Raw genomic sequence first — 72089 nt, 5'->3', positions numbered from 1 at the left:
TATACCTCACACAAGACTCTACCTTAGATGGGTAAGGTTTTATAAAAGGGGGGGTGCATATGGGGTGGGCCAAACCATCACCAATGAATAAGGAAGTCTCTGCTGAGTTCAATGATATGTCACACAAGGGTCTACATGAAACGGGTCATTAGTTATAAAAGGGGGCGTGGCTAAAGCATAGGGGGTGGGCCAAACCATCACCAATGAAGAAGGAAATTTCTGCTGAGTTCATTGATACCTCACACAAGACTCTACGTCATACGGTTCATTAGCTGTGAAAAGGGGCGTGGTTAAAGATTAGGGGGCGGGTCAAACCATCACCAATTAAAAAGGAACTCTCTGCTGAGTTCAATTATACCTCACACAAGTCTCCACCTTAGATGGGTAAGGTTTTATGAAAGGGGGGGTGGCTTAAGCACAGGGGTAGGCCAAACCATCACCAATGAATAAGGAAGTCTCTGCTGAGTTCAATGATATCTCACACAAGGGTCTACATGAAACGGGTCATTAGTTATGAAAGGGGGGGTGGCTTAAGCACAGGGGGTAGGCCAAACCATCACCAATTAAAAAGGAAGTCTGTGCTGAGTTCAATGATACCTCACATAAGGGTCTACATGAAACGGGTCATTAATTATGAAAGGGGGCGTGGCTAAAGCATCACCAATTAAAAAGGAAGTCTGTGCTGAGTTCAATGATATCTCACATAAGACTCTACCCTAAACGGGTCAAAATGTATGAAAGGGGGCGTGGCTGAACCATAGGGGGCCGGGTCAAACCATCACCAATTAAAAGGGAACTCTGCTGAGTTCAATTATACCTCACACAAGACTCTACCTTAGATGGGTAAGGTTTTATGAAGGGTGCTTGCTAAAGCATAGGGGGTGGGCCAAACCATCACCAATGAAGAAGGAACTTTCTGCTGAGTTCATTGATACCTCACACAAGGTTCAACCTTAAATTGTTCAAATGTTATGAAAGGGGGCGTGGCTAAAGCATAGGGGGCGGGTCAAACCATCACCAAATAAAAAGGAAGTCTGTGCTGAGTTCAATGATACCTCAAACAAGACTCTACGTCAAACGGTTCATTAGCTGTTAAAAGGGGCGTGGCTAAAGCATAGGGGGTGGGCCAACCCATCACCAATGAAGAAGGAACTTTCTGCTGAGTTCATTGATACCACACAAGGGTCAACCTTAAATTGTTCAAATGTTATGAAAGGGGGCGTGGTTTAAGCTTAGGGGGCTGGTCAAACCATCACCAATTAAAAAGGAAGTCTGTGCTGAGTTCAATGATACCTCACATAAGACTCTACCTTAAACGGGTCATTAGTTATGAAAGGGGGCGTGGCTAAAGCATAGGGAGCGGGTCAAACCATCATCAATTAAAAAGGAACTCTCTGCTGAGTTAAATTATACCTCACACAAGACTCTACCTTAGATGGGTAAGGTTTTATGAAAGAGGGGTTGGCTTAAGCTTAGGGGGCGGGTCAAACCATCACCAATTAAAAAGGAAGTCTGTGCTGAGTTCAATGATACCTCACACAAGACTCTTCCTTAAACGGGTCAAAAGTTATGAAAGAGGGCGTGGCTTAACCATAGGGAGCGGGTCAAACCCTCACCAATTAAAAAGGAACTCGCTGCTGAGTTCAATTATAACTCACATAAGACTCTACCTTAAAGGGGTAAGGTTTTATGAAAGGGGGGGTGGCTTAACCATAGGGAGCAGGTCAAACCATCACCAATTAAAAAGGAAGTCTGTGCTGAGTTCAATGATACCTCACATAAGACTCTACCCATAAACGGGTCATTAGTTATGAAAGGGGCGTGGCTAAAGCATAGGGGCGGGTCAAACCATCATCAATTAAAAAGGAACTCTCTGCTGAGTTCAATTATACCTCACAGAAGACTCTACCTTAGATGGGTAAAGTTTTTATGAAAAGGGGGTGGCATAAGCACAGGTGGTGGGCCAAACCATCACCAATGAATAAGGGAGTCTCTGCTGAGTTCAATGATATCTCACATAAGACTCTACCGCAAAAGTAGTTAACATTTATGAAAGAGGGGGTGGCTTAAGCGTAGGGGGTGGGTCAAACCATCACCAATGAAGAAGGAACTTTCTGCTGAGTTCAATGATACCTCACATAAGACTCTACCTTAAACGGGTCAAAAGTTATGAAAGGGGGCGTGGCTTAACCATAGGGAGCGGGTCAAACCATCACCAATTAAAAAGGAACTCTCTGCTGAGTTCAATTATACCTCACACAAGGGTCAACCTCAAATTGTTCAAATGTTATGAAAGGGGGCGTGGCTTAAGCTTAGGGGGCGGGTCAAACCATCACCAATTAAAAAGGAACTCTCTGCTGAGTTCAATTATAACTCACATAAGACTCTACCTTAAAGGGGTAAGGTCTTATGAAAGGGGGGGTGGCTTAACCATAGGGAGCAGGTCAAACCATCACCAATTAAAAAGGAAGTCTGTGCTGAGTTCAATGATACCTCACATAAGACTCTACCTTAAACGGGTCATTAGTTATGAAAGGGGGCGTGGCTAAAGCATCACCAATTAAAAAGGAAGTCTGTGCTGAGTTCAATGATATCTCACATAAGACTACCTTAAACGGGTCAAAATGTATTGAAAGGGGCGTGGCTGAACCATAGGGAGCGGGTCAAACCATCACCAATTAAAAAGGAACTCTGCTGAGTTCAATTATACCTCACACAAGACTCTACCTTAGATGGGTAAGGTTTTATGAAAGGGGGGGGTGGCTAAAGCAAAGGGGGTGGGCCAAACCATCACCAATGAAGAAGGAACTTTCTGCTGAGTTCATTGATACCTCACACAAGGGTCAACCTTAAATTGTTCAAATGTTATGAAAGGGGGCGTGGCTAAAGCATAGGGGGCGGGTCAAACCATCACCAATTAAAAAGGAAGTCTGTGCTGAGTTCAATGATACCTCAAACAAGACTCTACGTCAAACGGTTCATTAGCTGTTAAAAGGGGCGTGGCTAAAGCATAGGGGGTGGGCCAACCCATCACCAATGAAGAAGGAACTTTCTGCTGAGTTCATTGATACCTCACACAAGGGTCAACCTTAAATTGTTCAAATGTTATGAAAGGGGGCGTGGTTTAAGCTTAGGGGGCTGGTCAAACCATCACCAATGAATAAGGAAGTCTCTGCTGAGTTCAATGATATCTCACACAAGGGTCTACATGAAATGGGTCATTAGTTATGAAACGGGGCGTGGCTAAAGCATAGGGAGCAGGTCAAACCATCACCAATTAAAAAGGAACTCTCTGCTGAGTTAAATTATACCTCACACAAGACTCTACCTTAGATGGGTAAGGTTTTATGAAAGAGGGGTTGGCTTAAGCTTAGGGGGCGGGTCAAACCATCACCAATTAAAAAGGAAGTCTGTGCTGAGTTCAATGATACCTCACACAAGACTCTTCCTTAAACGGGTCAAAAGTTATGAAAGAGGGCGTGGCTTAACCATAGGGAGCGGGTCAAACCCTCACCAATTAAAAAGGAACTCTCTGCTGAGTTCAATTATAACTCACATAAGACTCTACCTTAAAGGGGTAAGGTTTTATGAAAGGGGGGGTGGCTTAACCATAGGGAGCAGGTCAAACCATCACCAATTAAAAAGGAAGTCTGTGCTGAGTTCAATGATACCTCACATAAGACTCTACCTTAAACGGGTCATTAGTTATGAAAGGGGGCGTGGCTAAAGCATAGGGAGCGGGTCAAACCATCATCAATTAAAAAGGAACTCTCTGCTGAGTTCAATTATACCTCACAGAAGACTTACCTTAGATGGGTAAGGTTTTATGAAAGGGGGGGTGGCTTAAGCACAGGTGGTGGGCCAAACCATCACCAATGAATAAGGAAGTCTCTGCTTAGTTCAATGATATCTCACATAAGACTCTACCTTAAACGGGTCAACATTTATGAAAGAGGGGGTGGCTTAAGCGTAGGGGGTGGGTCAAACCATCACCAATGAAGAAGGAACTTTCTGCTGAGTTCAATGATACCTCACATAAGACTCTACCTTAAACGGGTCAAAAGTTATGAAAGGGGGCGTGGCTTAACCATAGGGAGCGGGTCAAACCCTCACCAATTAAAAAGGAACTCTCTGCTGAGTTCAATTATAACTCACATAAGACTCTACCTTAAAGGGGTAAGGTCTTATGAAAGGGGGGGTGGCTTAACCATAGGGAGCAGGTCAAACCATCACCAATTAAAAAGGAAGTCTGTGCTGAGTTCAATGATACCTCACATAAGACTCTACCTTAAACGGGTCATTAGTTATGAAAGGGGGCGTGGCTAAAGCATAGGGAGCGGGTCAAACCATCATCAATTAAAAAGGAACTCTCTGCTGAGTTAAATTATACCTCAAACAAGACTCTACCATAGATGGGTAAGGTTTTATGAAAGAGGGGTTGGCTTAAGCTTAGGGGGCAGGTCAAACCATCACCAATTAAAAAGGAAGTCTGTGCTGAGTTCAATGATACCTCACATAAGACTCTACCTTAAACGGGTCATTAGTTATGAAAAGGGGCGTGGCTAAAGCATAGGGAGCGGGTCAAACCATCATCAATTAAAAGGAACTCTCTTTTAAGTTTATACCTCACACAAGACTCTACCTTAGATGGGTAAGGTTTTATGAAAGGGGTGTGCTTAAGCATAGGGGGTGGGCCAAACCATCACCAATGAATAAGAAAGTCTCTGCTGAGTTCAATGATATCTCACATAAGACTCTACCTTAAACGGGTCAACATTTATGAAAGAGGGGGGTGTGGCTTAAAGCGTAGGGGTGGGTCAAACCATCACCAATGAAGAAAAGGAACTTTCTGCTGAGTTCAATGATACCTCACATAAGACTCTACCTTAAACGGGTCATTAGTTATGAAAGAGGGCGTGGCTTAACCATAGGGAGCGGGTCAAACCATCATCAATTAAAAAGGAACTCTCTGCTGAGTTAAATTATACCTCAAACAAGACTCTACCATAGATGGGTAAGGTTTTATGAAAGAGGGGTTGGCTTAAGCTTAGGGGGCAGGTCAAACCATCACCAATTAAAAAGGAAGTCTGTGCTGAGTTCAATGATACCTCACATAAGACTCTACCTTAAACGGGTCATTAGTTATGAAAGGGGCGTGGCTAAAGCATAGGGGAGCGGGTCAAACCATCACCAATTAAAAAGGAACTCTCTGCTGAGTTCAATTATACCTCACACAAGACTCTACCTTAGATGGGTAAGGTTTTTATGAAAGGGGGTGGCTTAAGCATAGGGGTGGGTCAAACCATCACCAATGAATAAGGAAGTCTCTGCTGAGTTCAATGATATCTCACATAAGACTCTACCGCAAAGGGGTCAACATTTATGAAAGAGGGGTGGCTTAAAGCGTAGGGGGTCAGGTCAAACCATCACCAATGAAGAAGGAACTTTCTGCTGAGTTCAATGATACCTCACATAAGACTCTACCTTAAACGGGTCATTAGTTATGAAAGGGGGCGTGGCTAAAGCATAGGGAGCGGGTCAAACCATCACCAATTAAAAAGGAACTCTCTGCTGAGTTCAATTATACCTCACACAAGACTCTACCTTAGATGGGTAAGGTTTTATAAAAGGGGGGGTGCATATGGGGTGGGCCAAACCATAACCAATGAATAAGGAAGTCTCTGCTGAGTTCAATGATATGTCACACAAGGGTCTACATGAAACGGGTCATTAGTTATAAAAGGGGGCGTGGCTAAAGCATAGGGGGTGGGCCAAACCATCACCAATGAAGAAGGAAATTTCTGCTGAGTTCATTGATACCTCACACAAGACTCTACGTCATACGGTTCATTAGCTGTGAAAAGGGGCGTGGTAAAAGATTAGGGGGCGGGTCAAACCATCACCAATTAAAAAGGAACTCTCTGCTGAGTTCAATTATAACTCACACAAGTCTCTACCTTAGATGGGTAAGGTTTTATGAAAGGGGGGGTGGCTTAAGCACAGGGGGTAGGCCAAACCATCACCAATGAATAAGGAAGTCTCTGCTGAGTTCAATGATATCTCACACAAGGGTCTACATGAAACGGGTCATTAGTTATGAAAGGGGGCGTGGCTAAAGTATAGGGAGCGGTTCAAACCATCACCAATTAAAAAGGAAGTCTGTGCTGAGTTCAATGATACCTCACATAAGGGTCTACATGAAACGGGTCATTAATTATGAAAGGGGGCGTGGCTAAAGCATCACCAATTAAAAAGGAAGTCTGTGCTGAGTTCAATGATATCTCACATAACACTCTACCTTAAACGGGTCAAAATGTATGAAAGGGGGCGTGGCTGAACCATAGGGGAGCGGTCAAACCATCACCAATTAAAAAGGAACTCTGCTGAGTTCAATTATACCTCACACAAGACTCTACCTTAGATGGGTAAGGTTTTATGAAAGGGGGGGTGGCTAAAGCATAGGGGGTGGGCCAAACCATCACCAATGAAGAAGGAACTTTCTGCTGAGTTCATTGATACCTCACACAAGGGTCAACCTTAAATTGTTCAAATGTTATGAAAGGGGGCGTGGCTAAAGCATAGGGGGCGGGTCAAACCATCACCAATTAAAAAGGAAGTCTGTGCTGAGTTCAATGATACCTCAAACAAGACTCTACGTCAAACGGTTCATTAGCTGTTAAAAGGGGCGTGGCTAAAGCATAGGGGGTGGGCCAACCCATCACCAATGAAGAAGGAACTTTCTGCTGAGTTCATTGATACCTCACACAAGGGTCAACCTTAAATTGTTCAAATGTTATGAAAGGGGGCGTGGTTTAAGCTTAGGGGGCTGGTCAAACCATCACCAATGAATAAGGAAGTCTCTGCTGAGTTCAATGATATCTCACACAAGGGTCTACATGAAATGGGTCATTAGTTATGAAACGGGGCGTGGCTAAAGCATAGGGAGCAGGTCAAACCATCACCAATTAAAAAGGAACTCTCTGCTGAGTTAAATTATACCTCACACAAGACTCTACCTTAGATGGGTAAGGTTTTATGAAAGAGGGGTTGGCTTAAGCAGGGGGCGGGTCAAACCATCACCAATTAAAAAGGAAGTCTGTGCTGAGTTCAATGATACCTCACACAAGACTCTTCCTTAAACGGGTCAAAAGTTATGAAAGAGGGCGTGGCTTAACCATAGGGAGCGGGTCAAACCCTCACCAATTAAAAAGGAACTCTCTGCTGAGTTCAATTATAACTCACATAAGACTCTACCTTAAAGGGGTAAGGTTTTATGAAAGGGGGGGTGGCTTAACCATAGGGAGCAGGTCAAACCATCACCAATTAAAAAGGAAGTCTGTGCTGAGTTCAATGATACCTCACATAAGACTCTACCTTAAACGGGTCATTAGTTATGAAAGGGGGCGTGGCTAAAGCATAGGGAGCGGGTCAAACCATCATCAATTAAAAAGGAACTCTCTGCTGAGTTCAATTATACCTCACAGAAGACTACCTTAGATGGGTAAGGTTTTATGAAAGGGGGGGTGGCTTAAGCACAGGTGGTGGGCCAAACCATCACCAATGAATAAGGAAGTCTCTGCTTAGTTCAATGATATCTCACATAAGACTCTACCTTAAACGGGTCAACATTTATGAAAGAGGGGGTGGCTTAAGCGTAGGGGGTGGGTCAAACCATCACCAATGAAGAAGGAACTTTCTGCTGAGTTCAATGATACCTCACATAAGACTCTACCTTAAACGGGTCAAAAGTTAAGAAAGGGGGCGTGGCTTAACCATAGGGAGTGGGTCAAACCATCACCAATTAATAAGGAACTCTCTGCTGAGTTCAATTATACCTCACACAAGACTCTACCTTAGATGGGTAAGGTTTTATGAAAGGGGGGGTGGCTTAAGCATAGGGGGTGGGCCAAACCATCACCAATGAATAAGGAAGTCTCTGCTGAGTTCAATGATATCTCACACAAGGGTCAACCTTAAATTGTTCAAATGTTATGAAAGGGGACATGGCTTAAGCTTAGGGGGCGGGTCAAACCGTCACCAATTAAAAAGAAAGTCTGTCCTGAGTTCAATGATACCTCACACAAGACTCTACGTCATACGGTTCATTAGCTGTGAAAAGGGGCGTGGTAAAAGATTAGGGGGCGGGTAACACCATCACCAATTAAAAAGGAACTCTCTGCTGAGTTCAATTATACCTCACACAAGTCTCTACCTTAGATGGGTAAGGTTTTATGAAAGGGGGGGTGGCTTAAGCATAGGGGGTGGGCCAAACCATCACCAATGAATAAGGAAGTCTGTGCTGAGTTCAATGATATTTCACACAAGGGTCTACATGAAACGGGTCATTAATTATGAAAGGGGGCGTGGCTAAAGCATCACCAATTAAAAAGGAAGTCTGTGCTGAGTTCAATGATATCTCACATAAGACCTACCTTAAACGGGTCAAAATGTATGAAAGGGGGCGTGGCTTAACCATAGGGAGCGGGTCAAACCATCACCAATTAAAAAGGAACTCTGCTGAGTTCAATTATACCTCACACAAGACTCTACCTTAGATGGGTAAGGTTTTATGAAAGGGGGGGTGGCTAAAGCATAGGGGGTGGGCCAAACCATCACCAATGAAGAAGGAACTTTCTGCTGAGTTCATTGATACCTCACACAAGGGTCAACCTTAAATTGTTCAAATGTTATGAAAGGGGGCGTGGCTAAAGCATAGGGGGCGGGTCAAACCATCACCAATTAAAAAGGAAGTCTGTGCTGAGTTCAATGATACCTCAAACAAGACTCTACGTCAAACGGTTCATTAGCTGTTAAAAGGGGCGTGGCTAAAGCATAGGGGGTGGGCCAACCCATCACCAATGAAGAAGGAACTTTCTGCTGAGTTCATTGATACCTCACACAAGGGTCAACCTTAAATTGTTCAAATGTTATGAAAGGGGGCGTGGTTTAAGCTTAGGGGGCTGGTCAAACCATCACCAATGAATAAGGAAGTCTCTGCTGAGTTCAATGATATCTCACACAAGGGTCTACATGAAATGGGTCATTAGTTATGAAACGGGGCGTGGCTAAAGCATAGGGAGCAGGTCAAACCATCACCAATTAAAAAGGAAGTCTGTGCTGAGTTCAATGATACCTCACACAAGACTCTTCCTTAAACGGGTCAAAAGTTATGAAAGAGGGCGTGGCTTAACCATAGGGAGCGGGTCAAACCATCACCAATTAAAAAGGAACTCTCTGCTGAGTTCAATTATAACTCACATAAGACTCTACCTTAAATGGTAAGGTCAAAAGTTATGAAAGGGGGGTGGCTTAACCATAGGGAGCAGGTCAAACCATCACCAATTAAAAAGGGAAGTCTGTGCTGAGTTCAATGATACCTCACACAAGACTCTACCTTAAATGGGTCATTAGTTATGAAGGGGAGTGGCTTAAGCATAGGGGAGTGGGTCAAACCATCATCAATTAATAAAGGAACTCTCTGCTGAGTTAAATTATACCTCACACAAGACTCTACCATAGATGGGTAAGGTTTGAGAAAGAGGGGCTTGGCTTAAGCTTAGGGCGGGTCAAACCATCACCAATTAAAAAGGAAGTCTGTGCTGAGTTCAATGATACCTCACACAAGACTCTTCCCATAAACGGGTCAAAAGTTATGAAAGAGGGCGTGCGTAACCATAGGGGCCGGGTCAAACCCTCACCAATTAAAAAGGAACTCCGCTGCTGAGTTCAATTATAACTCACATAAGACTCTACCTTAAAGGGGTTAGGTTTTATGAAGGAGGGTGGCTTAACCATAGGGAGCAGGTCAAACCATCACCAATTAAAAAGGAAGTCTGTGCTGAGTTCAATGATACCTCACATAAGACTCTACCTTAAACGGGTCATTAGTTATGAAAGGGGCGTGGCTAAAGCATAGGGACCGGGGTCAAACCATCATCAATTAAAAAGGAACTCTCTGCTGAGTTCAATTATACCTCACACAAGACTCTACCTTAGATGGGTAAGGTTTTTATGAAAGGGGGTGGCTAAAGCAGTAGGTGGTTGGCCAAAACATAACATAATGAAAGAAGAAGAACTCTCTGCTGAGTTCATTGATACCTCACACAAGGGTCAACCTTAAATTGTTCAAATGTTATGAAAAGGGGCGTTGGCTAAAGCATAGGGGCGGGTCAAACCATCACCAATTAAAAAGGAACTCTCTGCTGAGTTCAATGATACCTCAAACAAGACTCTACCTTAAAACGGTTCATTAGCTGTTATAAAGGGGCGTGGCTAAAGCATAGGGGTGGGCCAAACCATCACCAATGAAGAAGGAACTTTCTGCTGAGTTCATTGATACCTCACACAAGGGTCAACCTTAAATTGTTCAAATGTTATGAAAGGGGCGTGGTTTAAGCTTAGGAGGCTGGTCAAACCATCACCAATGAATAAGGAAGTCTCTGCTGAGTTCAATGATATCTCACACAAGGGTCTACATGAAATGGGTCATTAGTTATGAAACGGGGCGTGGCTAAAGCATAGGGAGCAGGTCAAACCATCACCAATTAAAAAGGAACTCTCTGCTGAGTTAAATTATACCTCACACAAGACTCTACCTTAGATGGGTAAGGTTTTATGAAAGAGGGGTTGGCTTAAGCTTAGGGGGCGGGTCAAACCATCACCAATTAAAAAGGAAGTCTGTGCTGAGTTCAATGATACCTCACACAAGACTCTACGTCATAAAGTTCATTAGCTTTGAAAAGGGGCGTGGCAAAAGGTTAGGGGGCGGGTCAAACCATCACCAATTAAAAAGGAAGTCTGTGCTGAGTTCTCACATAAGACTCTACCTTAAACGGGTCAAAAGTTATGACAGGGGTGGCTTAAGCATAGGGGGTGGGCCAAACCATCACCAATGAATAAGGAAGTCTGTGCTGGGTTCAATGATATCTCACACAAGGGTCTACATGAAACAGGACATTACTTATAAATGGGGGCGTGGCTAAGCACAGAGGGGCGGGCCAAACCATGACCAATGTATAAGGAACTCCGTGCTGAGTGGCCTGAGGAATTGGGCGTGGTTAAAGTATAGGGGGCTGCTCAGTATCACATGTAGACCACACATTATAAGTTTCATGTAAATCAGATGATGTTTGTCATATAAGGCGCATTTCCTGTTGCCAGCGGGGGGCGCTATGACCAAAAGTTAATTTTTGCCTGTAGGTGTCCTCAGGCCTGGACCCTTGTCAATCATGAGAAATTTCGGGCAGATACGACAACGTACACTCAAGTTACAACAACTTCTTTGTTCATCGCTAAACACTCAAAATGGCCGCCACGCCACGCCCACACCGTCTGACGAAAAGTTTTTCTTTTAATAACTTTTCATCGTTAAGGTGTTGGGATCAAGTTTGTTGATTGGATGAAATCTGTAGGAGGAGTTCGTTAAAGTATAGCAACTTGACATTTAGGCCTACTTCCTGTTGCCACTAGGGGGCGCTATGACTTTAAGTAAATATCGGCCTTTATTTGTCCTCAGGGTTGGACTCTTATGAATCCTGAAAAGTTTCGAGGTAATCGGACAAGGTACACTCGAGTTACACCCACTTCCTGTTTCGGTGGCGAAACACACAAAATGGCCGCCCCGCCACGGCCACGTCCCATGACGAAAAGTTTTTCTTTTAACAACTTTTCATCTTTAACTTCTTAAGATGGCACAGTTTGAAGTTGATCGGATGAAATCTCTAGGAGGAGTTCGTTAAAGTACGACATGTGGAAATGGCCAAAATCGCACTAATTTCGAACATTTAATTCAAAATGGCGGACTTCCTGTTGGGTTTAGGGTATGGCTCTAATGAAGTTTTTTGTACATCTTGACATGTTACATATGTGTACCAAGTGTCGTGAGTCTACATTAAACGCACTGCAGGTGCTCAATTTTCTTAACTTTCTAGTGTGCGCTAGCGAGTCATTTTTGTGCGCCTATTCCTGAAACCCTCAAAATACGTACATTTTCACCAGACTTGATGCGACTGCCAAATTTGGTGAGTTTTTGAATATATTAAGCCCCTCAAAAAGCCAATTCATTTGACGGGAAAATAATAATAATTAAAGCTGCGAGCAGCGATGGACGGGCCCTCGCGCCTCTGCGCGCGTCGGGGTTTCCGGCGGACGCCGCTCCTTGCGACCGCGCATTTGCGCGGCACTCAGATGCCGCGAATCGTCAACAATGAAAAGGGAACTTCCCGCCGAGTACAACGATAGCTCACACAAGACTCTACGTCATATGGTTCATTAGCTGTGAAAAGGGCCGTGACAAAAGCGTAGGGGGCTGGTCAAACCATCACCAATTAAAAAGGAAGTCTGTGCTGAGTTCAATGATACCTCACACAAGAATCTACCTTAGATGGGTCAGCATTTATTCAAAAGGGCGTGGCTTCAACATAGGGGGCGGGCCAAACCATCACCAATGAAGAAGGAAGTCGCTGCTGAGTTCATTGATACCTCACACAAGGGTATACCTTAAATGGTTCAAATTTTAAGAAAGGGGGCGGGGCTTAAGCATAGGGGGCGGGTCAAACCATGACCAATTAAAAACGAAGTCTCTGCTGAGTTCAATGACACCTCACACAAGACTCTACCTTAAACGGTTCAAATGTTATGAAAGGGGGCGTGGCCTGAGTAAGTGGGCGTGGCTATATTATAGGGGGCAGCTCAGTATCACACGTAGACCACACATTCTGAGTTTCATGCAAATCGGATGATGTTTGTCATATAAGGCGCATTTCCTGTTGCCAGCGGGTGGCGCTATGACCAAAAGTAAATTTTGGCCTGTAGTTGTCCTCAGGCCTGGACCCTTGTCAATCGTGAGAAATTTCGGGCAGATACGACAACGTACACTCAAGTTACAACAACTTCTTTGTTCATCGCTAAACACTCAAAATGGCCGCCACGCCACGCCCACACCGTCTGACGAAAAGTTTTTCTTTTAATAACTTTTCATCGTTTAGGTGTTGGGATGGTACAGACCAAGTTTGAAGTCCATCGGATGAAATCTCTAGGAGGAGTTCGTTAAAGTATAGCACCTTGACTTTTAGGCCTACTTCCTGTTGCTACTAGGGGGCGCTATGACTTTAAGTAAATATCGGCCGTTATTTGTCCTCAGGGTTGGAGTCTTATGAATCCTGAAAAGTTTTGAGGTAATCGGACAACGTACACTCGAGTTACACCCACTTCCTGTTTCGGCGGCGAAACGCACAAAATGGCCGCGCTGCCACGGCCACGCCCTATGACGAAAAGTTTTTCTTTTAACAACTTTCATCTTTAACATCTTAAGAATGTACAGACCGAGTTTGAAGTTGATCGGATCTCTAGGAGGAGTTCGTTAAAGTACAACATGTGGAAATGGTCACAATCGCACTAATTTCGAACTTTGAAATCAAAATGGCGGACTTCCTGTTGGGTTTAGGGTATGGTGTCACTACCCAAAATGAGTAGAGTGCAGCTTTGAGTTGCGCATGCGTCACTTTGCGACGAGTGCAGATGTGAGTTGCGCATGCGTCACTTTGCGACAAGTAGCCTACAAGATGCTAACGGCGGTTTGAGCTAACGTTAGCAATCAAGTAGCCTACTAGATGCTAACGGCGTTTTTAGCTAACGTTAGCAATCAAGTAGCTAGCCTACTAGATGCTAATGGCGTTTTTAGCTAACGTTAGCAGTCAAACAATCATAAATAGCTAAAACGTTTTTGAAATGACTGCTAGCTACAAGTTTGCAATCAAACACAACATCGGCTGTCACTTGAATGGCGTTTTGAGCTAACGTTAGCAGTCAAACAATCATAAATAGCTAAAACTTTTTGAAATGACTGCTAGCTACAAGTTTGCAATCAAACACAACATCGGCTGTCACTTGAATGGCGTTTTGAGCTAACGTTAGCAATCTAACAATCATAGAGAGCCAAAACGTTTTTGAAATGACTGCTAGCTACAAGTAAGCAATCAGACACAAAGACTGTCACTTTATTGGCGTTTTGAGCTAACGTTAGCAACCAAACAATCATAGATAGCTAAAACGTTTTAGAAATGATTTCCATCTTCTGTTATTGTATGTAAAGAGAAAAGTTCATTATTTTACAGATTTCACAAATTTCAGTAAGACACGTTATGCCGTAAACAGTTTAAATCTGACCATGCGCAACTCACATTTGCACTCGACCAAAGCCAGTCTGACTCGGCTAACATCGGGTATGACACGTTATGCCGTAAACCGTTTAAATCTGAGCATGCGCAACTCAAAGCTGCACTCTACTTATTTTGGGTAGTGACAACGGCTCTAATGAAGTTTTCTGTACATCTTGACATGTTACATATGTCTACCAAGTTTCGTGAGTCTACGTTAAACGCACTGCAGGGGCTCAATTTTCTTAACTTTCTAGGGGGCGCTAGCGAGCCATTTTTGTGCGCCTATTCCCGAAACCCTTAAAATACGTAAATTTTCACTAGACTTGATGCGGCCGCCAAATTTGGTGAGTTTTTGAATATGTTAAGCCCCTCAAAAAGGCAATTCATTTGACGGGAAAATAATAGAAACAATAATAATAGAATAATTTCTTCAGTTTCAATAGGGCCTTCGCCGCTGTCAGCGCTCGGGCCCTAAAAAGAAAGAAAGAAACAAACAATAATTCCTTCAGTTTCAATAATTCCTTCAGTTTCAATAGGGCCTTCGCCGCTGTTGCTGTCGGTGCTCGGGCCCTAATTAAACTTAAACGGTAGCATAATAAGGGTTCTTACATTAACGTTAACAGAAGCATTTGTAGCATTGAACGAAGAAGCATTGAACGAAGAGCTGCGGGAGCTCCATGAAAGGGCTACGAGAGAGAGAGAGAGAGAGAGAGAGAGCTACCAGTAGTAGCTAGTAGGTAACAGGTCCCACTCCATGCAACACAGACACTCCTGTCCGGTGGCCATAGCTTCACAATGTCCGCAGATACACCACCAGTTCCCCAAAGTACGAGGCATTGACTACTCTCGCTCTATCTTAGCCCTTTCACAGAGATCACGCAGTTCTTCGTTCAATAAACTGTCTGTACACTTTTCTCAATAGTTCTGTTAGAGGTGCAATATGTAATATTGTATGTAATACTGGCAGCTAGCGGTTAAAATAGTTACTGCACTACCAATTCAAAATACTTGAGAGTCGTTTCCCCCGCCCCCTCCCGCCCAGACTCGAAGTTCACGGGGGTTGCCAGGCTGAGACCGCAGCATTCACAACAATGTTGCTAGACGCTTTCCTCACATAGCCAGACATTACTCCACAGCACAGCGGAGTCTTTTATATACAGTGCCTTGCGAAAGTATTCGGCCCCCTTGAACTTTTCGACCTTTTGCCACATTTCAGGCTTCAAACATAGAGATATAAAACTGTATTTTTTTGTGAAGAATCAACAACAAGTGGGACACAATCATGAAGTGGAACGAAATTTATTGGATATTTCAAACTTTTTTAACAAATAAAAAACTGAAAAATTGGGCGTGCAAAATTATTCAGCCCCTTTACTTTCAGTGCAGCAAACTCTCTCCAGAAGTTCAGTGAGGATCTCTGAATGATCCAAGGTTGACCTAAATGACTAATGATGATAAATAGAATCCAGCTGTGTGTAATCAAGTCTCCGTATAAATGCACCTGCTCTGTGATAGTCTCAGAGGTCCGTTTAAAGCGCAGAGAGCATCATGAAGAACAAGGAACACACCAGGCTGGTCCGCGATACTGTTGTGGAGAAGTTTAAAGCCGGATTTTGATACAAAAATATTTCCCAAGCTTTAAACATCCCAAGGAGCACTGTGCAAGCGATAATATTGAAATGGAAGGAGTATCAGACCACTGCAAATCTACGAAGACCCGGCCGTCCCTCTAAACTTTCAGCTCATACAAGGAGAAGACTGATCAGAGATGCAGCCAAGAGGCCCATGATCACTCTGGATGAACTGCAGAGATCTACAGCTGAGGTGGGAGACTCTGTCCATAGGACAACAATCAGTCGTATACTGCACAAATCTGGCCTTTATGGAAGAGTGGCAAGAAGAAAGCCATTTCTTAAAGATATCCATAAAAAGTGTCGTTTAAAGTTTGCCACAAGCCACCTGGGAGACACACCAAACATGTGGAAGAAGGTGCTGTGGTCAGATGAAACCAAAATCGAACTTTTTGGCAACAATGCAAAACGTTATGTTTGGCGTAAAAGCAACACAGCTCATCACCCTGAACACACCATCCCGAGCGGAGTAGCTAACGTTAGATGCTGTCATAAAAGCCCGTGCTCACGCGGAGCTCTGTAACCAACTGACAGACACACTTTTTCGGCTTAAAATTACAGTATGAACCGCTAAAAACACAACAATGTCACTATCCTCTCCACACGCCAGTCAGGCACACTTCCTCGGCTTAGAATTACAAGACAAAACGCTAAATATACCACTACCTTGCCGACGGAACACACTTCATTGGCTTAGAATTACGGCAACAATCGCTAAACACACTGCAAACTCACAGTCCTCTCTTCCCGATTTACAGCCCCCCTCTCGTGGCTTAAAATAACTCACAGTTGTCGGCTCCAGCCGCTTAACTACGTTACGGCGAAAACGCGCCATGGGCTGCTTGCCTGGTCCTCCCGGTAACGTTAGCAGTTAACAGGGTTAGCATGGCGGCGTTAGCCAGGACCAGTCGGGATCACTTTACTGGCTAAGTCTCAATTGTTTTTGCGAGTAACCAACTCGGGTACTCTAGCTATATAATTCAATGTGAGTACACAAATGTTGAAATGACACAAAATGCCCATCCCTAGTGGCTGTGATAAATTAGCCTGAAGCTATGCTTACCTGTTCAGGAGGAAATAAGCCAATTCTGCGTCCTTTTGGGATCTAAGCTGTCTCCATCTTTCAAATGCATCTCCAATATTTACTGGTTGTTACGTCTCTGGTCACGCAACTGTTAGAAACATGCTGTTTTCTTTTTTTTAGGTCGGGTAGAATCTATCTCCGTTGATCCTGTTCGTTTGTGTGCTGCTTTCATGGCTGTACTACCGTTACAGCTGTAGCGCGCTGGGTTTATGTTTTTACAGGTATATCTGGCAACCCGGCCTGGCTGTCAAACTGGGCAGTTGATAACAACACACAGATCAAAACATAAACAGAAATTCCGTCACGGAATGTAAATTTCAAAAAGAAAAAATACTGACATTAGCATTGTTGTCAGAAAAGATAGTATTTCAGTTTAACATGTTTCCTTAATATCTGATGAGGCATTGGTGTCATTTTTGGATTTATTACAGTACAAATATTACATACTGGACCTTTAACATGTAGGAACCCTCATTATGCTACCGTTGAAGTTTGGTGATATTTTGAGCCTTTTCACTGGTACAAAATGCCTTTTTATTTTTACTTTCCCTGTGCCCCGAATAACACTAGCCACTAGCTACAACTGATAAACACACCGATTTCTAAATCTTTGCTAACGTTACGCATATACAGTAACGGCTTATAAAAATAGATGAAAATGCCACCGGACATTAAACTTTACGAACACAAATGGCATAAAAGACAGCAACCCAGCTAGCTAACAGCCTAAATGTTAGCTAGTTGATAGGTTCAGTTAGCTTAAAGTTAGCTCGGGGTGTACCCAGCTAGCAAAAAGTTGTCTATTAGACGTTGAATAGACGTAAATCTTCAACGTCTAATTATGGTCTATTGAAGGTTGAAAATGAAAATTGAAAAGACGTCAAATTTGTCCGACTTTTCAACGTTGAAAACAGGTCGATCTTCAACGTTTACTCAATGCCTATTGACAATTCTCAATTCTCAAGTCACAACACATTAACATGCCAATAACATTTTAGATTAACATTTGAATGAAACAAAAAGCTTTAAAACGTTCACTTAGAATAGCTTTATTATACTAACTTATAAAACAGCACATTTTAAATATAATGCAATAAACCTACACAGTACACACAGATTTCACATTCCAAAAAACATTACTACAGTAGAAAAGGTTGACACTAGACCTATTTTAAAACTATTTGAAAACCAATTTAAGTAAATACAAAACATACAAGAACAAGATTAACATTTGAAAGTTCACTAAGTAAAGCTTTAAAGTGCTCATATGCTCATTTTCAGGTTCATAATTGTATTTAGAGGTTGTATCAGAATATTTTCAGAAAACACCATCTTTTTGTTGTACTGCACATTGCTGCAGCTCCTCTTTTCACCCTGTGTGAGTTTTAGCTACAGAGTGAGACATCTCACTTCTGTTCCATCTATGTTCAGTTGCGACGTAACACGCGCGGTACCGCGAACTAGTAGTTTCAGTTTGAGTATGACACATGCCGTGCTAGCGGCTAGTGAGCATTAACGTTGTGTAAAGGTGTACAACGTTTTCTTGAAAAGTCTGACATAATGAGGCTAGGACCACAATAGAACTCGTGTGTTTGAGCACAGTGTTTTCTGTTGGGATAAGTAATGCTTTTGGGGGACTTTGGGCTTTTTCACTTTGTAAACCTATACCGTGCACAAAAAGATATATAACATAATAAAGGAAAGGGAAAAAGCCAAAAATCATAATATGACCACATAACTTTGATCAGAAAATAAGATTTATAATACAAATGTTCACATGCAATTCTAAATTCCTTTGCGACCTCCACCTCCAGCTCTCCCGGGAGCATGTTTAAGTGTCTCAGCCATGGCAGCCCTGATTTCGACTTCTGTGGCAGTTTTACTCCACTGCATTACTGCAGCTGCAAAAGAAAATACATTAGATGGTGCATACCACATGTCTTACATAATTAAGACTCCTACTACACATTGTCTTTACATTTAATCAATTAACAATTTCATGGATTTGCATACCTTCCCAAAATAAATACAATTGGTAAGTTAAATTAGATATATATATATAAAAATGAAAAATGCAGTTACCTTTTACCACAGAGTAAAAAATGGTGTCCTGGAAGGCTTTTTTGACACTCGTACCCCGCCCCTTCATGTTGAAAGAAGCAATTAGGCTGTTGGTGAAGAGCCTGTGAATACATTCAGAAAATGGAAACAAAATCGAAGGGTGAGGTCCATGCCAAAATTCTACAAATTCTCCTTTATGTTTGCATTATTCCTACTGAATCATCTTTTTCCACATTTTTGCTTTTCTAAGTGCTAAAAGGAGGGCAAACACAGCAGGTAATGAGTAAAAATGTAACTGCATAATTACATTCTATATTCTGAGCATGTGACAGTTGTTTAATACCTGTCCATCACTTTATGGACGCAGTCTTTATTGTTCCTCCCTCCCACCTTTGAAAGCTGGGACACCTGTACATGACACATGAAAAGCCACTCAATACATTATGAATAAACCCATGATGTTGGTGAATATACTGATTGTTGCCAGATTGAGCTTAAATGGGAACTGGTCATGTTGACTCATCCATTAACTTTAAGTCCATGATAAATATTATGGGACAGTAGCATACCTCTATACAAAGGCATGAAAATCAGCTTAAAAAGATTTGAGCACTGTGTGTCCCTCAATTACACATTCTTTAAAGCTGGGCATGTTAACTGATGCAGGAGAAAAGCATAGTTTTGTACAATATAGATCATTTAGACTTTTTGGAGACTTGGGGGTCTAGTCTAATTGACATAATTTAGTCCAATTTCTGTATAAATCATACCCTTTGTTCCCAGAGATTGCGGTCCTTGAGACGTGCCTCTTCTTCAGCAAACTGTTCTTGGGTTTCTAGCCTAGCAACATGGACAGCAGAATTCAGGGGCTCATGGTGCCTCCCGACTCTTTTTATCTCAAGAAGTTCAACTAGCTTTCCAAGCACTGACTTCTGGTATTCTGTGGAAGAAAATAGATTAATTTATTTTTGTGTCAAGTACTTTATAAATCTTACTTTATTATTATTATTAAAGAATGATACAATAATAAATATTGACCATGGATGTACTAGCTTGAGACATGGGGAATAAGCTTCTGCTCCTGGACTGTGATGGCATTCCAACTCCACGCTGAGGTGTGCGAGAACGCCTGGATCCTGAAGAAAAATAACAAAAACAGCGTTGAAGCTCATTGAAATAGTTTGTAAAGACAGCTGCTCTGCAATAATGTCAGTAAGTGAGGTAGGACAATTGCCAACTATGAAGAATGCAGCTGATCATGGACTCACTGGATGAGGATGCCCGACCTGCTCTGCTCCTGGACTGTGATGGCATTCCAACTCCACGCTGAGGTGTGTGAGAATGCCTGCATCCTGAAGAAAAACATAGACCCAAAATGCCAACTATGAAGAAAACGGTTTATTCCATGTGTAGTTACGGTAATCCCAGGTTGCAATTAAGACATTCAACTGTCTCATAAGTGTGTTTTGACCTCTGTTCCATGTAGCGGCATCTGAATTCAGGAGTTTTTAAAAAGAGGGAACAAAAAGGTAAAGATATTACCAGGCAGATTGTGAAAATGTAAATATTTAAGACTACCAAGGGTTAAAATCAAATAAAAACAAAACGGTGATACATCTTGCTTGAGTCTATAACCTTACATTAATTCTTAGTCTTAGTGGACATGAGGTAAAACAAATTACTGACTTACTGGCTGTCACTGGACTAAATGCTTCTGATGATTTAGACCTTGTGGGTGAACGGTGAAGCACTGGACGAGAACATCCAGAAACTGAAAAAGGAACAGAAAGGTTGAAAGACTTTGTTTTGAGCCCACACTTGAAAATATGTTATATTCAATTTGCATTGTGAGCAAGTAAAGTAGAATAAATAAAAACATGAAATTACTGTCTGAAGATGAAGGACTATCTGGTTGTATAATGGCGGTGTTAGTCAGTTCTGGGGGTGCAGGTAACTGGAGCAGCATTGCATTTTGTCCTGTGGTTGTTAGAAGAAAAAATAAATTCCAAAACCAGAAGCATTTACAGCAACTTAAATGACAGAAAAACTCAAATATTGACAACCATTCCCTGAAGTTTGATGACTGAATTATACCACTGGATGAGCCCAGCTAACTATATTTTACTCACCCCTATGTGAGAGCTTAATCTTTGGCGGAGGAACTGGAAGCACCACTGTATCTTCTAATTGACAAGAACATGCACAATGAAATTAATCACAGTAAAATAACAATGAATACTAATACACAGTTCACACAGCCAACTTAATTTTACTGGCATTAAATATAATACATAAACTGTACTCACCCTTTTTCTTGTCTGGCAAGGACTCATCCTCCTCAGCAGACAAATCTGACCCTGGCAATATTATATTTGTCACTTATGATATATGATGGTTTACATTATATGCTCATTGTTCAATGCATGTTCTTAAATAGGACAAAATAAATTACCTTGAACATAATCTTCAAATGTCCTTCTTTTCTTCATTCTCTTTTGACTGACTGTGTCCTCTTCGGTTTGAGCTGAGGTGTAATCATATTTTTCATACTCCTGTCGGCTTACTACAAATCAAGAATGAAAACAAACACTATTAGCAATAGTAATATGTATTATGGTGTTATAGTATTTTAAGTGAAAAATAAATTGTAAAAACATGCCAGAAATAACCTTCAAAATATTTTTTATCACCTGATGTCACTTTCACTTTAACAAATTCAAAGCTCAGCCAGTCCTCCTGTGGTTGTAAAAGGCGCTTATGTGCCACAGACACTTTTTTTAGAGGCCATCGCACCACTTTGGTCTCTGTGTCAATCCAGTTCAATGGCAAAACTCCTTCCATCTGCTGCCCATTCTCCACCCAAACAGCCCGTGCGTATACCATTGCCTGAAACACAATTAGATTATTTAAAGGTCCCATGGCATGAAAATTTCACTTTATGAGTTTTTTTTTAACATTAATATGAGTTCCCCCAGCCTGCCTATGGTCCCCCAGTAGCTAGAAATGGCATTAGGGGACCACTAAGGCCTAGGCTATATAAAAGCATCCAAAAAGCAGCATGTCATGGGACTTTTAATTTAGAACTACACATTTCCTTTTCTACATGATGCTAACAGAGCACTACTATTTTGAATAATAGTAAATATTACATACGTCATTTCCTGAGCTCCATTCCATGGAGGAGAGGAAAAAGGACATGGCCTTGTTCACAAGGGAGACAAGCAACCTTCCGGTAAAGGTCTTCGGATTGCAACAACTTTGTCTTTGTCTGTTTTCTTTGGACATAGACTATGTTCAATAGCCTTGACTCACATGGCTTCTTAAAAAAGTCTCTTGTGTCCTTTTGGCTCAGCACATCACAAACCAAAGTTCCATCTTGCCTTTTTTCCTTCACAAATGCAAAACTTTCATTGTGAAGCATAAAGCAGCAGTCTTTACCTTTTGTACATATAGAAAAACATGTCTCTTGTCTTGTCTCTTGATGCTTGTTGATGCCTTTCTTTGCATTTTCAATCTCACTCATCCGCTTTGTTACTTTTTGACCAATTTCTTTATTACTTGCAGATGATTTTCGAATGGGAAACATGAGATGTCATTTAGTGAACAGTTGAAGCGAGAAGCATCTTCATGCAAATGCAACAGACAGTGCACATTGTAGACTGTAAACGTTTTTCCATAGAGGTCATCACACCTTTTAATAAAGTATTTTAGGAGTTCCTCAGCATATGCAATATATGAACGTCGTGTGTTCTCATCAGAGCTCAGCAGAATTGACAGAGCCACTGTCAATGTCAAAAAGTGAGTATACACTTCACTTGACACTACATTTCGAAGAACAATTGGTCCAGTATATAAAACAAACTGTCGAAATTCAGTGGCTTTCCATCTATCCAGTTCACTCAAACCCCTTGGCATGGATCCATTCAGCTTGTTTAGTTTTTCTGAGATCTCATCTTTTTGCCTTGCAGATAGCCGGCACACTTTCGGACCCCGAGACAAAAAACTAGAACACGTTTTACTACTCCTAAACAAATCAAATGCATGTAATCTAACACAAAAGAGCTCACGCAAGGCATGCCTGCATCTATAAGTGGGCTTTTTCTAGTCTGGTGATCTTCGTACAATACTTGACTGAATTCCTCGTCTGTTCTTGCTCTCAAGTTCTCATGACTGTTAAAAACAACTCTACCTTCCCACGAGCCTTTGGCCAAACACCTTTCACAGCTGAAATACCCATTGTGTTTTTTTATGCACTTTAAAAATGATCTTGCTGGTGCATCACATATAAAGGCCTTAAGGCTGACAGCATAAACTTTATCTTCATATTCGATCCCAACAGCTTTGAGATTCTTAAACTCTTCCAAAAGGTCTTTAACAAAATCGTCCAACGGACTTGGCTTCGCTCTTCCACAGAAAAGTGCAACAATGAAAGGATCAAATTTGTTAAACTGTGCCAATATGGGCCAGAATTGAACACTGTTTGATTTAAAAAGTGGTATGCCATCAATGTTCACACACAACTCAACAAGGTTTTGTGAAATGGATTGGCACTGTGCAATCTGTAGTCCAATGCCTTGTTCTAAACCATAATAAATATACTGCCCATTACATCTAGAAAGACATTTATCAGTTTTGGGGGTTGCAAGGAGGGTGCGTGCATCCTTTGGCAGCTGGTGCCCATGTCTGCGTAGGATGCCTAGTAGCTCATTCAATGACATGTGAGTGGTTGAATTACTTGTTGACCAAATCCTTAAATCACAGCCAAGATCTGGGGTATCATTATCACGGTCAGTGTGTAAACTCAGGATTTCAGGCTCAGAGTCAGAGGATTCTACATGCTCTGTGTATCCATAATCAGATGAGTTATCTTGTACAAGTTCTTGAAGTCCATCACCATCACTTCTATCACTTAGTACTGAATGAGTATCAAGGTTGTCATCACTATCCAACTGAGCAATGGCATTAACTTCTGCTTTTCTTTTTCTCCAACTTCTTAAGTAGGCCATATCTGCAACAGTAATATCATTGTATGTTGACATTATAGATTTTTAATGACTGAAAATTGAAATTGATTCATTTTTATTTTTAAACATATAAACAAAAAGCTAAATAGTGATTGCAAAGAAACTAGAATCCAAAACCAGAAATTGGTTAATCAACATCTCAATAATTATATGAGGTACATTTCTGTGCAGACTTTGTTGATAAACTGCTAGTCAAGACAGGTTTACCTAGCTACCACAACAGTACCTAGAAATCCATGCAAGCACTGTGCTGTGTGAGGCAGTGAAATGCTTACCTTAATCCTTAGCTATATTGATCAGATGCTGATAATATAATTGAGATCTAAGGAAAGGGGAAACAAATATAATAAATATATTGCATACGTATAGCGAACTTCTCCATCTAGCTAACAAACACACATCACAAACAGTTTAAAATAATGATTTATTTTAATGGCTTAATAGCAGCAGGAATTTCACACAGATAGCTAGCCAACTGTCTGACATCTAGCTAGGTTTTGGTGTGTGTGTGGACGCTGCATAATGTCAGCTAGCTACAAAATGTAATGTTTACAATAACAAAACATCAGCTTTGGCTGAAATAAGGTAAACGTCTATAACGTTACTTATTTTGTCATCATAGCTAATTATTTTGTCATAGTATACTTACTTTAGCATTCGCTATCTGGAGTGAAGAGTGAGTGAGCCGACTTGGTGGGTGGAAAAATTCTGATTTGCGCGCCTCCTCGTTGCTGCCGGTTGCTGCAGGTTCGCGCTCAACAGTGACCGCCCACTTTTTTTTTATAACGGCTCGAGTTCCGGAAGTCCCCAATTCAATTGTTTCATTGTCGATTAAAAAATTGATTATACAGTAGAGTTTTAAGCCTGTAACCACATAACACCAAACAGCTACGAGATGAATAGTGCAAAAAAAGGGAAAGGTACCGTGTACAGAAACTATCATAAACTTCAATGGTAGAAGGATAGAAGGAGAAGAATAGATAGATAGACAGATAGATAGATAGATAGATAGATAGATAGATAGATAGATAGATAGATAGATAGATAGATATCTATGGGTAGATGCTCGCTTTAGTAGTTCGCGGTTTCGCGGGTACCGTAAACGTTTCTATGGTAACAGCGAGTTGGACCAATCAGAGACCTTGCTGTTACGCTAAGGATTGTGGGTATTGTAGTTTTTCTCCATAAGATCGCGGATAAAACATGTTTTTCTTAAAACAAGGTTGATTTCATACAGACTTCTAGCTTCTACAGGAGCAGAAACTTTCATTTCACAACCTCATAGCTCTTGGTGAGTCTACCTCGGATGGTTTAGAGATTATGACTGATAATAATCCTTATGGAGAAAATCAATGGCATTCTTACTTCCGGAACTGGCTGTGGGCTGGACTGTTGCTGTTGAGGTCTACTGCTGCAGCTTCGCGTCCCTCATAATTGCTCCAGTTTCAAATGTATTTAAAAAAAAAAAAAAAAAAAAAACTCTTTACATTTATTTGCAATAATGGTTTGGTAGTTTGTTTTTCTCCGTCATTTTAGCATTTGTATAACAGACTCCTGTCTTAGATTATCAGTTGAAAACATGTTGTATATTTGACTTATTCTGTCTAGATGATCAGTTGAAAACACGTAGTCAAACAGTCTGGCTGAAACTACTTAGTTGAAATCACGTCGTAAAACAGTTGAAGGTGGACTGACTTATTCTCAACTATATTTCAACGTTGAAAGACGGTAATTGTTTACTGGGTATCTACCTAATTATAACAGCAATTTGTAACAGCATTAAAGCGTTAAGCTTTACATTGATGTAACACATTAACTGTGATAACACATGTACTGCAAACACTAAATATACTTACATTTAAATGATACTTGTGCCATCAGCAATGCCGCTCCAAACATGGATGTCCCGCTTAGGTCCGCCATTGTTTTTTTTTAATGAGCCGGCAGCGAAATTACCAAGCCCCCAGGAGGAGCGCTAAGTCTATATGCCAACATGGGCTTAGCGGATAACGGTGGTACTGCACCCCATGGCCCAGAAAGACTTTTCACATAGATATTACATGGTGAAAGAAAACCTACTAGCCCGAACACTGAAAGGGTCCTTGTTTAAAACGTTACGTTTTTAACATTTTTAACATTCACTAGAAGCGAATACAGAATTATTAAATTTGAAATGATGAACGCGCATAATGGACGCGAGCAGACCCACGGGACTGCGCACGTCCGCTCACATGACTGTTCTCCCAGCTCATGTAGCTAGCTGTAATAATGGATATAGCTAGCTAATGGCTGTAATTCACCATGTGTTCTATTAATACGTCCATGGTATTATCTTATGAAGTTATGATACATCTGAGGGATGTATGTATGTTACGTGGATGTAACGTCATTAGCGTTTCCCAAACTGGCGGGGCTATCGGCTAGCTAGCTAGTTGCTAGCATCAGGGTTAGCTAGCATGGCTGTGTTAAGGCCATGCCTACATAACGTTACTACAGACATAGTGATTACATGGCCTTGGTTCTCTCTTATGATACATCCGAGGGCTGCATGCTGTAAAGCTTGTAACGTGGATGAGAGATGAAGCCATGGATGAGCTCTATTCACGAAACTGCAGGCTAACTGCTAGCGCTAGCTAGTAGCACGACATAATGATTAATCTCCTTGGTTGTCTAGCTAAATACATCTATCATTTATTTAGCTAAGCATGTAAACAATCGGGAACAACGAAAACACAATGTTTAACGTTAGTGAATATTTTAGACAATGAAAACGGCGAGTTCATGAGTTGGCCACTTGTAAGAGCCACGAGAGATAAGCTCATGAACGAGCATGTTGCTACCGGTTGCTACGACAACACAAACAAATTGTTGCTAGTGCGCGTGTCCACCGTGACGTCATGGGCCAAGAATGCGGAAAAGCCGAGCTCCATGTTGTCTTAATGCGCTTTTGAGCACTCTCATTGGAACGTATGGGGCTTCCCGCCGAACTCTGTATCCAGTTCTCTTAATACATCCATGGAAATTATGAATCCCACTATGGCCATGCCAAGACCCGCCCTATGCCTACCTCTGATTGGCTTACACTTACACGTCACCTCCAGTACCTCCGCGCCGCGGCCGCGCTCCAACACAGCCGCTGACGTTTCGCCGGCGCCGCGCAGTTTGAAGTAGCTATGTGTTCAAGAAAGGAGACGCTGGAGACGCTTATAACGGTAAGAAAAATGAAACAACTAAACAACGTATTTTAATATCATTTGCACCAACCGTAGCCTTAAAAATGAAACAACTAAACGACGTATATTAATATTGTTTGCACCAACTGTAGCCTTCACCACCATTTCTATTAGCCACAATAGCTTATTAGCCGCTAGCAGCCACCATAGCTTATTAGCCGCTAGCAGGATAGCTGCGTTACTGACAGAAATGTCTCTACGAAAAATCGTTTGATATTAATATATAGGCTAGTTTAGTTATCAATATGTAGTTTAGAGTTTTGGTTGTTACCCTGTACCTTCCTGTCCCATAGAGAGTGACAGAGCCAGTTTGCAAACTGCACTTGGATAGGTAAGGCATAAAAAGTCTTTGTTGGATGCATAGACAGTAGCTATATAAGAATGTTGTGTGTATTTTTTTTTTTACCACCATACTGTTGTGATGGACTGTGACGCTTATACAGTCTTTCAGGGCTGGACTGGGACAAAAAATCGGCCCTGGCATTTTTGGGCCAGGCGGCCCACACCCACCGTGATTGGTCAGACAAATGCATCCCTGCAGACAGTCCTCTTAAAATATGCGTGCGTTCCATTAAATGAGTTGCCTAGTGTTCAGCGTTCATGTGATCATTTTGGATCCTTCAAGAGGGGACTCAAGACTTATCTGTTGATCTTACACTTAAATAATTCATTAATTCTTAGAGTTATGATTTGTATATTTATGGTGTTTTTATTATTGATATTTGATATTGTATTGTCATTATTTTTATTATTACTATTTTGCTTTATATTGGCTTAGCAACTTTAAAAACAGTTTACTGTTAATTTTAACTATTGTAAGATTCATCTTTTGTCGCTTTGGACACAAGTGTCTGCTAAATACAATAACCATAACTATAACCCTTCCTAAAAGCTACAATAAAGCTGAGAGTAGTATATGCCCTGGAAAAGAGCACCAATACAAGAGAAGCTAATTAAGCTATTCAAGGAACACTGATGCTTGTATCATCACTGATTTTATAGATCCACAGACTTTTCAGCTACCCAACAGGCCAACCGCTAGCATTTTCAATGTAAGCTGTTAGGTTACCTGACAGCCACTAACTTTAATGTTACAGCCAAACTGCTTGTTGTCGTTATGACGTGACACACTCGCGAGCGCGCACGAACACACACACACACACACACACACACACACACACACACACACACACACACACACACACACACAGCCTCCCTCCCTTCCTGAGAGTCTGTGTTAATTTGTCTACTCCTTACCACATCGTCATCTACTCTCTCTTCCATCTTTTCCGCATTCGCCTCCTCCTCGCCTTCTTCCCTGACATCGTTGTTTCTGCTTCTATAGCCAGCCACCTCTCCTCCTCTACTTCAGGTAGGCTATTGCTGATGTTGAAGCAGCTACTACAGACCCAAACATGTCCGAAATTTTTGAGGAATCCGCCTGTAGATTCTTAATCTTTTTCTCCTCTAATTTCTCTGCACCTCCCTTGCACTTGGTGGTCGTTTGTCCATTATAACGTGAATGCTAAACTTCCAGCATAACTATTACCGCTCACGTCTCAGGGCTCGGGAGGCGTGGCCATAGTGGGATTCTTAAATTTGCGGCCCGGAGTGGTGAAGGGGGTTCCTGGATTTCATTGGGTCAGGGCAGTGCCAATAAAGAAAATTAACCAATGGGCCGCTGTGAGTTCTTTATGGGCCGGCCCGGCCAAAAAATAAAAAAGGCCTATTTATATCGGCGATTCGGCCCAGAAGTCCGTCGGCCCACCGGGAAAATGCCCGGTATGCCAGATGGCCAGTCCAGCCCTGCAGTCTTTCTAGCTATACAGTTTTCTAATGGTTTTACATTTCAAGATATCTTCTTTTTTGTTTTTAGCCATGAACAGTATGGCTGCTCCTATTAAATCGTGCCATATTTGCCAGACACCTGGCAACGTGCAGCAGTTGGAGGAGCTTGAGGTTAGGTGCAATAGATGGTTAAGACTAAGATTTAAAAACAAATGATCATATTTTCTGTATAGACCCCTTCAATGTTTGTGATCATCTAGAGCCAAGGTTGGGTGCATGCACCAATTAAATCAATTCACACACACACTCTCTCACACACACACACACACACACACACACACACACACACACACACACACACACACACACACACACACACACACACACACACACACACACACACACACACACACACACAATTCAATGGGATGGAAAGCTTTCTGACTCCAACATGTGCACACCTTTTTTCTGTGACATGAACCGTGAATGGGTCAAACTCCCTTGTGAGTGAACAGTTTTCTAACATTGACATTTTGGATGACAGAAACTCTTACCATCTGGATACACACATCTGCTGTGTGTGAAGGAGGATGAGTTTCGAGCCCATTTAAAAGTGCAGCTCTCCACTAAAGAGGAGGTGGAGAAATGGCTTGAGGAGTTTCAAAATTCCTCCACTTTAACATGGAGGAATGCCAGAACGTATCCAGAGTCAGGGCGATACAATGTGTATAGAGTAAGTAGAGCATAGCTTTTGGAAGTGGAAGGGTAGTGTACAGGGAGAGGTATAATGAGAAGTTTTTCAATATGTGTTTTTGTCTGAAATGGAGCATGAATATACATGAGCAAAAAAAGAGTACCACAAGCAGGTCTACTAATTTCTGTGTACTGTTCAGGTTGATCTCAGATGCCAGCATAAAACCAAAAGAAACACCAACTGCCCTGCCACACTGTTTCTTGTCCTCAAAAGAAGCATGGAGGATAGGAGGTCAAGGTACAATTCAGAATAAAGCTATGTGCACGGTGTCTAAATTTCCACTCTGTACGATCATTTTATTGCATGTGTGTATCCTTCAATGTCATTAATGTTCCACTCCTATATGTCAACTTGAGGAATGAGCACAACCATCGCCTTGCTTGCGCCGATGCCCTGAGGAAAAGGGATGTGTCGGCCGTCACCATTGAAAGGCTGACTGAGCTCTTTGAGAAAGGTCATTCTCCCTCATCTGCTCTCGATACCATCAAATATAACCTGCAGGAGGAAGAGGGAGAAGAGTACCTCTATGCAGCAGCAGACCGCGCCATCTTCCCAGACGTCCAGTTCTGCTACAGGTTAGCTCATCAAAACCGGTGTCGTTCTTACTTTTGTGCTGTATCCCTAACTGGGTCAATGATCTATGTGTTACACCAGGTTATACTACAAAATATTCCAGAAATCATATGGTGCCCCTTCTGGAGAAAAGATGCTCATAGACCTCGAAGAACGCCTTGTTATACCTATAACGAAGAACAGGGCTGTGTATGTGCTCAGATAGAACAAACCATCGATGGCCAGCAGATTGTGGCGATTTGCACACCTGTAATGCAGTGGGTCCACACAAGAGTACAACAGAGTGGAGAGATGATCTTTGTGAAAAAAAGAAGAACGCCCACAGCTGCTAAATGGATTCAGAGGTCTTCTGTATGCCGGAACAGCGGAAGACCTGTCTGCAGCCTATGTCACGCTGTCTACAGATCCCCTGGCATCAAAATACAAGAACTTTATGAAACACTTGCTGGAGGTGTATGGGAGGCGGCAGGAGTGGGCACTGTGCTTGCCGGTCCATTTGCTAACCCGTGGCAACAACACCAACAACTATGTTGAAAGTGCAATGAAGATTGTCAAAGACAAGGTCCTTCACAGGTTGAAGGCATACAACCTGACCCAGCTCGTGGACTTTATAGCCACTCGGTTTGAGGCATACTACATCCGCCGCCTCACTGATTTCGCCAACAACCGGGTGAAAAACCTTACAGCCCCCAAGTGTGATGATGTGGACTGCCAGAAAATTGTCCGGGTAAGTGTATTGTTGCGACTTCTTTGCAACCTCCATAAGCCGCCGAGAGGCTGAGTCAGGGAACAATGGGCCTCATTCACCAACCATTCTTACGAAGAAATGTGTTCTTAAACCCCACTTACAAATTTTTTTACTAAGATTCTGACACTCACTGTTTTCTTATCTTGGATTTGTTCTTAGCTAAGAACAAAATCTACGAACACTGAAAAGCACTCTTACGCACATTTGAGTGATGACAATTTGCTCCAAATGATTGGTTACTGCATTTTATTTAATTCTACAGTCGTTTACAATGATAGTATTTTACTGTAATGTATTTCTGATCATTTGTTGAAAAAAATAATCATAATATGCAAAAAACACTAACACTGCAATTTACATCAACAATTAAACTGATTAAGTCCTGCGTTATTTGGTGATTGATTGCTATTTATTGGGCCAAAATGCAGTGGTAGAATGTAACAAAGTACAAATTCTTCGTTACTGTACTTAAGTACATTTTTCACGTATCTGTACTTTACTTAAATAGACTCAATAGTGCATAGCCTACTTTTGACTTTTACTTTGTTACATTTTGCAGCAATTATCTAAACTTTCTACTCCACTACATTTCTACAATGTTCAGTTACATTTTCTGATCAGTTTCCCCCTGCCAAAACGTCTTCCTGACCGTCACACGTTTGTCTCACCAGTGAAGTTTGGTTGCCATAGATACTGTATATACGGTATACAGTATCGGTGCCCCATATATATGGGGCTGATCCAAGCCGGCTCAGGTGCTCCAGAGTCCGGGCGCAGCGACGCTGATAAAAGTGAAAATGAAAATGTTTGTTTTTTATTATTCCCTTTTTTAAATCATAGTTGCTATATCTATTTCTCTCCACAGCGTCGTTTACTCCTCTGCCAGGCTGCGTAAAACGTTCATATCTTATTTATTTATTTGGCTGGACCTTTTCACATCTCCCCATGTCCGCTGCTTCACACACTTTATTTGCTTACTTGCATGGTTAAAGAAAATAAAACCATCTTAAAATACATCCATGAATAAAACCAACCGCATTCCGATTCTAACAACACATTTCCATTTTATGCTGGTTAGGAACTTCTTTTAAAAGAAGTTTGTGGTAGTGGACACCTTCTACTTTTACTAAAGTAAATATGTCTCTTATTATTTGTACTTTTACTTGAGATTCAGTACTTTCTCCACCGCGACTCCGACAACCATCTCTAACATCTCTGACATTGACAATTAGCTTCGGCTAAAATGTTGTAGTATGTAACATGAGTGTATGTTACATACTTGTCCCTATTCAAATAAGCTTAAATAAAAAAATAAGCAGTCTCCCGCTTCCCAGGAGGTGCACAGGAAGCGTCATGTCCTTATATGGGAATTTGCGAGGCGTTTTCTTATGCTAATTAGGAACAACTGGCACACGCTTTCAATTATGAAGATGTGGGATTCATCAATCCTAAGAACACAGGTGCGAACAATTCTGCTGTTTAAGAACACGTCATGGATCCGACGTGGACTTTTTTTCTTTGAAACTTACTTAAGAACATATTTAAGAGAAAACTTAGGAAGATATTGGTGAATGAGGCCCAATCACCTGTATGACACGCCGTTTGAATAATTCAGATACACTTCGAGATAGGCTTTTAAGGATTTATTGTTCATTTGAAAGTTTGAAAAAAACAAACAATAAACAAAATCCAGTTGCCTGAAAAATACTGCAAAAAGTAGATGTGGAGAAACTTGCGGTCAACAGAAAATGCAAAAACCCAAGCTCACCACCACCATGCAAGTGTCCAGGTGTATAAATAGACTGATTATTCTGAGACCAACCCCCGGCCCCATGACGTCCTACGTTATGTAATAGGTGAAAATCATAAACCATAAACAAACATAATATACATGGCTCCTATATGTATATATGTGTGTCTGCATATGTACATCATACAGTTTAAATATTGTTATTTTAATATATATTTCTTGTCCTCCTTACCATTAAAATGTAGGAGGATGAAGTCAATTTTACGGTGCTCAGTGCATCAACTGGTGGTTGGTACCACGTCAATACAGGACTAAGCTGCTGCACCTGCCCTGAGGCCCGTTCCAGAAAGCAGGTTTAGTGAAAACTCTGAGTTGGTTAACCCTGAGATGAGGGAAACTCTGGGTTTTCCGTTCCAGAAAGAGAGGTAACTTAACCTCTGAGTCAGTTACTATGGTAACTGAGTCTGTGAACCTAACCTGGTCGGGAGCAGGTTTTCTTCAAGAAACCTCGAGTTTCTCTCAGTCTCATCCCGCTGAGAGGGAGGAGACTGAGAGAAACGGGGAAAAAAACTCGAGTTTCTCTCATTCTCCTCCCTCTCAGAGGGAGGGGAAACTCATTTCCTCATTCATTCAGTCTGTCTCAGGCGCATTTTAATGTAGTTTGTTATCTGCATGAATAAAAAAACAGATTGGTTTATGTTAGGCAGACTATAAAATGTTTTTTTCTCAAACATGTCATGTCCTTTTGTCGACGATCCCGTTGATGAAAAAGCTGTATTAATTCAGAGAGTTTACGTCGGGAGATGATATTGAGTCCCGACTAGATGTTTTTTCATTTCCACATAACTGATTTGAGTGGTAATTTTTATCAGTCTATTAGATATGTAGATACCTTATCCTTCCACTAGTTCAACATCGTGGACAGGCTTTAACATCCCAGCAGATTCTTTGTGTTAGTAAAGCCACTGTATGTAGAGCCGTCAGAAAAGTGTGATTGCTCTGAAACGTTTTTGTTCCCTGGACACAAACCAGTGAGAGCCATTAAAAAGAAATAAATGATTATACTTATAGTTCTGTTAATGATCATGGTGCTGCAGCCTCAGAATGGGAATAGTATAATTTACTTTTTCGCCCGCAGGATTGCACCTGAATAAAATTATAGGTGTAGCCTACAATTCCAGTTTTCACCAGTAGCCTAATATTATAAGTTAACTGTGATTAAATATGAAATTAATACACTGTTAATGAGTACGCATTGACTCCAGCAGCAATTTTCTCCCACACCAATTCTCTCTCTTTTGCAGCAGCAGCCGCTGTCTTACTTTTTTTTAACGAAATACATGTTCAAACTCGCTGTTTGTGCGCATGAGTATTTCCGCCGACCCGTTTGTTTGTGGTTGTTACCATGGTGAATCGTAGAATCATTCCATTCATACTGCCTTATGTGCACGCGCGTAACCCTGAGTGAACATACTCCGAGTTGATTGAACCAACTCAAATCAGCTGTTCTGGAACCGAAAACTCTGAGTTTCCCATCTCAGGGTAAATCAACTCAGAGATCAGGGTTAGACTCAGAGTTTGTTAAACCTCCTACCTGGAACGGGCCTCTGTTGGCAAAACTGGCGCACCTTGCAAGCACCAAAGTGCAGTGGTGCAAACATTTGGTGTGAGTGAGACACTCCCACTAACAAGCACACCTCATCTCAGGAAGCTCTTCTATGAAATTGCTTCAGGTAAGTGACTTGTGGTTGTTCTTCATGATGGGATGTGGACTACAGTTTGATGTGTATTGTGTGTGTGTGTGCGTGTGTGTGTGTACGTACACAGGAGGGACCACTCCAGATGACTGGTTTGAAAGCTTGATTTATGAACAGCCTGTGGAGCCAAAGTCAGTGTTGGGTGAGTACAAAGTCCCTCCACCACTATGATGTTCTTTCAGACTGAGCATGTTCAAACTTCACTAAGTATTACATTTTTATAGCCTAGAAATCTAGACTCCCCCTAGTGGCAGCAAATTTATTTGGCAGCCAGGGGGTGTCTAGGCACTCTCCGTTGACTTTCGAGCTGCAAAAACCAAATTTTGGTCAGGCCAATCACATTGTGTATAGAGTCGGTGGGTGGGGCTTATGGCTGCTGCTGCTGGGAACAGTGGTCTTCTGGAAGACTTGGAGTTAAGCTTTTCTTTGAGAAAAGAACAAAGAAGGGCACAGAAATCCTTCTTAAAAAAGGAAGATGTGTTCGGAGTTTTGCCGACCGGATACGGCAAAAGTTTAATCTATCAACTAGCTTCGCTACCTTCTTCATTGCTCTGCCTGGTTGTAGCGCTATCCTATTACGTGCCGAGGGAATTAGAAAGACAACTGTTTATCCCGCCCCTCGGATCGAGCTCTGTCAATGGTGAGTTCCCAGACCCTACATCTTGATGTGGGTCTGGCTTGTCAGGCTAACATTTTTATTCACGATGGATAATGTTATGGGTTTTTTTTTCTTTCAAAAAAGAAGAGCACATGGATGGAGAATCTCTTGCTCCAGCATCGAAGATCATCTCAGGTGAAACTGGCTTTAAAGAAAAATAAATTGGCGCACAATCACAAAGAAATGTCAAGGCCATGATAAAACTGTGTTCCATAAGACCAAAGTATAGCGGTAAAATGCCTAAAGACAGTCACGAAAAACTTGCTTATTTTCTTTATCACAGATGACCAACGGTCCAGTGAAGAGGAGGCTGTCGACACATGAGCTGGGCCCAGTAAGTATACTTATCACAACTTTTCAGATTGATCCAATTGTTTCACTTGCCACCAACACTAGACAGAAGAATTAATTAAATTGCTGTTAACTCTATCCAGGCACAGGGACTTTGGAGAGGGAGCTGGATGGCATTTTGGGGATCCTCAAAAAAAAACTAGTAGAGGACACAACATTCAAGGCACCTCTTCAGTCATTTGTGGACAATTTAAAAAAAATGAAAACGGACAGTGCTGTCCAGTCATCTTTGTTCTCCTATGGAAAGACCAGCTGTGTGCCTACTAGGATCCGTGCCACACCAAGGGGATTTCTGCAAACGACCACTAAGATTGGTGTGCAACCAACGGCGGTGTCACGCCGAAAGGCAACTTTGGGGGGAAGAAGAGCTCTGGGAGCTGGCAGACCTCCAAAGAGCTCCAGGAAAGACCACCCTTACACAAAGTGCAGAAGAGCAAAAGCTGTGCCACATAGCCTGTCCCATTGTGTGCAGGAGAACACCTCCCTGGGGAAAACCCACTAGGTGCACACACGCACCCTACCTAAAGTCCGTTCTCTTAATCAGTTATTGATAAATTCCACCTTAATCAGTTTGTTTTGTTTCAGCTCAATCAGTTTCATGGTTCTATTGTTAATTTTTACAAAACCTGAACTAATACAAATACTTGTAGGCTATGTGATTTTTTTTTTTTTAGTGTTGAAGTAGTTGTTGATGAAAGCCTTTCCACTCTCCACTGCATACTAACTAGGGTGACCAAACGTCCTCTTTTGCCCGGACATGTCCACTTTTTACGTACTGTCCGGGGCGTCCGGGGGGGTTTTATAAATTCATGAAAATGTCCGGTTTTCACTGTTTTTCATGGGACCATTAAGCGTGTACTTAAATTGACTGGCGCTTTGCACACAATGCTACGGTACTTTGTTTTGTGACATAATTCCTGAGAGGCTGCTTTGTGGGCGGCTCTGCGACGCGCACATACACAGGGACCAGAGTAGACAGCGGAGCAGCATTGCACACAAGATGCCGAAGCGTTATCTGCTAAAGATTTCCCACCGTGGTCAGAAAACACAGGGGAGACACTTTGTTTCTCTCACTATGACTCTAAAGTCGTACTCGCTCGCCGCCACTCTCTCACTTAATTCTCCCTCGCTCTATCACCCACTCCCCACACACACAGACTGCCGGCTCGACACACACACCAGCGCACAAGTATTAACATCAGGCTACGGCGAAAGCTCTGCGTGGAGCTGGCGTACAACCATAAAATAACTTGTCCGGTCCAGGCGGAGTGCACCATGTGCAAAGCTGGCACATGCGTTTCAGTGTCTTTATTATTTATCTTATTACACTGAAAAGGTATTAAGAGATATTTTGTTGAAGCTGGATTTTCTAACACAGAAGAGGTCATATTTACAACATTATTTCATATTATTTTATTTTAAAAGAGATATTATTTTGTTACAGGTTGTTACAGATTTTATTTTATTACAGAAGTTATTTTTGCACCATTGAGGCACGTTCATTAACCGTTAATTAAGCCTGTCTGAATTTGTGTCTCGAGGTCGGGCCGAGTGTCCTCTTTTTTTGGAATCAAAATATGGTCACCCTATACTAACTGACTACCAAGAATTTAACTGTGGTCAACCAACACTAATGTCAGGCATATGTGTCAAAGATGACATTTTGACTCCTGTTTTTGTTTAATTAATGTATGCATGTATTCAACATAACTTAACCTAATATGTACAACAATACAGGCTATGTATAGGCCTACTGTATGAATTGTGTTTTCAATATGGTAATTCTGAGTGGTTATTAGGCTACTGATCTGAGTCAAAATTTTATAATGATGAAATGAGTGATAAGCCTGCCTTTAGTGTGTGTTTCCTAACCCTAGGAATAAAGATTCAATTGAATCAGTGGTGTTGTCTAGTTTTTTTGTAGTGATTATACAGAATTTCTTTCCCTCCCAGCATTGGACTTGCCCATCCCAGAGCGACAACTCCATAGGTTTTTTGTAATGTTACTGCGTCAGCCTCATCAAGTTTCTATAAACTTGATCTATAAACTATCCCACTATGGTCTTGGCGTGGCCATAGTGGGATTCGTAATTTCGCGAGCCGGCAAAGCCGCGCGCATAGGATTGTGGGTGATTTGGGAGCGCGAAAGACAGACAGTTCGTCTGTCCAATCAGGAGGGTCCGTCCTTTCCTAGATGGGCCCTACCTTTTCCGGTAGAAGTTAATGTCATTGTGTTTTGTGATTTGTTAAAGTGTTTTCATATTTGCCGTTGTGTTTTTATATTTGCCGTTTTGCTTTATGATTTGTTGAAGTGTTTTCCTATTTGCCGTTTTGTTTTCCTATTTGCCGTTGTGTTTTGTGATTTGTTGAAGTCCATCCATCCATCCATCTTCGTCCGCTTATCCGGTGTCGGGTCGCGGGGGGAGCAGCTCCAGCAGGGGACCCCAAACTTCCCTTTCCCGAGCAACATTAACCAGCTCCGACTGGGGGATCCCGAGGCGTTCCCAGGCCAGGTTGGAGATATAATCCCTCCACCTAGTCCTGGGTCTTCCCAGAGGCCTCCTCTATTTGTTGAAGTGTTTTCCTATTTTCCGTTTTGTTTTCCTATTTGCCGTCGTGTTTTCATATTTGTTGTCGTGTTTTCCTATTTGTTGTTGTGTTTTCCTATTTGCTGTCGTGATTTGCACTTCAGGGCCACCGTACATAACACAGTGTTTGACTGATTAAGTATGTAAAAACAGTGAGATAACCTGATATGTCTAACTAAATGCATTTATGTGCATTTATTTAAGTAATGTGGTGACCCACAATAGATAAGAAGAAATTCTTATTTAAAATGGCAGGCTGGCAAACGACAAGGGCCACTTGAGTTAAGGGTTAACCCTTATGCCCTCTTCGGGCATTTTTGTACGTTTTTTTTTTTTTCATTTTCTGATAATTTTTGCTGTGTTACTGCTTATGGCATGATATTTTGTCAGAACCTTTCTTTTTGGCCAAATTTTTTAAATCCAATGTTTTTTAACCTTACATGTTTTGTATACTAGATTGATTCATTTTGTACCCTCTGGACACCTTCGTGTACAAAAATGTACACGCACACAAAAACAGCTATTAACATCATATCAATATTTATTCTGCTTTTTTTTCATAAATCACTTAAACAACTTCTAACTTGCTCAAAACCTTTAAATGCCAGTTTATTTATTTGAAGTATTTCATTATTTAAAAAAAACACAAAAAATGATTTATTTTCCATATATCATAACACATATGTGTGAGAGAGTTGAAAAAAGCACTGATCATTTTAGGTTGAAAAGAGGGCATCTTTTGAAGGATGCATTTCATGTATCTTTGAAGATGTGCTTGAATAAAGACATTGTCTCCTACCTTTGTTGTAAACAAAAACAACTATTAGTGTGTTTATGCATCTGGCTGCTTTCACAGCCAAAGATAAAAATGCAGCTTTGCTGAGGGGTCATTTCATTAGTGAGCAGAGAAGGAGAAAGACCTGGAGCAAAGAGAAGGAGCCTTTATCTGCCATTGAACTGCAGGAGTCATCTGAAGATGACACTGGAATCTGGTGAAATACTGTAAAAATGTCAAATATGACCACTTTTGTTCAAAATGAAATGCTGACATTACAGAATGCATGGTTTTATACTGTAAAGCCAGTGAGATAAAAACATGTGGTTATAATGGAAGTCAATGAGGCATTTTTGTCCACTAAGGTGTCCAAAGGGAGTATCTGGAACTACATAAAAAATACAAATGCAATCAAATCAGTTTTGTTGATAATCTTCGACATATCAAAGACTCTACAGTGTTTCCTTTATGATTTTTTTTTAGCAGTGTGGGCAGTTCCATGAAACGGAACTGACACTTTGCTGCAACACAAACTAATATTTATTCACCTCTATTCACACACACAATGAGGCAAATTTTCAGTTGTGATTGAACTGTATTTTTTTTACTATATAGGCCAATTTTTATATTGACATAAAGGCTAAGCATTCTGTAGCAAATAACAATAAACCCACTATTAATTACATTACCTTAATAACAATAAACCCACTATTAATTACATTATCTTAATGCAGTGTAACTACTTCAGCACACAAACAATGAAAATCACCAGTTAACTTAATTTATAATTAGCAAGACCAGGCTTAAATTAACTGACAATACAAGTTATACGATGCACAGTTCTCAATAACGTACACACACCATCTCAACTGGCTTATCATCCGGACAGTGTCTCTTTTTCCTTTCTCACTTTTTCTGTTGAGTGACGCGCGTGCCCGCTCGGTGTATTCTCCAACATGCACTCTAACAATGCAGCCCTATTTCTGATACCGTGGGGGGCAGGAATGTTACTGTGGGGGGGCCGCCACGGTCAAATCAACATAGAGGAAACACTGCTCTAATCACCACCAAAGCCCCATTCACCTACGATTTATTTTATGGAAAATTTTATTTTATGTTGGATCTTTTATAAATAATAATTACTTTAAGAATTAAGTGTTTCCTTTAGGATTTTTTTTAGCAGTGGGGGCAGGTTCGATGCACACACTGAGGCATATTTTCAGAACTGTATTTTTTTAGTTACTTTATAGGCCAACTATGATCTTGACATATAGGCTAAGCATTCTGTAGCAAATAACAATAAACCCACTATTAATTACATTATCTTAATGCAGTGTAACTACTTCAGCATGTATATAATGCACCTAAAATACAAACATTCTCTGACATGCACTCTAACAATGCAGCCCTATTTCTGATACCGTGGGGGGCAGAAATGTTGCCCTGGGGGGCCACCACGGTCAAATCAACATAGAGGCAACACTGATTAAACTGGCATTTAAAGGGTTAAAATCATTTAAAGTATTGAATGTTTGGTAGTTTTGAGCAAGTTAGAAGTTGTTAAGTGATTTATGAAAAAAAAGCAGATGTACATCAATATACATGTACATTTTTGCCACAAAGTTGTCCAGAGGGAGTATCTGACACTACGTAAAAAATACTAATGCAATCAAATTTCTTTTGCTAATCTTTGACATATCCAAGCCTCATATCCCCACCAAAGCCCCATCTCCATATTATTCATTATATGGAAAATAAATCATTTTGTGTTTTTTTTTTATAAATAATGAAATACTTCAAATAAAGAAACCTGCATTTAAAGGGTTAAAATCCTGAAAATGATTGAATGTTTGGTAGTTTTGAGCAATTTATAAGTTGTTTAAGTGATGTATAAAAAAAAAGCAAAAAACAATATTGATATATGATGATTTAATAGCAGTTTATTAAATCTATCTTGCACTCGGCGCAATTGCCTTTGTACACCGACGCATGTATCATTCCTATTTTGCATCCGACGCACAGCGGACTTTTCCCTCCACAGACGCACGTCGGTAAATTAGGGAATGTATTTGCGCTCCTGGGGGCAGTTCAGCGAAAAAGAGGAGGCGTGTTCCGGCGCAAACTTTACTTTGTGCTATTCTGCAGTTTCAGAAAACAATTCCGCCATTGACCAGGAAAAACCTGGTCTAAAGTCAGTGGCGCTAGTCTAAAGTCAGTAGCGCGTTATTCAGATACTATTTTAGGGGCGCATGCTTGGCCATAATGTAGCGTGTGCACAACGCGCATACACTTCTCTCATCTAAATGGATGCAGCAGTTCCCATTTTTGCAAACCATACATAATTACAAAGGAAAATATTACTGAAAATGCGCTTCAGGTGTTTGGATAGGTCAGGAGGCTACAGTACAGTCCTCAGAAAGTCGCAGCATTCTTTGTGGCTTGTTGTGTTTTACACAACATTTCCATGAATCATGGATGTGTTGATGACATAAATGAGGAAATATTAAAGGACTTAAGGAGACGTGATGTTGAACTACGGCCGGATCTGGTCCGGGAGTAATGCGCGATGCGCTCCTGATGGAGCGGGTGGACGGAGATGGAGTGGGGGGAAGAGGAAGGGGCACAACAGGAGCAGGTGGTGCGTTTGGAGGCCCACGCTCCATGGCTGCAGCAATCCTCTCCAGACTTGAGGAGATGCGCCCGAGAGGCCGCAGCAACATCGCCACTCGGCCAAGACGGGCATTTATTACTTTGCCGCATCTCGCATCGGCAGCTCCCGCTGGCGTGCGCCAGGCAAATCCGCCGTCATAATAGCAATCCGCCATGGAACAAGCGCCCCTGCTCTTAAAGGGAATGTGAGATGACGCTCTGATTGGTTTATTGCACGTTACGCCCAAACCACACCTAGCTACTTCAGACCAACCCATTTTAGATTTGCGTCGGGCGCAAGAGTCATTTATCCCGCCGGTAAAATAGCAACAGCGCCCAAGATCCGCCCACAAAGCTACTTGCGTTCTGCGTTTCATACTTGCGTTTCAGATCGTTAAAATAGGGCCCTATGTGTGCGTGTACATTTTTGCCACGAAGGTGTCCAGTGTGTAAATTTGAGAGAGGGAGGTTTGTTTTCTCTATATTTTGTGATGCTAAATAAAATGGCTGTTATCGTCACATTAGATTCCATTCTGCTGCTAGTCTGCATTGCTTTTGCATGGTGACATCTGAATAGTTAATACAATAGCAATTGTATTTTTGTTTAAGCTGTTTTTGTGTTTGTTTCAGATCAATGGACAGCTTTGTCATAAACAAGTTGACAGAGTGGCAGCTGATAGACCTTGCCGAAAGATTTAAAAGGTTAGAAATATTTGTTTTCCCATCCACAGCATATCAAGTCTGCATTGCTACTCAAGCCCCTTTCAGACATGAATTCTTATGAAATATAATTTCCTATATTTTTTTCAATAGCTTCCATGTAATGTGTCAAAGTGACTCCAATAGATGAATAGGGCACACGTCTTTTGTAGACTTTCAGTGCTTCATTCTATTTTGTAATAACAAATAATGGAATATGCATGTTTATTACTATATCTTCCATTTAATTACCCATACATTTTTGTTTTGTACTCCTCTGTTGTAAAATCAAAGATGTCTTTGTGTTTTCTATTTTTGTCTTTCAGAGGAGGGGATTGATGAGGAGAGTTTTCTTCTTTTAGATTAGGCTACCATCAACCAGTTGATCCCAAGGCTGGTGCCTACTTAGGTTACTGCCGACAATGATAGGTGTATGGGGTTCCATTTGTGCCAAAATTAAGTCGACATGCTACCTGTCTATGCTTTGTGTTGTCTTCCATGTCTATGTGTCTATTAACTGTCTATGTCTACGTCTGTCTGTCTATGCTATGTGTCGTCTTCCATGTCTATGTGTCTATTAACTGTCTATGTCTATGTCTGTCTGTCTATGCTATGTGTCGTCTTCCATGTCTATGTGTCTATTGACTGTCTATGTCTATGTCTGTCTTTGCCGCATCTCGCATCGGCAGCTCCCGCTGGCGTGCGCCAGGCAAATCCGCCGTCATAATAGCAATCCGCCATGGAACAAGCGCCCTGCTCTTAAAGGGAATGTGAGATGACGCTCTGATTGGTTTATTGCACGTTACGCCCAAACCACACCTAGCTACTTCAGACCAACCCATTTTAGATTTGCGTCGGGCGCAAGAGTCATTTATCCCGCCGGTAAAATAGCAACAGCGCCCAAGATCCGCCCACAAAGCTACTTGCGTTCTGCGTTTCATACTCGCGTTTCAGATCGTTAAAATAGGGCCCTATGTGTGCGTGTACATTTTTGCCACGAAGGTGTCCAGTGTGTAAATTTGAGAGAGGGAGGTTTGTTTTCTCTATATTTTGTGATGCTAAATAAAATGGCTGTTATCGTCACATTAGATTCCATTCTGCTGCTAGTCTGCATTGCTTTTGCATGGTGACATCTGAATAGTTAATACAATAGCAATTGTATTTTTGTTTAAGCTGTTTTTGTGTTTGTTTCAGATCAATGGACAGCTTTGTCATAAACAAGTTGACAGAGTGGCAGCTGATAGACCTTGCCGAAAGATTTAAAAGGTTAGAAATATTTGTTTTCCCATCCACAGCATATCAAGTCTGCATTGCTACTCAAGCCCCTTTCAGACATGAATTCTTATGAAATATAATTTCCTATATTTTTTTCAATAGCTTCCATGTAATGTGTCAAAGTGACTCCAATAGATGAATAGGGCACACGTCTTTTGTAGACTTTCAGTGCTTCATTCTATTTTGTAATAACAAATAATGGAATATGCATGTTTATTACTATATCTTCCACTTAATTACCCATACATTTTTGTTTTGTACTCCTCTGTTGTAAAATCAAAGATGTCTTTGTGTTTTCTATTTTTGTCTTTCAGAGGAGGGGATTGATGAGGAGAGTTTTCTTCTTTTAGATTAGGCTACCATCAACCAGTTGATCCCAAGGCTGAAGTTCCTTCATAAATTTAGACATGTAGACATGAGAGGCTCAATTCTTCAGTTTTCCACACACTGTTATTATTTCTGAGTATTTAATAGTTGCTTTGGGAAGATGGCTTATACTTGCTTTAAGTGCAAAAGGCAAATTTCAGGGGGTATCAAGAGTCTTTTTATGCATTTACGTGCAGTACACCATGTAAACTCAGTATCAACACATTTCCAGTGTAGTGAAAGTGGTTGTGGTAGGACATTTTCTTACATGTGGTCTTTTAAAAGACACTTGGAAAATGAGGATAAAGTTGGAAATAGTACTCTTGGAAGTACTCTTGATGACCCCTTTGAAGGTCCAGCCCCACCTGTTGTAGTACAGAATGTTGAAATGCTGAGCCAGCGGAAATGGAGCCAGCACAGGGAGATGAGGAAGTTGAGGAGGATTGGGATAAACTAGAGCCAGAGGGTATTAACAATCGGGTGGCCCTCTTTTTAGCCCACCTTAAATCCAAATCTTCTACGACATACTCAAACTTAAACTTTGTGGTTCAGCATACCTCCAGTTTAATTAGCGATATTTTCAGCAGACTGCAATCAAAGACTGTCTTTATTTCGTCAGTTTGGTCTTGATCAAAGCCCAGAGGTAGAAGAGCTTGGGGTGGAGTTCACAGCAGCAGCTGAGCCTTTCAAAGGAATGGAGAAAGATTATAAACAGATGCAGTATTTTGCTAAATCTGGAAACTTCATTCAGCCAGTTGAAGAGCTTCTGTCTGGGGTTTCCTATGTTCAGCCAATGGCCTCTGCCACAGGCATTGTCCGGCAAGTTGCAGTTCCTGATTCATATCACTGTATTCCGTTAAAGAGCCTTTTGACCAAGATTCTTGAAATTCCTGGGATTTTACAGGCCATGCTGGAATGGCAGCACAGAGAGGGTGATGCAATTCAGGATGTTTTTGATGGGGAATTTTGTAAAACACATCCATTGTTCCAGAATGAGGTTTCAATCCCGCTTGTGATTTACCAAGATGATTGTGAGATAGTAAATCCGCTTGGTTCTAAGACTGGGTTTCACAAGTTAGGACTTATTTATTTCATCTTGAAAAGCTTGCCACCAGACCTGCTATCAAGTTTGCAGTCACAGTTCCTTTTAGCAGTGTACAAATCTGATGACGTAGCGACCTATGGCCTTGATGCAATCCTGAGCCCTATCGTGGAAGAGATCAGGTGTCTAGAGAGTTATGGCATCTTTGTTAATACCCACAACTATCAAGGTGTTGTCAAGTTTACGGTGGTCCAGGTAGTTGGAGACAATTTAGGCTTGCATGGCGTTCTTGGCTACATTGAAAGCTTCAGTGGAATCTATGTGTGTCGGTTCTGCAAAGCAGATAAAAGGGGTGTGAGGTCTCTGACGCTGGAAGATCCTGCACTGTTGCGTGATCGCAATAGTTATGAGGCAGATTTGCGTACAGCCGACTCCTCCCAGACAGGCCTGAAAAGAGACAGTGTCTTGAACAACTTGTCTTTTTATCATGTATCGGACAATGTGGCAATTGACATCATGCATGATGTACTGGAAGGGGTGGGGCCCTATGAAGTCAAACTTGTGTTGAATTCACTAATTGAGCAAAAGTATCTCACACAAGAAAAGCTCAATTACAGAATAACAAGCTTTGACTATGGATTTTGTGATAAGGGTAACACATCTTCCGTCATAAGCAATCTCAAAAACCCTGAAGCCCCCATGCAGCAGTCAGCATCTCAAATGTGGTGCCTACTTAGGTTACTGCCGACAATGATAGGTGTATGGGGTTCCATTTGTGCCAAAATTAAGTCGACATGCTACCTGTCTATGCTTTGTGTTGTCTTCCATGTCTATGTGTCTATTAACTGTCTATGTCTACGTTTGTCTGTCTATGCTATGTGTCGTCTTCCATGTCTATGTGTCTATTAACTGTCTATGTCTATGTCTGTCTGTCTATGCTATGTGTCGTCTTCCATGTCTATGTGTCTATTAACTGTCTATGTCTATGTCTGTCTATGCTATGTGTCGTCTTCCATGTCTATGTGTCTATTAACTGTCTATGTCTATGTCTGTCTGTCTATGCTATGTGTCGTCTTCCATGTCTATGTGTTTATTAACTTTCTGTGTCTATGTCTGTCTGTCTATGCTAGGTGTCGTCTTCCATGTCTATGTGTCTGTTTACTGTTTATGTCCATGTCTGTCTGTCTATGCTATGTGTTATCTTCCATGTCTATGTGTCTATTAACTGTCTATGTCTATGTGATTGCCCACATGACTCAACTTTTGTCTGTGTCAACTCAACCTACTCCTGTCGTCTGTCCTTGTCGTTTGACCGTGTCGTCTTGCTGTGTCAATGCTGCATGTGTCATGACTATGTGTTGTTTCACTCTGTCGTTGCTATGCGTCGTTGCTATGCGTCGTTGCTATGCGTCGTTGCTATGCGTCGTTTCCCTCTGTCGTTACTATGTGTCGTCTTCTCTCTCTTGCTTGTATTGTTCCCATGTGTCGTTGCTATGCGTCGTGTCACTCTGTCGTTGCTTTATGTTGTTTCACTCTGTCGTTAGCAAGAGCTAACGTTAGCTAGCAAGAGTTCTGGCAGGTGATGTCACGCAATCCCAGCATGCACCAGTCAATACCAAAACACTGCCATCGGAGTTGAGCCAGAGTTAGCTAGCTACGTTACTAGCATAGACAGTATATAATAAGGTTACTAGCTAGCTAGTTGCACCTATTGTAGATAGCTAGCTAGATAAATAGATAATTTTTATTGATCCCAAGGGGAAATAATTTGCTGCCTATTTAATAAACGCCTTGATTCAGCATGGTGAATAGCTGCTGTGCGCCGGGATGCCAGAACCATCGGGAAAAAAGATAATGGATAGCATTTTATGAGATGCCTAGCTAAAGATCCCGAGAGAAGAAGTAAATGGATTGCTTCCATAAAACGTGCTAGAAGCAGACAGAACCAAACCGAGCCATGGGAGCCCACAAACAATGGATTTCGGTTATGCTGTGACCACTTTATATTAGGTAACGTAACAGAAATATCTTATTTATGTAGCTAGCTAACGTTAGCTAGCAAACAGACTAAAACGGTTTCTAACGGTTGGGGCTAGTAGGGATACAGCTAGCTAGCTAGCTACGTTCCTTTCCTTTCTAGCCACAACCGTTCGTTATTACAAAAAGACAAGTTCTACCTATGCAGTATGGCATGGATTTTGTGTGGATTACAAAGGCTAACGTTGGCTAACCTAAAAGAAGCACTGTATTCATATTTAAATCCTAAAATATCAGACTATACTGACTGATATTGCACTATTCCTTCCCTCTCTTTTGTATATTTTTTGTAAAATGGTAAATTCTATTGTATTTTTATACTGTACACGTAACAGTATTTTTTAAATATTTCTTACGGTCCTCTGTTTTTATTCTTTTATATGTTAAGTGAGTAAAGATTAACCAGAGCAAAGATTAACCAGAGTCAAATTCCTAGTTTGTTTACTCCAACCTGGCCAATAAAGCTGATTCTGATGTTGTTTCTATGTACTTATGTTTTAGGGAAAAAGAGTGACAACCCTCTGTCACCCGACTACGATCCTTCAATCTTCAATCATGTTCCATCCCCGGAGAAGAGAAAAAGAAGAATGAGGTTAGATGTAGTCAACAGAAGAGCAAACTTCAAAGAATAGAGAAAGCAGCAAAGCCATCAGCTGCAGCAGTAATGGATCTAACGGATTGTCCATCGGCGCGACAGCAAGCATCCTACTGCAGACCAGGTGAAGGAATCTAACATCAACAAAGAACATGAAAATGAAAATATTCTGCCTTTTCCCCATGAAAATGACGAAATGAATACAACTGCACTGAATGAGAATGGAATACATCCAAAAACTCTGCTGCCTGTCTCCTCAACCACACCCATGCCCGTGATCACATCACTCCCGTCCTTCAGAGCCTCCACTGGCTCCCTGTTTCCCAACGCATCCAGTTTAAAGTCCTCCTCACCTACAAAGCCCTCCATAACCAGGCTCCTTCCTCACAGACCTGCTCCACCACCACGATCCCCCCGTAACCTCCGCTCCTCTGACACTAACCTCCTCTCCCCACCACTCAGGACAACGCACCGTACCTGGGGTGACAGAGCTTTCACCATTGCAGCCCCCTCCCTCTGGAACCCACACACATTCGGGACTGTACTGACCTGGACACATTGAGAACACTAATCAAAACACACCTCTTCAGATTAGCTTTCCACATACTATAGTCTTACATTTCTCACCTGATAGTTACTGGTTTTATTGTTTTTAATTGCTTTTAATATGCTTGTTTTATATGTTGGTTTTATTGCTTATCTTTTTTTTAATATGCTATATGTGCTGGTTTTACTGTATGCTATATAAATATAATGTATTATTAGAGGAGTCTACAAAACAATGATAAAAGGGTTAATATCCTCACTGGTTTACAAACATTCAATACTAATGACAGTGTTCATTTTGTAGCTCTCTATCTCAAATGTAAGTCCACCCTAACATTATTTCAGCAGTACATGCTGGCTTTAATTAAGATGAGAATTAATTTGTCTTGATTTTTTTGGGTTATTATTTTGGCGTTGATTTGACCACTGTTTCAAAGCTTTTCAAACACTGTATTGACGTAACGTATTGCAGATTGGTGCTGATGTGCAACGTGCTGTGTATGCTTATAGCGTAATACTGTGGACTGTTGGTGCAGTGTTGGTGAATGTAAGATGCCTAAACCAAGAAGGATTCATTGTTCTAGGGCGATTAATGACAAATAAGTATTACAGTAGTTATTATTTAATAGCATTTCTTTTTTAATCATTTCACCCCTTGATTTCTTTTCTTCTGCTGTTACAGTTCCCCATCATTTCACCAAATGTACAACGTTTATCTATTTTTACTAAATAAAGATTGTGGGCCAACTCCTTTTGTAATCCTCTCACGACTAATTCTCTTTTTTGTGAATTGATCACTTTTGTGCAGCTATGACATATCCACTGTTTAGTGTTTCTTTTAATGCCAAGGCAAGTTTGGTGAAAATACACTTGAATCTTTGAACTGAACAAAAACCTGACACACAGACCAACACATTCTGTACTCCGGGCTCACGGCAGTAGCACAACTGTTGACCATGATTTTGAAATATTGCTGCTGGTTTTGGAGCAGAAAAATACTTGGCAATTAGCTCTGGAATTATACATTTCTTAAAACTTATTCTAGCCGCAGTGGCATCAGGGCTTGCCAGTATTATCCCATCTAAAGCAATTGCACCTTGCCACATTAATAAGAGCAATCTGAATATCAGGAAAGTTGTCTAAAAGTAATCTGGGTTGATTTGAATGGGCTACAGTATAGGCTAACATAATGTCCATTGTAACAATAGCCCCCAAAAGTCTAAATTTGTTTGTCTCATAACCAGATCTCAATAAATACAGTTTGAGGATTGTTGCCTTAAGTAGTGTTTACTTAACTTCAAAGTTTACTGTACAACTGATGCCAATTTATTTTAAAAGTTACAGTATACAAAACAGTACATTTGTGACTAGATTTTATTCTATTAAAAAAAATCTGGTCTTCATTTTGTAACTTATAGTCATTGCAATCTGGGGTTGTTCTGTAGAATGACAGATATCAGCAGAGGATCCATTACAGAGAGGCTTTTAATGAGTCACTGAAGGGAAAAACACCATGCTAGGGAGTAAGGATCTCACACACAAAAATCTGCTTTGTAAAAATAACTTATTTTCCAGTCAGATGCTTAATTTACTGACAGAACTGAAGCAGTCCCATGTTGGCCCCAAGGTGGCGCTCACACCAAAACAGATGTCCCCCACCCTTTGCTAAACTAACAAGAAATTGCCACTAACTAATAAAGTGACAGATGTGTATTGACCACAATCTAACACTCCAGCCCTACTTCACCTTTTAAGCTCTACAATGTTTTTGATCTGACAAGTCATTAAAACAGTCAACAAAACCTCAATGTAAAAACCCCCCATTCAGTACCATGCCTTAGTGCTGTTTCTTTTGGAAAACTACATCAATATGTTAAGTAAAGAAAACTACTGCTCTCCCAAACTGCTACATGTGCTTACTTCTGTTTTTGGTTTCTTATAAGTCTTTACAGATGAGGTGTTCTATAAGTCCCTATATATTTGGCATGCATTTTGGCATAATGTATTTGTTGGTAATGTGACATTTAAACACATCATCTAGATTTTACTAGCAGCTACCTTGGGAAGGAACTCGTTGCATTGATGTTGCACCATTTAAACAAGAACAAGGCAGGAATCATGATAGCCACGATAACCAGTGCCATCCATCTTTACTTCACTTACAGGAGATTTGACACAAATACAAATCATCTCCCTGTTTGAAATATTTATTTTTCACTGAACATGATACATACAGCATAACTGCTTTAGTGTAACATGGGAAGTATTGATTTAGTTTATTTACCAGGACGAGTTCTTAAAATACAACCACAGCAGCACAAATATTTTGCTCTTGTACTGCAAGTGTTATAACTCGTGAGAAAAGATTAGCACCTTGTTTCAGAAAAATAAATGGTGCAAACCCAATTAGTCATATAAGCAAACATATTTTTTGTTAAATTTCAGATTCAGTTTTCTTCTTACGTTAAGTAAAAAAACAGGTGCAAAACATAACTATAAAGATGGCAAATCAATAAGTTTTTGATCACGTTGCTTGTATTCATCATCCAACTAAAGAAAAGTACTCCGGGTTATCATTAATACTGGTATTTTATAATTAGCCTATACTCTAGCCCATTCAAATTCCTGATTTTCAGATTGCTCTTATTAATGTGGCAAGGTGTAATTGCTTTAGATAGGATAATACTGGCAAGCCCTGATGCCACTGCGGCAAGAAGATTTTTTAAAGAAATTTATAATTCCAGAGCTAATTGTCAAGTATTTTTCTGCTCCAAAACCAGCAGCAATATTTCAAAATCATGGTCAACAGTGGTGCTACTGCAGCGAGCCAGGAGTACGGAACATGTTGGTCTGTGGGTCAGGTTTTTGTTCAGTTCAAAGTTTCAAGTGTTTTTTCACCAAACTTGCCTTCGCATTAAAATAATTCCTTAACAGTGGATACGTCGTAGCTGCACAAAAGTGATCAATTCACCAAAAAAAAAGAATTAGTCGTGACAGGATTAGAAAAGGAGTTGGCCCACAATCTTTATTTAGTAAAAATAGACAAGACAAGCGGGACAAGACTAAATGTTGTACATTTGGTGACATGACAGGGAACCGTAACAGCAGAAGAAAATAAATCAAGGGGTGATATGATTAAAAAAAGGTTATTAAATAAATATAAACTACTGTAATACTTATTTGTTGTCATTATCGCCCTAGAACAATTAATCCTCCGTGGTTTAGGCATCTTACATTCACCAACACTGCACCAACAGTCCACAGTATTAGGCTATATGCATACACAGCAAGTTGCACATCGGCACCAATCTGCAATACATTACGTCAATACAGTGTTTTAAAAGCTTTGAAACAGTGGTCGAATCAACGTCAAAATAATAAGCCAAAACATCAAAAGACAAATTAATTCTCATTTTAATTAAAGCCAGCATGTACTGCTGAAATAATGTTAGGGTGGACTTACATTTGAGATAGAGAGCTACAAAATGAACACTGTCATTAGTGGTGAATATGTTTGTAAACCAGTGAGGATACTGACCTTTTTATCATTATTTTGTAGACTCATCTAATAATAATAATAAATGTTATTTATATAGCATACAGTAAAACCAGCACGTATAGCACATTAAAAAAGATAAGCAATAAAACAAGCATCTTAAAAGCAATTAAAAACAATAAAACCTGTAATTATCAGGTGAGAAATGTAAGACTATTGTATGTGGAAAGCTAATCTGAAGAGGTGTGTTTTGATTAGTGTTTTGAATGTGTCCAGGTCAGTACAGACACGGATGTGTATGGGTATGGAGTTCCAGAGGGAGGGGGCTGCAATGGTGAAAGCTCTGTCCCACCAGGTACGGTGCGTGGTCCTGAGTGGTGGGGAGAGGAGGTTAGTGTCAGAGGAGCGGAGGTTACGGGGGGAGTGTGGTCGTGGAGCAGGTCTGTGAGGAAGGAGCCTGGTTATGGAGGGCTTTGTGGGTGAGGAGGACTTTAAACTGGATGCGTTGGGAAACAGGGAGCCAGTGGAGGCTCTGAAGGACGGGAGTGATGTGATCACGGGCATGGGTGTGGGTGAGGAGACGGGCAGCAGAGTTTTTGATGTATTCCATTCTCATTCAGTGCAGTTGTATTCATTTTCTCTTTTAACAACATATTCATTTATCAGAGCTTGGCATTCCAACTCAAGAGAATGAATGTGTCTTAAAAAAAAACTTTACTCTCTAATGGTGAAGTTGCTGGATCATCATTTTCATGGGGAAAAGGCAGAATATTTTCATTTTCAAGTTCTTTGTTGATGTTAGATTCCTTCACCTGGTCTGCAGTAGGATGCTTGCTGTTGTCTTGAGGACAATCTGTTAGATTACTGCTGCAGCTGATGGCTTTGCTGCTTTCTCTATTCTTTGAAGTTTGTTCTTCTGTTGACTACATCTAACTCATTCTTCTTTTTCTCTTCTCCGGGGATGGAACATGATTGAAGATTGAAGTATCGTAGTCGGGTGACAGAGGGTTGTCACTCTTTTTCCCTAAAACATAAGTACATAGAAACAACATCAGAATCAGTATCAGCTTTATTGGCCAGGTTGGAGTAAACAAACAAGGAATTTGACTCTGGTTAATCTTTCCTCTAAAGTAGGCTAGGCTACAACACTCACTTAACATATAAAAGAATAAAAACAGAGGACAGTAAGAAATATATAAAAAAAAATACTCTTAAGTGTACAGTATAACAATACAATAGAACTTACCATTTAACAAAAAATATACAAAAGCGAGGGAAGGAATTGTGCAATATCAATCAGTATAGTCTGAGATTTTAGGATTTAAATATGAATACAGTGCTTCTTTTAGGTTAGCCAACGTAATTAGCCTTTGTAATCCACACAAAATCCATGCCATACTGCATAGGTAGAACTTGTCTTTTTGTAATAACGAACGGTTGTGGCTAGAAAGGAAAGGAACGTAGCTAGCTAGCTAGCTGTATCCCTACTAGCCCAAACCGTTAGAAACCGTTTTAGCCTGTTTGCTAGCTACATAAATAAGATATTTCTGTTACGTTACCTGATATAAAGTGGTCACAGCATAACCGAAATCCATTGTTTGTGGGCTCCCATGGCTCGGTTTGGTTCCGTCTGCTTCTAGCACGTTTTATGGAAGCAATCCATTTACTTCTTCTCTCGGGATCTTTAGCTAGGCATCTCATAAAATGCTATCCATTATCTTTTTTTCCGATGGTTCTGGCATCCCGGCACACAGCAGCTATCCACCATGCTGAATCAAGGCGTTTATTAAATAGGCAGCAAATTATTTCCCCTTGGGATCAATAAAAATTATCTATTTATCTAGCTAGCTATCTACAATAGGTGCAACTAGCTAGCTAGTAACGTAGCTAGCTAACTCTGGCTCAGCTCCGATGGCAGTGTTTTGATATTGACTGGTGCATGCTGGGATTGCGTGACATCACCTGCCGGAACTCTTGCTAGCTAACGTTAGCTCTTGCTAACGACAGAGTGAAACAACATAAAGCAACGACAGAGTGACACGACGCATAGCAACGACACATAGCAACAATACAAGCAAGAGAGAGAAGACGACACATAGTAACGACCATGGTAACAACAGAGGGAAACGACGCATAGCAACGACGCATAGCAACGACGCATAGCAACGACGCATAGCAACGACGCATAGCAACGACGCATAGCAACGACAGAGTGAAACAACACATAGTCATGACACATGCAGCATTGACACAGCAAGACGACACGGTCAAACGACAAGGTCAGACGACAGGAGTAGGTTGAGTTGACACAGACAAAAGTTGAGTCATGTGGGCAATCACATAGACATAGACAGGTAATAGACACATAGACATGGAAGACAACACATAGCATAGACAGACAGACATGGACATAAACAGTAAACAGACACGTAGACATGGAAGACGACACCTAGCATAGACAGACAGACATAGACACAGAAAGTTAATAAACACATAGACATGGAAGAGGACACATAGCATAGACAGACAGACATAGACAGTTAATAGACACATAGACATGGAAAACGACACATAGCATAGACAGACAGACATAGACATAGAAAGTTAATAGACACATAGACATGGAAGACGACACATAGCATAGACAGACAGACATAGACAGTTAATAGACACATAGACATGGAAGACGACACAAAGCATAGACAGGTAGCATGTCGACTTAATTTTGGCACAAATGGAACCCCATAATAGGTGACCTTATCCCTGTGGATAACAAGCATTGGGAACTTCTACTCCTCCTACTCTTGTGCATGGAGTTCATCTTTTCTCCTTCGCTTACTGTAGCAGCGACACTGTACTTAAGTAAAATCATTGAAGAGCATCACTCCCTCTTCCTGGAGCTCTATCCTCACCTACATTTACGGCCAAAACACCACTTCATGCTCCATTACCCAGGAGTCATTCAAAAACTCGGACCGTTGAGGCAGTTCTGGGCGATGAGATTTGAAGCTCAACATGCATTTTTCAAACAGGTTAGCCATGTAACTTGCAACTTCAGAAACATTTGTAAAACCATGGCATTTCGCCATCAGATGATGCAGTGCTACAATTTCCTGTGTGGAACTGTGTTGTGCCACAATACAGAAGTTGGTCCAGGGTACACTACATTTCTGGCCAACATTGAGGGATTTAAAGAGATCCAAAGTGGTCTAGAAGGTATTCCCCTTTTCAGTTAATTGTATGTGCCAGCCTGAGTTACATTTAAGGGAATTGAATATAGAGCAGGCATGACCGTATTCCTGTCCTATGGTCCATATGGAGAGCCTCAGTTTGGTGTCATACAATCAGTTTTACTACTGGAGCAAACATCACATACACCAACAATAAAGCTTGTTGTAAAGAAGTGGGAAACACAGTGGTTTGATAGGCATTTATTTGCATACAGTGTGATTCCCACTCAAGTTTTGCCAGCTGTAGATGTGAGAGAGCTGCTTGATCACCATCCCATCCATGCAGTCAAGTCGCACAGAGAGGATGATGAAAGTTTATACATTTCCCTGCGCTATAGACTTTTTTTAGATTATCAGCTGACTGCCACCAGGTGTGTGTGTGTGAGACACTTGTAAATAGTATTTTGACAGGTTTATAGATGTTGAAAAGGCCTAGCTTGACATCGTCCGCCATATTAGTTTAGTTTTTAGCCATACATGCTGCGTAAAGTGTCCATTGCTTGAAGATGATCAGTGTTGGACTAATGGGATGGGAAGAACTACTGGAACTACTTCTCGGATGGGATGACGTTACCAAACTACTGGGATGTTTTTGAAATGACTACTGGGATGTTATAAGTTGTACTGTAAGTATTTTTTCGGTTTAATCACTTAATGTCTGTCTGCTCCATATACAGTCTTAGTCTTAGGAAACGTGTCACCTTTTACACCTAAAAACAGGGCACTTGGGTGAAGAATTTGTGAACAGTTTTGTGTCTGAAACCATGTGCACTCTCTTTCCAAATGTATTGTAACGAATGGCGGGGAGTGCACCCTACTGGTCTCGAACCCGGGTCCCCATGCGTGCTTCCTAACCGCAACACCAAGAGGGGCATCTCCGCTTGGCAGAGCTGTTTGTTAGCCTCATATACCGCCCAGAGTTTGCTACAGTATACATTCTGTGAGAATGCCAGCCAGTACACATCTGTCACACCATGCGTACTGTATGCAGTCTTCTGAGTCCACTAGTCTAATGTGGCAAAAACCGGCACAGTTTTATATCTTGACCCCCACTACATCTGTCACCTTGTTCACTATAAATCCAGGAGTTTACATTACTGATGCTTAGCAAGCTATTCTAGGTGGCTGGCACTGTTTATTATATTGACCTGGATTTTCTGCATAGGTTGAACCTGCTGTTGTGCCTGCTATCCCACCTACAATCTCTGATGTCCCACCAACAGCCACTCCTCCAAACCCCATGGAGGAACAAGCAGCAGCTGTGGTACCAGTAAATCAGCTGATACAGACAATACACATCATTCCACAGTTTGTAAGTTCCACTTTAAGACTTGGGTGTCACTTTGTTTAATCAACACTAGGCTGGGCAATTAATCAAAGTCAAAATTTAGAAACAAAACTGAATGTATCTTGTATATGCTTATTGATCAAGATGCTTTTTTTTTCTTAAATTGGCGAATCCACCTGGATAAGAAATAGTAATTCTTATAATCAGCTAAATTAATTTGATTAGCAACTTAAGCCCTATGTTATAATTTGCTGTACAATGGTGGTGCTTGAAAAGAGTGAAAACAACACTATACAAGCTCACAACACATTGTGATGCTCTGTGAGCCAACCATTCATTAATTGAAATCAAGGCAAAGGTTTTAAATAATGGTTATCGATTTGAATTCATATCACCCTTCACTTAACAAAAAGTAAGAAATCTGCAATGTTGTCTCGCAATTTTCTCAGGATGTCCGGCAGATTCTTACAGGCTTACATGATGGCAAGCAAATTGTTGAGAGCCTTGATGAAGATAATGTCATCACAACTAGCCAGATACGTCTCCTCGTCCGTATCTTGGTTTCGTACCTCATTGAGAAGTTTGGAGAGAAGTACTTTATTTATTTTTTATATTGAATAGGGTTCCTGTTAAATACGCCAACATTCTCATTTGAAAAGTAAATTAACATGTAGTTTATTTTCATTTCACTTAAGATAAAACAGGGCACTACTTTGAGGTCTGACATTGACCTAAATTTGCTAGGAAGAACCAACATTTCACTTTGGCGACGTTTCCAACTGCTACAGCTGTTTTTTTGGGGATACGACACATTTTTCAGCAGTAGGCTACTTTAAAGGGGTAGTTTGAATTATAGGACATAAAGAAAGATGTATGAAATGCTTACCGTCAATTAGGGGTGGTACGGTTCATGAAAAAACATCCGAACCGTTCGGTCCGCTTGTCTCGGTTCGGAACGTGTTTGTGCCGCATGGTTCGACGCATGCGCAATGTGGCCTCGTGTCCGTCAGGTGCCCCGTATGTGACCTCAGTGTGTTTCTCTTTCGCGCGAAAGAAGAGGTAGTTACCCACAAAACGTACAGCGAAAGACCGTGCAAAACATTTCAGGCCGTCATGCCGACCTGTATACATTTTAACATCAATGTACGCTGTAACGTTTTTTCACTCGCTGAAGCAGCTGCAGTTTAGATCCTGTCGGGTCTCTGCAGCGGGCGGGGCTGCTCAGTTCTCCCCGCGACTGACGCGCGCACACACACACAAACACACACGGTGGATGCAGGAAAAAACGGAGAGGAGACGTATACAGGAGGGCCTGACAGCTATGGTCGTTATTGTAAGTACAATGATAAGTCCAATAAGTACTTTATCAAACCGTATGTGTGTCCCAGCCCAGGATAGGAAATTAACTAACAATGTAAACTGTTTAGGTTTAACGTATTCTGACTTATTCAAAAGACGGAGCTTTAAGAGTTCCTCTCTTTTTCTTTTAAAGGATACATTTTTGTAAGAGCTACACTGAAGTTGGCAGTTTGATAAATGCAAGTTATTTCAGTTGATATTCTGTAATATTTCAATCTTCATGTGCAAAAAAGGCACATAAGTTCCTGTAGATGGCAATACACATTCTCCTTTTTTTTGCCAAATAAATTAAAAGCTTGTTGAAATCACAACAATGTCTTCCCTCTTGCTGTAGCAAAATCTCAGCTAGCTTTCCTCAGAGATGGTCTTAATTATGTGCTTAAAGTCAAGTCAAATTCAGTTTGTGCACGATTAGGCTACATGATATAACTATATAATTATTTAATACTGTATCCTACATTGTGGATAATTAAGCTATATAGCGTATGCTGAAGTATATTTCTGGAGGGTTAAAGATTAAAAGAAAAAATAACAAGAACCGTACAGAACCGAAAACCGTGACCCTAAAACCGTGATACGAACCGAACCGTGGGTTTTGTGAACCGTACCACCCCTACCGTCAATATAGCCGATGCAAAGGTATTAATTAATAACCCAAGTCCTGTGTCTTGAATTTTGATTTGGTTATTTTACGTTTACTCCACAATATGTCAACAATACAAAGTTTTTTTAAATGTATTTTTTCCAGCCAACTCACTGGAAGTAGATATGGATCATAACAAAATCAAAACTTTGATTATAAATTAATCCCTTCACATTGCCTATATTAACTGTAAGTATTTCATTCATCTTTATGTCCTACAATCCAAACTATCCATTTAAATCTAGTATTCTTATGGTTGCAATCAAATTCGATTTTCAATTTAAACTTTACTTAGTCAACTGTAGTCAGCCGAGGGCTCTATACCAGGCCCCCTTCTGTTTTTGCTAGATTCCGATGTAGATCTCCTGTTTCTGGCGAATCCTTACCAAAGAATACACACTAGGGTTCATACATGTGAAAATTATTGCCCCGCAGGTCCTTTAAAATACAGCTCACTCCTCCTAGAAACGCTTCTGTGCTGTTTGATGCCCGCTGTTATGCACTAAGCAGCAGGAACAATAATTGATCTACTTCTCTGAGGACAGACAGACGTACAGACAAACCCTGTTCTAACCGTAGCCCACGCTGTCAAAGTCAAACGTGCCTCATCTCTATTCATTAAAGCGCCCATATTATGCTCATTTTCAGGTTCATAACTGTATTTTAAGGTTGTACCAGAATAGGTTTACATGGTTTAATTTTCAAAAAACACCATATTTTTGTTGTACTGCACAGCTCTCTCTCACTGCTGCAGATCCTCTTTTCACCTGGTTTCTGTTTTAGCTACAGAGTGAGACCTCTTTTCATCTTCTTCTTCTGTACTATCTTTGATTGCACTCATGCTCAGTAGCTCAGATGTAGATCATGTCAGCTAGCTAACTCTAGAGACAGTAAAAGAAAGCCTGTTTCTCCAACTTTGGTCAGTTACAAGGCAGGATTAGCTGGGAGACTTCTAAATGAGGGCGCACATGTAAGTAGTTTTTTTGTAGATTATGGTGAACTTGTGTGTGTTGTAGCAGTGCTTTGCTATTGAGAACGACGTAGCATGCTAGCGTTAGCATTAGCGTTAGCATGCTAATGCTAACGGTTAGCATGCTAACGAGCTAACGGTTGTGGTTAGCCAGCTCATTTCGGACTGTGACGTCACAGTCCGAGCCGATTTTGAACAGCTCACTAGGAGACTGAAGGCAGGACACATTCAGAAACCTGTATCTCACTCAAAACAGCATGGATGGATTTTTTTCAAAGTTTGTATGTGTGTGGAAGCACCAGATACACAAAAGAACACCCCAAATCCCAGAAAAAGTGATTTTTTCATAATATGGGCACTTTAAAGATTTTGATTTCTTGGCAGGAAATATGGTACACCACAGGACGGAGCCACCGGCCAGCCACTGGATTCTTGGAGGAAAGGCTGTGGAACGTCAGGAAGCGGTTGAGATCAACAAGCAGGTTGCGGAGTACGGCACAGAAACCACCACAAACGCCAGATGATGGCGCTCTTGCAAGGGCTCTCATACCAGCTAATTATTAAACTGGAAAATTATTTGATGAAGCAAAACATCCGTATTTCAGTGACTGACAACTTTCTTGTTCTTTTTTTACAGAATGTACCATATCAGACGAACGAGCTTTACAGCTTAAAGAATGGTTGAGAAACAATTCTCAGCCCCTCAGCCAGATAGAAACCTACATGGAGAACACGGCAGTCTACAGGGCCAAGTGGATTAGAGACAACAATTGGACCATTGATGAGATCCTTGAAGAGTTCCCTCACCTAATGACCAAAGACATGGTAGGTATAGGGAAATATATGAGGATGCATTGTTTATAACAATGCATGGGTTTAGCGTTCCTCTGTTCAACATTTTTGAAGGTTTTTGACCAAAAAGAACCATCATTTTGGCCACTATCATTACTATAGCTAACTAAAATAAAGGTGTAAATTTGCTTTAGTTATTAACACCTGTATTTACACAATTCACAGCCTTCTCGAACATTTTACACAGTGAAAAACAACATGAGCTCTGAGAATAGTGAGTGATATCATAATAGGAATAGAGTTAAATAAATCTGTCGGCCTGTTTATGCTAATTAGGTAAAAAAAGAAACAATTTTTTTGTGATTGCTGCGGGCAAAAATCCTTGATTATGCGGCACATTTTATTAAAAAATGCGATGGAATATGCGGGATATTTATGCAAGTTTATGCAATGAAATTGCGGGGAATATGAAATCATGCAAGCCCCGCATATTTTGCACGGAAATCGGCAATTTATGCGCCAAAAGTGCGCTGTATTTGAAAAAATGCGGTCCCTGCATAAATATGTGGACTTTGGCTGATTATGCATTAAATTATGCAATCGCATAATCGTGTTTTTCTGGAGGGACTGATTAACGAATGCTCTGTTCAAATAAGAGTCCCAGTAAGTAACACCTGAGTTAAATGCAGTTATTAATTAATGTAATTGATTGACTGAATGAATTTAATTGAATTAGATGTTTGAGCAAGTGACTCAGTAACTCAGAATTGATTTGGCAAATTTGACCATAAGCCTGTAAGTCCTCAAGCATGTCTAAAGGGGAAACCTTATTAATTTTATCAGCATATCTGAGCTCAAGAATGTGTGCATGCACACATGCATATCCAGGTTTGTTTTACTATACTTTTGGGGACAGGCATCAAATGTATTTTTCACCGATTTTCACGTGACCAGCCATGACCGGCGACCTGCCGGTCAGTGACATATGCCGATTTTATTCCGGTCAAATGCACTCGGGCGCCGCATAATTAAAGGGGTGATAGAATGCAAAACCGATTTTACCTTGTCATAGTTGAATAATGATAGTTTAGTGGGTAACTAGGACATACATACAGTATAACCTCTAAATCCCATTGACATCTCTTTTCTCTGCAAATCTCACTATTTGAAACTGCCTCTGAAAACGGGCGAATCTCAACAAGCCTCATAGTTGACGTCAACTATTGCGGCTCCTCCTCATTTGGCTCTAGTCTGTGTTTCTCACGCCCCAACATTTGCATAGGCTACACAACTGACCTGAGATCAGTTAGTCTTCTGAATCTAGGTCGTGCAGATCTCAGAAATTGTATACATTGTCATATGCTATTTTACCATTAAATTCACTTCTGAAACTTTTTTATGCTTGAAATCAACTATGTAAAGCTCAAATATGGGCTGCTTTACGAAAATGGATGGCTAATTGCAAATTTTGTCCGACTGTGTGTCGGAGTTCAGCGCTGGTGCTGCCTGTGTAGCTGCCTCGACATCCAGGCGCAGGCTCTATCAATGAGACTCGCGGACAAGCGGCGTTTATTTCCCCAATTGTTTGTTTAAATAACTCAACACATTATAATTACACACATTAAAAGATTAACTGAAACCGGTGGTAAGAGATTGCTGGCGTAACAAGCTTGCTGACCGCGCTCTCACTCACATACACCGGGCATTTAGCTAGCAGGAAGAGGGGAGTTGCAGTCCCTGGAGCTCTGTCAGGGCAGGGGCATTTGGTTGTCATTAGCCCAAGAGACGGTGACTTTGCGCGGGTATGGAGTGCAGTGGGCTGCCAGTCGGTGACGGAGCTCAAAGTACCTCACAGCAGGCCGGGGCTGTGAAGGAAGGCAGGCCGGGCGGGAGGGCAGCAACACAGGCAGCACCGCGGCGCTTAACTCCGACACACAGTCGGACAAAATTTGCAATTAGCCATCCATTTTCGTAAAGCAGCCCATATTTGAGCTTAACATAGTTGATTTCTCGCATAAAAAAGTTTCAGAAGTGAATTTTTTAATGGAATAGCCCGATAAACAATTTATAACTTTGCAGTGTCTGAAATATGAGAGTCTCTATGTAGTTTGCTCAAACCAATCAGCATGTAGCTCATTCGGAATATTCATGAGCATACCATATTTGGAAGAAAAGCTCTTGTTCCAAATAGAGCCATATTCACAGGGTAGTTAAGGGCCTAATAAAATAGCATTCGGGCAATTTTCAGCCCAACCAATGTTACATACCCTATTAGGAGACCTTAAGGAACAGTGTAAAATACCCTATATAATCATTATATCACCCCTTTAACATCGCACACTCAATCAGCTGTTTATGAAATGTCATAAAGTCGTAATTACGGCTCTGCAGAGTAGTCTGCTCTGCTGATCTCAGCCACGCTCTCTCTCTCTCTCTCTCTTCTCTCTGAGGCTGAACAACTGGAACATGAAAACCGCACTCACATGGGTCCCGTGAAATTTGACAGCTACAGTTTATCGGAAAATAGTGTTGGGCACACTGACTTTGAACTTACTGTTTATCAGACCCCAGGTGAGACAAGAAGCTAACGTTAGCTAACGCTGCGGTCCCTCTGCCGCTCCTGCTGCAACAAACAAAAAAAAGAGACGCTGTATTCCTCCGACACGTTGTATCAACATTACTTTTTAAAACGCTTTCCAGGTTAGTGGGGATGCATACCGCTCAAAACCAACATTAAAAACATAGTAGCCTAATCTTCCCTCAGTGTTTAGTTTTGTTACTAAACTGTGTGTAAAATGAGCGGTGACATTAAATCATCTGTGTGACGTTTATGTTTTCAGGTAATTTTACTGTTGACATTCATGTTTGTAGTTTTATAGTGATCGATTATCTATTCAAAAAATTTTCTATTAAAGACAAGATAGAAAATAAATATTTGTGTGCGCTGGAAAGTGGTTAGAAAATATGAAATCGGAATCAGCTAAAATCGGTATCGGCAGGTCAAACTCAATGAAAAATCGGAATCGGCCTAGAAAGTTGAAATCGGTGCATCTCTACTTACAACGCGTTGGTCACTATCAAAGCATCCTGGGCTTCTAGAACACCTCAGCAGTGCCACAGGCTGATTACCTCTGTACCACACCGCAATGATGCAGTAATTTGTTCTAAAACAGGCACCAACAAATTGAGTGCAGAACTTAAAGGAGAACTCCGGGCAATTTTACGTTAATCTTGATAGCTATATGTATATGAGTACTGTCGATAGCAAAAACGAGCCGACTGGGTGCTAGCAACACGGAGCTGCTGCAGCTAATGCCGAGAGCTCCCACTTAGCTAAAACGGCAGTTTTGGGGGCATAAGATAAAAAGTGCCTTTGTGCCTCTTAACAGACACAAAATACAATTAAAATGTCTGTGCAACATGAACAGGGCCCTTACATGACATCAAGATGCATTTAGCAACTTAGCCATTGTTTAAATTCACCTACCCTGCTAGCTGCCGTCTGGGATGAGTGAGTGTGTTCAGCCAGGCTTCGGTAATAATCATCACGCAGCAGTTCCGTGTGTAATTGTAGCATATATATCCATTTTGTCTGTGATTCATCTGTCGTTGGTGAATAGGAGTCTCTGCAGTGAGAATTGTGTGGTAGTTTCCTTAGCCAGGCTAGCAGCCCCGACCGGCATCCTTCTACTTCCTCCCCGCCTCCCTCGCCTGCAGCTGCCAACAACAATCCACAGGCGCCCGCTGGTCTGGTGAATGTCCTCCAGAGGACAGTTCATGGTTTCGCGGCGAAATTTTGAAATTTATTCCACCCTCAAAAATAGGTAATTGAGCACTGTAGTGGTTATGATCATATCAGTGACTATGTAACTACATAGAAACGGACTTACATGACATCTTGATGTCATGTTACATCTTGTTAACATATTTATCAGAAGGTTGACACTTTTGTATTTTAACCCATTTGGACCTGACTCTGTGAGGTTGACTCTAAAGAAGTCTTCTAAATCTACAAAGCATTTGCGGCCCACCTATCTGACCACCTAACCCGGCTGCCTATCGGCCAGATAGGATAGTCAGATAGGTGGGCCGCACGCATTTTCTGAGCATGTTTATTGTAATGATAGATCATCAATTGATTTATGGCTTTTTAGGTCAATTGAGGTCTGAATCCTTTTTTAAATTGTTTTCTGTAATGTGAGCTATATGCCATAACCATCAAGACTTAATCAAAAAAGGTTTGGAATATTTTGTTATGTGCAATGAAATGTAGGCTATTATAGTTCAACTTTTTGAGTTGATTAGAGATGCACTGAATCTTTTCCAAATTGTAAAGCTAACTAGACTTTATCGTAAAACAATCGTTTCTCTTATGAGGACCAGGAAAATGGTCACAATGTCTATATTTTAATTCTACTCTAGTAGTCGGTAGACATTTGGTCCTTACTCACTCGCACTATCTCACTTGCTCTTTTGTATTCTTTCTTTTTTAGCCTGGAATAAACATGGTGGAGTACCTCCATGAGGCCAAGGTATGCAAACCATACCCCCACATCCTGACGCTGGGAAATGGTCAGAGTGCATTTCAGGCCTTCGTCATTATAGCTGGACAGGCCCTGGAACAAGAAGCACTGCTTCAGGCCATTGATGTCTGCTTCAAGGCATTCTTTGTCTTTGACATGAAATACCCAAAGCAGTGTGAATATGTGTGGGAATTCATACAGACTGTCATATATGAAATGCCAGGAGGGAAGTCTAAAATGGTTAAATTTCTTCAAAACAGAATACTTGCTTGCAACTAGAGCTAATAGCTCTTAATATGAATTTGAATTTGTTTTGCCTGTTGAATGTTCAGCCAGTTAATTTGTAATTGTGGTTTTGCAGTTTATATCCTACCTGAGTGATATGAACTGCAACAATTCCACTTAGAGATGGCCCGATAGCATTTTTTGCTTCCCGATACCGATTCTGATACCTGAACTTGTGTATCAGCCGATACTTAGTACCGATCCGATACCAGTGTGTCATTTATTTTATTATGTTTTAACAACTGTATACTACTATCCCTGTATGGATGTGATATGATGTATAACAACTGCACTGTAAAAACTCCAACTTAATATTGTTGACATGAAAAAGTATTTTAAGTGTTTAAGAATTAAAAATATATATTATTAATATTTGACTAAAAAATGTAAGTCGCTCCAGCAAAAGTTGAAATTTGTATGATTCAACGGCATTTAGTAAGTCATTACAAAATACATCATTCAGTTGGGATGCACAACTTATATGTCAATGTGCACAACAAGTGCAAAAGTTCTGATAACTCATGTCTTTGTTGTGAAATGCGGGAAAGCCAACTTTCCGAGTTGAAGATAGTCACTTGAAGTCATCGGATCCCCGCACTGGCTGTTTGCTGCATGGAACCTGGAGCCCACACTGGCAAGTTTTTTTCACTTAAAATATAAATTGTGTAATTTTATAATGTGATACATAAGTGGATAAACTAGGCAGTGTTACTTTATTGACAACAGTTTGCCCAAAGCTAACGTTCGCCGCTAGCTTCTGCTTATCGTAAGCTAGCAGCCAGGTTAAAGTTAGCTGATAAATGCGGTACTTGTCTAAGCAGGTAACTTGGCTAACGTTACCGTTTAAACTTCGTTAAAGCTTTTCAGACCGGTAGCGTTAGCTAAGTTAAAATACTTGTGTGATATACTATTTCGTAATTGCGGGAATGTTAGCTAGCTAGTAACGTTATCCCCACTAACACAGAATGTTTAGGGAACGTTGGGGAACGTTAGTTTTTGGTTCTCTAAAGGTTAGTTCGAACCAAACCAAAAACTAACGTTTAGGGAACGTTCCCTCATGGTTATAACGTTCCCTAAACGTTAGGGGAACCAACCAACGGGAACGTTCTCCTGTGGTTGCACTGTTACCTCCACACAACGTTCCCGTTTGGTTGTTTTTGGTTGTTCTGAGTGCGGTTTTGAAAATGTTTATTTTTACCAGCTCCATTTAAGTTTTTGAAGTAGCCTAGCACTAGTCACTTGATTTAGATTCACGCAAAAAGTATTGGTCTTATAAAATCGAAGTAAGATAAACAACATAGCAAGAGAATAAAATAATTTTTAGGCTGATAACAATTTTGTTAAAAACAATACTTTTGTGCTTGATTTCGTTTTTTTAACTGTATTAGGTGAAAATACCTAAAACAAGAATCTATCAATAGAACGATTTTCACAACTAAGAAAATTCACTTCTTTCATTTCTAACAAGTGTCTCAGTCCAGTGTACAAATCCTACCGTTACACCCCCACGCCAGTAGGGGAAGACAGTGCCTCTGCTCTCAGGTGACCGATTCAAGTCCTGTCCTGACTTCCGTTTACAACACCGGTACACACACCTGGCTAACAGGACAGACAAAAGATCCGTTCGTTTGGTCCCAAATTCGAATTGAAATACTGCCATTGACTAAAACCTATGATGACTACACTTCACTGACGGTGTTATAACGCAAGGTAGGACGAAGATACCAAGAAAGACATTGTCGGCTGTCAACAGTAAAGACTTTCCTCCGCTCAAGACTGCTAGCCCGTATGCTAACGCGGGAAACAAGTTAGCTTTCCACAGCTAGCTAAGCTGCTAGCCCTAGTATGGAGGAGTATGGAGCTAGCTAACGTTAACGTAATATCTTACATGTCCCTAAGAGCCGATGTGGGTTTAGGTTTAAACACTTATCTTACGATACATCCGAGGGCTGTATGCTGTAAAGCCTGTAACGTGGATGAGAGATAAAGCCATGGATGTATTAACAGAAGCTCTGTTCACAAAACTGCAGGCTAACCTAGCATAACATAATAATTAAACCTCCTTGGTTGTCTAAATACATCCATCGTTTATTTAGATAATCATGGTAAGACCTGAAGTACAGACTACATTATTTACACTTCATATATTCTTTTTGCAATCAGTACAAATTGTATGGTCTTTTATTTCAGATGAATCCATTCCACAAGCAAGAAAGCATTTCAGGACAGAGCGTAAGTTAACATTTATGCATGCATTTAAGAAACCAGTCATATTTCCTACCATGGAACTACTGAAATTCAACCTGGTGCATATCACGTGACTGTTATAATGTATAACAACTAAAACCATTAATTATTCCATAGTCATGAGGACCTCCATTACCCGCATGGCACAGCGGATGGACACATTTGAGGAAAAGATGGATGAGCTGCTCATGCTCTTAAGGAGCTCCCAGTCACCTCCCTCTGCTCCAGTCGATGACATGTTGCTGTCGCCCTGCTCAACAGTCATCGAGCTGCAGGAGTTCAACAGGAGTCTCGGTCAACAGGAGAGGAGGAACAAAATGGTAATTAAGTGGCCCTACCCTGCCCTAAGATAACACTATATAATTGCATAAATTAAAATATCATTATAACTGAACTGACTTCTCTTACAAAATGAGATTGTACAAGCTCTCCACTTTGTTCTACATGTGTAATTTGTATTTCTATATTTGTTTTACAGCAACTTTTTCTGACAAGCTTTCAACCAATGACATTGTAAAACCGTATAGCCTGCAGGGCAGAAAGACAAAGGCCTTCCAGGACCTGACAATCTGCAGGGTTATAACAGGCAAGTGTTATTTTATTGTTCACATCAGTATTATGCCTAGCTTGGCTGATAAGGGGTTTTAATTTGACTTGTAACTTTGCTTCTTCTTGCTACTCTAGCGGCATCTCAGAAAAACTTCCCCGCGCTGACTGCAGCAGACGTGGAGGACCCCCCAGTGCTCCCCCTCACAATATCCAACAGCCTAGTGTCAAAGGTCGACTCATTCAAGTTTCTGGGCTCCATCATTTCCCAGGACCTGAAGAGGGAGTCCAACATCCTTAAAAAGGCTCTGCAGAGGATGTACTTCATACGGCAACTGCGGAAGCATGGCCTACCACAAGAGCTATTGGCCATCTTCTACACTGCTGCCATCCTCCTGCCTCCTCCCCTCTGGCAGGCGCTACAGATCCCTGCACACAAACAACCAGACACAAGAACAGCTTCTTTCCCTCTGCCATCACTCTCCTGAACTGCTGATAAGTGGGGTCATCCCCACTTTGGCCATTCACCTACACATTACATACTTTATCATTCCAATATGCATCTTGCACACTACATTTCTGCCCTGCAAAGGCAAAAGACCTTAACTTGCTACTGTGAAACTGAGAAAAATGACTTTAAAGTTTCTGTTTTGTCCAGACAAAAGTATTATAGGTAAAACTCCAAAAATTTGACAACTAGTTGCTATAATTAAGAAATGTTTGTATGCAAAAAATCTTGAGCTCAAAATTGACCTTTTGATCCTTGTTTGGCAGTTCCTGTACTCTTCCTTTGTATCATGTGCCAAAAACAAGTAGTCATGCAAAGGCAAAAGGCAGTAACTGACATATAATCAATATTTGCTTGCTGTTCACCATACTTGCATCCATCATAAGAACACCTAACCAAGGTCTAGTCATCATGTTATTTGTTTTAAATTATATAGAAAACCTTTGCTTGTTACTATTTACTGCTATAATGATCAGGATAGTGTGGCAACACTAACACAGTTTAACAGTATGACAGATAAGTGACTTTGCAGTACAGTATGAAAAAATACAAGAAGTATTTTCTCAATAAAGATAATTTAAGTATAATTGAATACAAAGGTATATTTATTGTTTAACAATAAATATATAATGTTTAACACTAAGGGCCACCAAACTGCTTAAGATGCACAGTCAACAAGCTCGACTTGGATTACTACTTTTTAATTCTGAGATAACATTTAGGTTAGCATACTTTGTACGGACGTCAGCAATAACTAGCTTAGTGCTTTTATGGATGTGTGAGATTTGACATGAACACCTGCAAGAAGGAAATATAGCTCAAACACGTATGGATTGTTGTGGATACAGCAGATGACGTGCATTGCTATGGATTATATCTTCCATGGATTATATCGGATTGCATGGAAAGGTAGGATGCCAGCTGTGTATTTAATAATTGGTTTTCAGCATCTGATGTGAGGCTCCGCCAAGTGAGGAGGTGTGTCAGCATCAACGTTAGCGCTGTAGCTAACAATGTAGCTAGCTCCAGGCTGTCACTGACAGAATAGGAATCATCACTTTATTTGTTATGTCATGTGTACGTTACGTGGTTTGGTGACAATTAAAAGCGGCAAAGTAGGCTATGACGAGGCTAGAGTACAGTAAGATCACGGCGGTACAGTAACCTCTCTCTTGATGCCTTGCTAACAAAGTCCGAACACTCAACTTCAGCGTGCAGAGATCCGTAACAGCTGTTACGGCGTTCTGCTGTGGTTTCTCGTATGGTTTTGGATGTTACGGTTGTCTTTATTTTCTTGTTAAAACAATGAAATTGACTCACGATATTTATTCACATGATAAAGGAGGTCTCAAATACCCCAAAAGTGACATTAACTCATTTTTGGCCAAACATGTTTTTCCTTTGTAGGGCAGATTTGCATTCTACATTTATACAATATATTGTGTTAATGTGCCTATATGTATGTTGTCTCTCTTGTGCAGTATGTCTATATGGCAAATAAAACGGATTCTTATATAAAAATGTTTATTTTTATTTTTTCTTGGTACCATGGTTGTTAGTTTTTTAAAGGTTATGGGATTGTAAAAAATAACGTTAGGGGAACGTTATCTAAAGGTTGTAACGCTAGGGGAACGTTCTATAAAGGTTACAACGTTAGGGGAACGTTCTCTAAAGGTTGCAACGTTAGGGGAACGTTCTCTAAAGGTTGAACGTTCGATGTAACCAAAAACGAACGTTCAACCAACTTTCCATAATAACCAAAACACAACCAAAACCTAACCAAACCTAACCTTCAGGGAACGTTCGCGCAACCAAAAACGAACGTTCCCAGAACGTTCTGGGAACCAAAAATTGTTAGCTGGGATACATTTCTAACAGGGTCGGCTTTCGGTTGCTTAAACCTAAACACCCTAGCTAGCTAGCTAGTACCAACAGTTAAGCTATCAATTCAAGTCAGTGTTGTGGAATAGCTAGTGTTTTAAAGTAACTTTAGTACTAACGTGAGTTTATATAGTATATAGCGTGTAACAGGTAAGAAGAATAGATTGAGCTAGCTAAATCATGCTGCCTCAAGACAGACTTCCACCTGCATCTATCTGTCTTCTGATTCAGGAGCAGGGCATGAAGTTAACTTTTTTGACCACCAGCCACTTTGGCAAGTGACTTTTTACCAGCCACTTTTTTTTTTGCCTCATAAAAGGTGAAAAACAGGACTTGCTGTGTCTCTATGATCCTGTCCTGTCCTATTCATGGTAGCCTACTCATGGACATTGCACACGTGTTGTAGTAGGGGGTCCAGCCTTGATAATACTGCATAGGGGTCCGGTGTTGGCTCGTTACACCACTGCATATAAGAGATGACTGACAAAATCAGGAGTAGCCTACGTGCACCACAACAACAACAAAAACACTGGTGAATGTGGACCATAACACATGAGTTGTTGCAAAGAAGTTGCAACTTTTTTTGTATAGTTCTTAAAAATAAAAAAAATAAATCAAAAGGAAACTTGTTTTGGGGAGAATAATAATTAGTACTATGAAGTAATTACTCTGGGCTGAGATTTTCTAGGAACCTTACCAAAAAGGCTCAGGATGATGATGTTGGTATAATATGAAAACAAATAATAATTTATTGAATTAATCAAATACGAACTTTACATTGTTAGTTAATTTCCTATCCATGCCTGGGACTCACATTCATACGGTTTCATATTGGACTTTAACTTATCATTGCACTTACAATTAAGTAGCTGTCCACAATTTAGGTCATCCTGTAGGTCTCGTCTGCGTTTTTTCCTGCATCCACCGTGTGTGATTGTGTGTATGTGTGTGTGTGTGTGTGTGTGTGTGTGTGTGTGAGATTGTGTGTGAGTGTGTGTGCGCGTCAGTCGCAGGGGGAAACAGAGCAACAGGCCCGCCCGCTGCAGACAGCTGACAAGATGAAACAGCAGCATCGTTAAGAGACTTAAGAGTGAAAAATCGTTCGCGTCGCATTGGAATGTTCTGTCTACAATGTATGGCAGGACGGTCTGAAATGTTTTGCACGTTTGCGCGGTCAATTCGCTGTACGTTTTGTTGGTAATGTGAGATGTTCGAGTCACACACGTCTCGTCTTCATAACATAAACAAGGAAATGAATTTGACCCTTTCTCCCTGCCGCTTGGTCAGTTGCTGCGCGATATGGAGCCCCGGCTGTCAATCAATGTCTTCCAGTGATGCGGGCCCCAGATTGGACCAGGCCCGTAAGCAACCGCGTACCCTGCTTACCGATAGTTAGGCATCTGAATCACTCAATTCTCATTGGCTACCCGCCAAATTGGCAGGTAGATTGACAGTGTTACCCGCCAATTGCAAAATTCACCCACATTTGGTGGGTGGGCGGGTGTTAATTTCATGCCCTTTTCAGGAGAGAAGCAAGGAGGTTTTATAAGACCGATAGCTAGCAAAGTTAGGCCCGTTACACACTGCCTGCGTGGCGTGAGCGTGGCGTTTCTGTTGCGTGTCAGCTGTGTGGATTTTTCTGTCTTTACACACCAGAAAGGTACCCTGCACCCTGGAAGGGCCTTCCTTTGTATATCCGTGAAAGTCACGAGAAGCTGTTCAGGAGTTGTCTGGTGAGTGATTATTAGCAACTCCTCTTCATACTGTACTTGACTAGGATTGTTACCAAACAGTTACCACTGCCCATTTTTCCATTCCAGTTTATCTATCCACTGTTCTCCTTGCCCTCTCCTTTTTATCTAAATGCATGAAGTGTCTCAAATAGATGTACTTTGCTGTTAATATTCTTTATTTAAAGCTGCAATATTGAGAAATTTGGTTTGGTGCTCTTTAGTGTCATATAAAAGCCCCAAAATTGCAACTGCACTGAAGTGTATAGTCGTGAAACGGGTAAGAAACTCAGTCAAAAATCTGTCATAAAATCCATGTTTACTCACTAATTTATCCAGATACCTAATTTTGGAAACCTAAATGAATATTTTTTTGTTAATTAGACTCTATGGGCCCTATTTTAACGATCTGAAACGCAAGTGTGAAACGCCAAACGCAAGTAGCTTT

At 41.0% G+C, this 72089-nt stretch overlaps 2 protein-coding genes and 1 pseudogene across 5 annotated transcripts; 2 read left to right on the top strand and 1 right to left on the bottom strand.

Moving 5' to 3' along the window:
- Positions 1-18585: 18585 nt before the first annotated feature.
- On the bottom strand, positions 18586-22130 carry LOC120565224. 4 transcript variants are annotated; one of them, XR_005640204.1, is made up of 13 exons: positions 22089-22130; positions 21626-21821; positions 21388-21498; positions 21242-21292; positions 21065-21118; positions 20823-20912; positions 20626-20706; positions 20204-20287; positions 19974-20071; positions 19706-19875; positions 19279-19343; positions 18957-19057; positions 18586-18775 (listed from the first exon to the last, which is right to left on the bottom strand). XR_005640204.1 is itself a non-coding variant. In XM_039810811.1 (10 exons), exons 1-10 carry the CDS (start codon positions 22110-22112, stop codon positions 19846-19848), a joined length of 819 nt encoding a protein of 272 aa, XP_039666745.1. In that variant the 5' UTR covers positions 22113-22130; the 3' UTR covers positions 19541-19845. The 4 variants fall into 4 exon arrangements, 1 of the variants encoding a protein (XP_039666745.1); XR_005640205.1 differs by lacking the exon at positions 22089-22130 and having other exon boundaries at positions 21626-21831; XR_005640206.1 differs by having other exon boundaries at positions 19706-20427.
- Positions 22131-29070: 6940 nt separating this feature from the next.
- LOC120560163 lies at positions 29071-31088 on the top strand (annotated as a pseudogene).
- A 26077-nt stretch (positions 31089-57165) lies between these two features.
- LOC120567860 lies at positions 57166-64893 on the top strand. The gene is made up of 4 exons (XM_039814968.1): positions 57166-57490; positions 59514-59619; positions 59767-59954; positions 64415-64893. The coding sequence occupies exons 1-4, from the start codon at positions 57299-57301 to the stop codon at positions 64721-64723; spliced, it is 795 nt and encodes a 264-aa protein (XP_039670902.1). The 5' UTR covers positions 57166-57298; the 3' UTR covers positions 64724-64893.
- The last annotated feature ends 7196 nt before the right edge of the window (positions 64894-72089 follow it).

This window comes from Perca fluviatilis, chromosome 1, assembly GCF_010015445.1.
Source record: "Perca fluviatilis chromosome 1, GENO_Pfluv_1.0, whole genome shotgun sequence".
Lineage (NCBI taxonomy): Eukaryota > Metazoa > Chordata > Actinopteri > Perciformes > Percidae > Perca > Perca fluviatilis.
This window is presented reverse-complemented; position numbering and strand designations above follow the sequence as displayed.

Bases quoted from the DNA above. Each gene is read 5' to 3' on its own strand.
- LOC120567860 (XM_039814968.1), top strand. From the start codon at position 57,299: ATGTACGCTGTAACGTTTTTTCACTCGCTGAAGCAGCTGCAGTTTAGA. The intron at 57,491-59,513 runs GTAAGTACAATG...ATTTCTTGGCAG, and splicing joins TGACAGCTATGGTCGTTATT to GAAATATGGTACACCACAGG. The intron at 59,955-64,414 runs GTAGGTATAGGG...TTTCTTTTTTAG, and splicing joins ACCTAATGACCAAAGACATG to CCTGGAATAAACATGGTGGA.
- LOC120565224 (XM_039810811.1), bottom strand. From the start codon at position 22,112: ATGGAATGGAGCTCAGGAAATGAC. The intron at 21,822-22,088 runs GTATGTAATATT...ATTGTGTTTCAG, and splicing joins AATGGAGCTCAGGAAATGAC to GCAATGGTATACGCACGGGC. The intron at 21,499-21,625 runs GTGATAAAAAAT...CTTGATTTGTAG, and splicing joins TAAAGTGAAAGTGACATCAG to TAAGCCGACAGGAGTATGAA.